This window comes from Marmota marmota, unplaced genomic scaffold (genome assembly GCF_001458135.2).
Source record: "Marmota marmota marmota unplaced genomic scaffold, marMar, whole genome shotgun sequence".
NCBI classification, from domain to species: Eukaryota; Metazoa; Chordata; class Mammalia; order Rodentia; family Sciuridae; genus Marmota; species Marmota marmota.
The window spans coordinates 11,904,886-11,961,951 of record NW_026000037.1 but is presented as its reverse complement, the minus strand read 5'-3'; the positions used below and the strand labels follow the sequence as shown (position 1 = coordinate 11,961,951).

At 36.1% G+C, this 57,066-nt stretch overlaps 1 protein-coding gene and 1 long non-coding RNA gene across 2 annotated transcripts; both read left to right on the top strand.

Annotated features, from left to right (window-relative positions):
* The first annotated feature begins 25,542 nt into the window (after nucleotides 1-25,542).
* LOC107136763 (tyrosine-protein phosphatase non-receptor type 11) lies at nucleotides 25,543-28,585 on the top strand. The gene has a single exon (XM_048812067.1). It carries the CDS (start codon nucleotides 25,749-25,751, stop codon nucleotides 27,528-27,530), a length of 1,782 nt encoding a protein of 593 aa, XP_048668024.1. The 5' UTR covers nucleotides 25,543-25,748; the 3' UTR covers nucleotides 27,531-28,585.
* Nucleotides 28,586-36,317: 7,732 nt separating this feature from the next.
* On the top strand, nucleotides 36,318-49,018 carry LOC125619449. Its single transcript, XR_007351010.1, has 3 exons — nucleotides 36,318-36,328; nucleotides 44,704-44,713; nucleotides 48,824-49,018. It is a non-coding gene; the product is annotated as an uncharacterized LOC125619449 (long non-coding RNA).
* Nucleotides 49,019-57,066: the final 8,048 nt, after the last annotated feature.

The following is a 57,066-nucleotide window of genomic DNA, read 5'->3' as shown; positions in this document are numbered from 1 at the left end:
TTCCCCCCCCCCCCCTTTTCCTTATTTCATGGTAATTTTCTTCTCATGCTCTTCCTTCCTACTCTGTTTTGAGTAACCTTGCTTATAACAGAGAAGACATTCGGTATTTGATTTTTAGGGATTGGCTAACTTCGCTTAGCATAATTTGCTCTAGTGCCATCCATTTCCCTGCAAATGCCATGATTTTGTTATTTTTTAATGCTGAGTAATATTCCATTGTGTATAAATGCCACATTTTTTTAATCCATTTATCTGTTGAAGGGCATCTGGGTTGGTTCCACAGTCTAGCTATTGTGAATTGTGCTGCTATGAACTTTGATGTAGCTGTAGTATGCTCTTTTAAGGTCTTTTGGGTATAGTCCAAGAAGGGGAATAGCTGGGTCAAATGGTGGTTCCATTCCCAGATTTCCAAGGAATCTCCATACTGCTCTCCAAATTGGCTGCACCAGTTTGCAGTCCCACCAGCAATGTACAAATGTACATTTTTCCCCACATCCTTGCCAGCACTTGTTATTCTTTGACTTCATAATGGCTGCCTTTCTTACTGGAGTGAGATGGTATATTAGAGTGGTTTTAATTTGCATTTCTCTGATTGCTAGAGATGGTGAGCATTTTTTGTGTGTGTGTGTACCTGTTGATTGATTGTATATCTTCCTCTGTGAAGTGTCTGTTTATATCTTTGGTCCATTTGTTGATTGGGTTATTTGTTTTTTTGTTGTTTAAATTTTTTGAGTTCTTTGTATACTCTGGAGATTAGGGCTCTATCTGAAGTGTGAGGGGTAAAAATTTGTTCCCAGGATATAGGCTCCCTATTTACCTCAGTTATTATTTCTCTTGCTGAGAAAAAACTTTTTAGTTTGAATATATCCTATTTGTTGATTCTTGATTTTAACTCTTGTGCTATAGGTGTCCTATTAAGGAATTTGGAGCCCGATCCCACGAGATGGAGATTAGGACCAACTTTTTTTTCTATTAGATGCAGAGTCTCTGGTTTGATTCCTAACTCTTTGATCCACTTTGAGTTAACTTTTGTGCATGGTGAGAGAGAGGGATTCAATTTCATTTTGTTGCATATGGAATTCCAATTTTCCCAGCACCATTTTTTGAAGATGCTATCCTTTCTCCATTGCATGCTTTTAGCACCTTTGTCTAATACAAGGTAGTTGTAATTTTGTGAAAAGTTTCTTGAGCCTCTATTATGTGAAATATATAAGGTATGTAGAGAGGAATATATCTGGTTATAGTGCAATTACATTAGCAAATTTGATGCGCCCAACACATTTATTCCCAAATTCTTATTACAAGACTCACAGTTGTCCCAGACAGTACAGAAATATGAAATCCATTGTAAAAAAAAATAAAAGTTCATGAACTGCACAGACTCTGTAATTCAAAGCACACCACCAGAACAGTTTCAGCATAGGGGAAAGAACAGATATTCAATTATTCCCCTTTTCTGTCCCTAATTCTAGGTGGCACTAAATGAAAAAAAAAATGAACTAAATGAAAAACAAGGATTTAATTGTGCATTTTTCAATGAATCAGACAGAAAGAGACTTCATTGTATTCTGGGACATTTAGTCACTAAAGGAAAAGAAAATGTAAAGACAGATTGTAAATGCTAGGGAGTGTTTTTATTATGGGGTAGGCAATGAAAAAAGAAATCTGTACCACTAGATTTTATGCCTGGTGTAAATAAAACAAAGATATCAGAAATATCAAAAGGAAAGAGACAAATGTAAACCAAGGTCAATGAAATACGATTGAGTTGTAATAAAAATACTTAGGACAAGTGTAAGTGTGTAAGTACTCCTAAACATACAAAGAATGTGAAACGTTTTTAAAAATTAAAGTGTATTTTGATACTAAGAAATGACTTTAGTGCTGGGGTTGTGGCTCAGTTGTAGAGTGCTTGCCTAGCATATTTTGGCAGTGGGTTCAATTCTCAGTACCACATATAAAAAAATACAATAAAGGTCCATCAACAACTAAAAAAAGAAAGAAATGACTTTAAAAATGACAAATTATAAACAAACATTAGGCAAAAAAATAGAAAGGGTTGAAATATGAACAATAATAAAACAAGTGATAAGTGGGACATGATGAGCCACTTTGCTTGAAAAATTAGTATTTCATGCAATGTTTGTATAGACAATGACAGTTTTGAAGTTCTTGTAAAAGTACTGATAAAAGCACCAAAAACAAGTAAAGAAAAAATGTTTTTTTGAGAGTTTAATAAAGATCTATCCTCCTATGAAATATTAGGATGGAAAAAGTAAATTAGGTCATTAGTAAGGTAAAACTCATAGGTATCTCTTGAAGTTTATGCACTCAGAACAGTGTATCTTATGGTTATAAATTGTTATAAAAAATGTGTAATGAATCAAATATAAAATCCTTGAACTTCCAAAGAGAGAGATTATTTTATGACCTTATTCCATAATCACTAATATAGGCATCAAATTAAAATTTAATTTTTTAAGAAAATAAGAAAAATATAACTATTCTACATCTAATATTAATAAATGATTAAATATGTCCACCATTTATAAAATAATACCTATTCTTAAGCTTTTTAGTATAAAACAAGGCAATATGAAGATAAATGAATCAAATAAAATTAAAGGAACAAGGAGGAATAGTCATATAGTCACAGAAGACACAAGACCAAGATGGCAGAGGAGAAGCCAGCTTTGAGAAAGAAAATTATAGACTCATATCTTTAATGAACACATATGCAAATTCCATAATAAAATACTTGCCCACTGTACCCACAGTACATTAAAAAGGTTATGCACCATTATCAAGTTAGTTTCATTCCAGGAATGCAAATATAGTTCATCATAAATCAATAAATGTAATACTCCACTTAAACAGAATCTAGGACAAAAATCACATGATAAACCCCAACAGATGAAGAAACAATCTTTGAGAAAATTCAATATGCCTTTATGAATGAAAACCATAGACAACTAGAGACAGAAGTAACTTACCTCAACATGATTGCCAAACACACAGCCGACTTCATTCTGAAAGAGGAAGAGTATAAAATGCTGCCTCTAACCTCAGTAACAAGACAAGGATGCCCATTCTCACCACTCCTATTCAACACAGTACTTGAAATTTGAGCCTTAAGGGAAATCTTACCTGAACCCTGTTCTGAGGTTCAATCTACCTATCATAGAATGATGACACAAATTTCACATCAATTATTAAAACATATCTTTTTTTATTTTATTAATTTGAGCCATGCTTATCTTATTTCAGCCTAAGTTACACTGGTGTTATAATTTTGTCTGGTTTGCTCACCATTTTATTGCCAGGTCTTAGGACAACACATTACTCATTGTAGGAAGTTGACAGTCATCCATTTATCCACGTTATTGTTATGTACTGTTAATACAAAAGTATATAATGTCAAATGACTGAATGGATATATTCAAAGATCCTTTCCAATTCTAATCTCAATAAAAATATTTTTAGCATCTTCTATAAAAGTCCATTCATGTGATATAAAAATTTGTAAAACTTGGTCAAAATAACACAAATAGCTGGGTATGGTGGTAACAGGGTGAGGCAGGAGGATCACAAGTCCTAGGTCAACATGGGCAACTTACATGGGCAACTCTCTTGAAACAAACAAACAAACAAAAAGGTCTGGGAATGTAGTTCAGTGGAATAGTGTCCTTGGGTTCAATTCCTAATACCACAAAACACACACACACACACACAAAAAAAAAAAAAATACCATTAATTATATAGATATAAAAATCTTGAAATTTTTAATTAAAGAAAATTCAATATAATATTCAGTGATTCATGAACAAAATTTAAGGTTTTGACCAGGACTACAAAAATAGCATAATATTTATAAATATTATGATAGTGCAGTATATTTGTAGACAACATATGATGAATCAGAAAAGAAATCTATCTTAAGTTGTTGCTATTACTAATTTTAATGGTGAGACATCAGTCATAGAGACATTCTTATCAATATCATTGAATGAAGTTCTGAAGTTCTGTTAATGTAGTAAAAAACAAGAAGCAAGAATATTATATATGAAATACACACATTATAAATAAGAATATTTTATGTATCCCTTTGTTTACGTTTTATATAAAAAATTAGGACATGTTTCTTTATTTCTAAATAAATGCCTTTCTTTTCTCAAGAGATGAAATTTTTATATGAAATGTGTGACTTACATATGAAGAGGAGGATGAATAGCACAAATCCTCAGAGAATGGAATTGCTCCTGTCTACCTACTCATTGAATTCCAGGATCAGCTAAGTATGTGAACCTTGGGAAAGGATTCATACTCTCTGCAGCTGGAAAGGTTTTTGGTTCCATGAACAAAGGATGCATGGTTTTACGTGGGTCAGTACGTCATTCACCTCCTTCCCCACAGACATATGCTTCAGTACAAGATAAAACATGTTTCCTATTAAAAATGAAAGTGAGTCTTATTAAGTATTCTGTGGGGATAGAAGTTAGGTCCCAATATTGTGCAAGAAACAACCTTGAATGTTCTGTAATCCCAATATCTACATATTGAAGCTTCTCTGTTTTATTAGGTGCAAGAAAACAATTGTCCAGACTTTGGGCATGACACCTTACATTATTATGACTTCTCAAAACACAATTTCTCGAGCCTTCATACAGTGTTCAGAATTTCTTGATTTGGGGAAAGACACACAAATTTCTTTCTGAGAAATTCTTTTGCACAGCTTCGCCTGATAGACTATAAAAGCCATGTCCACTTCTCCGTTCTGCTGGAAGTGTGGCATGCCCACTCACATTACCAGTCACCAGCTGGAGGCACACCCTGTCAGGACTTGGCATGCTAAAATATAAAACTCCTTTATAAGGATCAGAAAGTACTGCTTGCAGGACATAGGAATGACTTCATTGTCGCCTGAGAAAGAAATGCATTTTTCCTATATGGGACACCACCAGTGGAAATCAGGAGAGGAAACACTGTGTCTGTTGACTAATTGGAGAAGATACTGAAAAGCATAATATGTCAGACAGTGGCTTGAGAGAGTTTTGTTGGTTATGAGGTTCTTACAAAATATTGGGAAAAGCCAGGTGCAGTAGCATACACCTGTAATTAGCAGCTTAGAAGGCTGAAGCAGGAGAATGACAGCCTCAGAAATTGAGGAAGATAAAAAAAGAGCTGTGGCTAAGTGGCTCAGTGGCTAAGAGTTCCCAGGTTCAGTCTGCGGTGTATAGAGGGGTGAATGAGTCCTTGCTTTGAAAGGCCCAGAAACAGAGGTGACACTTTCTTTGGTAATTTCTGCATGCAAAAGTGCTGATGGAAAACCACCCAGTTGATGGTGATGTCCTGTTAAAAGGGGGGTTCTGTGCTAGCCACAGAATTTATTCCTTCATAGCCTTGAGTTCGAATGCCAGCTTCCAGGAGGTAGAGAGTTATGGGTGCAAGCTGATAAGCTCTAATTGAGCTGTGTTACCCTGAACTTCTGTTTTATTTGTCTTGAAGAACTGAAGAAGCTTTCTCACAATAAATCCTTTTGATGAGTAAACCTCTATAATAAACGCGATGAGCCTCCCTATGGTCAATCTTCTTTCATCAGATTTGTTGATCCATTGGGTTTCACTTTTTCCTGTATTTGTGTCTTTTTGTCTTTTTTACAATCCCTTTACCACCCAGTTTGGTAAACTGAGTAAAATGTCATGAAGGCGTGACACCCAGGTACAATAACAACGACAAATGGGGAAAAAGAAAAAAGAAACTTTTTGGAAAAGAAAGGGATTTGTTATTCTAAACCAAAGGACATCGTATTGAGAATTACATCAGTGTGAGAACTGAAGATAAAGTTGGTTTAAAATGCCTGTAAGTGACTTTTCAAAATCCCATGTAAAAGATCACTATAATATAAAAATTCTGAAAAAATTAATATATACTTTCAGGTTCCTAGTTTATCAGATTATAGCCAGTTTGGGGAATTTAATACAATAATAGAGTACACATACAGTGAATATGATAAATCTTAATAAACTGTTGAAATTATTATTGATGTTCTTAAGCAATTATAATTTACAAATATTTGATGTTCCAGGAAAGACTGACACAGGGAGTCATACAAGGATATGTTATAAGGATGTCACAGAACACGATTTCCTTCCCTGATCTTCTCAGGTTAACTAAAAACTAAATTTTGATTCACCATTAAAACATCGCAAATGTTAGGAGTTTTGGTAAATGGTAGGCCAATGATAATCTTTGGTATTTATTCAAATAAATTAAAAATTTATAGACTTACAAAAAAGAACACAGCAATGTTTAATTCCAAGTTCCCAAACTTGGAATCGGTCCTCTGATAAATTAAAGAAAAAACTATGGCACATTCATAAAATGAAATATGTGTTCAGTGATAAAAGGAAATGAGTGTCACTCTGTCCTGTAGAGAGAGGAGGAAGTTAAGTTTACTCTCTTTCTGGGAGGTAAAGTGATTAAAAAAAGAGAATGTGGTTTTAATTTATAAAAAGGAGATTATGAACATGAAGATTGAGATTCATACCTCATTTCAAACTTTGAAGAAAAGTATGAAATCAAACTCTGTGTTTTCTTAATGAAAGTAAGTTGCACTTAGCAGACTATTAACTGGAACTTGAGTTTACACCACACTTATATGGATTCAGGGATTGCGAAACAGATGCAGCAGGAGAATAAGTGAATTTTTCTCAGAAAAGTTGATAATACAAAAACCAAAACCACTTCTAAATATGTGACAATATAATTTGATGATATTCATTAGCCTTCCATATCACATGTACCTGTGAGTACGCATATGAAATTTCTGGCCCCAAGATGCTTTCATTTAACTGACCTACCAATTCTGACTTTTTCATGCCAGCATAGGCTTGTGTGATGGGTTTACCATCCCCTTTGTTTGCACAATCTACTGCTCCTCACCTGCAAAAGTCTTTTTAAAATCATCAATTTCCTGATCCAATGACATTTCATGTAGAGAATCATCCCTCTTTTCCCAAGGCAGACAGTTCAAACTCCAAGCACTGTGCTTCCTCAAAAATTTATTTATGCTTTTATCAATAAATGTAACACAATTTAATATTTACCTCTTAAAATGATACATCAACCCTTTGGAATATGAGAACCTTAAAGAGAAGAATTCTGACCTCTAATCTTGTACCAATAGATCCCCAAACATAAGAAGGTAGACCTCCAACAAGTGCCGGTTCCTCTCTGTGGTGAAGTGTGTTTCAGGTCTACCTGCTGCTGTACCCTTTTCTCCCACTATTCTTTTTGCCACCTTTAGCATAGAAACAGAGTCCTGGAGCAACTGAGGCATATCCTTACTCATGATGCTAATAATTCTAAATGCACCCAGAGATGTGTATTTTTTGAAAAGTAAGGGATGGCAGTGTAACACCCCATCAACAATCATTGCCAGGAACAATTATTCAGTGTTTAACAGGTACCACCTTGCCTGTTGGCTTTTAGTGTTTCATCAGACCTACTTGCCCAAACAAGTAATCCGGTAAAGTCTACTTTCCATTATGTAGACCAAAAATGAATAGCAGATTTTTGACAAAAAGCACACATCACTAATTTCATTAGATTGAGGAAATACTTAAAAACAAAATAGGATATTTCCATTTCTATTATGTCTCAGTTATTTGATTAATGCCTTTAGGAATAAATAGAGTAATCCAAAATATATATGTGATGATTTTTATGGCATTTAAAGAAAATATTATGTTGATATGTTCATATTGGAAATGTATTAGCTGATGTCAATTAAATGAATTGATTTTGTTTCTAACCTCTGAAAATTTAACTAGAAAGCCCTTTATTTTGTAAATATGTAAATGAATATTTAGAGAAATCGATTTAATGCAAAAATCATTACTGCTCTAATTTAAGATGGAAATAATTTACTTTCCATCCATTAACTGAAAATAAATATATACTAATCAAGTACCAAAGGTAAGTGTAATAAAACATAAGAGAAAGTAAAATTAGTTTATGGTTTAATTTCAGAACCACTCTTTTTTCTTAGGAATACAAATATTACGTTATAAATACATTTACTCAAATCAATTTTTAAATTATTATTATAATACTGTCAATCCAATATGACTTTTGGCATACTGGAAGTCATATTTAAAAGTGAAAGTTATCAATTTTAATTAAACTTTAAGACCAAGAATGGGAAATCATCTCTATAGTGCTTTCTAATATAATAAACATTTAAGTTAAATTAAAATGTATTAATTACATTGAATTGAAGCTAAGCAACATTTTGTTTTATTTGCTTAAAAACTTTCTGGGAAATAATCATGGGCCCAATTCTAAGAAATAATAAGGTCTTATGTTTTCGTGTATAACATATTCATACATGGAAAATTGTATAAGCACAAACACATATATTAAGGCTTTCAATGGAAATAACATAGATGGTGACTTTAAAATCATTTAATTTGGAAATGAGAAATATGTTGTTCACACTGGGAATATAATGTGGGCATATTGTGTTTCTGGGAGGATTTAGGAGGTGAAGCTACTGCTTTTATGTGTAAATCTGTGTGGTGGCTTCCTGTGACATTTCCTTCCACATTCTGGGAGGACATTCTCAAGGGAAACATATTTCCCCCATGTTGGTAGATGAGGGGGTTATGTTGTTGGTTTCAGCTAGCCATAATTTGTTTGGCTAATAAAGAACAGAGAGAATACTACAGAAGGTGTTTTGGGTTTTTTGTTTGTTTTTCTTCTTTTCCTCAAATATAGAGCAGTCTGATGGAACCATCGTCCTGGGTTTTCAGGAAAGAATAAAAACGTGGATAAGTATAGATAATAAAATGCTATTTTTTTAGTCAATGTCATTTGACTATTTTATAAATTCCCATCAACATCCATTCCCATGTAATCAATATCATATTGTGTCTTTAATCAGCCCTTCTTTTAGCCTGAAGATGGAAAAGACAATTCTATTCCTGATACAAATATGTGTTTTTCCCCTTGACAACTGCTGAGCATAAACACACATTGAGAAGGATGAATTATTAAGGAAAACCTATAGTAAATCAGCTTTCAATGAAATAAGCAAACATGTTTATAGCGAGTACTATTGTATTTATGTATATTTAAAAAAAAGTAAATGGTGATGGATGCTTCCCATGTAATAAATTTTTAAAGTCTCAAAAGTCCCAATATTGATTGAGATTTACTTTTATAATAAAATTATTATTTTTAGTCTCATTTATTGTATAGGTACTATTCTTACATTGTTTAAATTAAAAAATAATAATGAAAAAATATTCTATAATATATAATATTAAAAACTCCTCTGTATATGCAATTTACGTACTGATGTTAATATTTTCAGAATCCTTTGGGTGATTTAAGAAAACATTAATAGGTCAGGAATTTTTTTTCAATTTTTTTTAGTTATAGATGGACATAATACCTTTATTTTATTTATTTATATGTGGTACTAAGGAGTGAACCCAGGGCCTCACACATGCTACTCAACTCTACCACCAAACCACAACCCAGCCCGTAGTTTAGCAATAAATACAATGATTATAAGAAAACTAGCATTTTATGATTATTTAGGGTCAGAGATAAGTGACCTTATATATAATTTTATAATTAATTTTATATATAATTTTCTAACATAAATATTTTGTATGTTGATGTGTCAACATTCCTAATGTTAAAGGAAAGATTGCCTAATTGTTAGGACTCTTGATTGCCTGACCACTAGACTTGATATCTTAGAACTTGCCAGTCAGATAATATTATGGTTCACATGTTGTGGCCCCAGAAAACTCACATGTAAGACAACACAAGAAGATTTGGAAGAGAAATGATCGGATTATAACCTTAAGCAAATCAGTGGATCTATTCCTGATGGGATTAACAGAGTGGTAACTAGAGGCTGGTGGAATATGGTGGGAGGAAGTGGTTAATTGTGAGAATGGTTTGGGGTATATATGTTGCATCTGGAGAGTGGAGTTTTCTCTTTCTACTTACTTATCACCCTGTGAGCTGATTCCCTCCACCACACTCTTCTGCCATGAGCCCCCGGAATAGAGCTGGCCTTCTATGGACTAAGACTTCTGAAACCATGAGCCCCTCAATAAAAGTTTTCTCCTCTACAATTGTGCTGATCTGGGCCTTTAGTCACAGCAAGAAAAAGCGGACTGAAACAGATAAATTAACTTCTCTGGAATTCAATTTTCTCAGATATGAAATGGATCATACCTCCAAGGGTTCTTGTGAGTATTAAATTAGTTAAACTTAATTCACTTAGAAGAGACCAAGCAAATAATACTTAACAAAAATAATTCTAATTTTTGTTTATTTTTGCTATAATAAACAATAAACTCCATGTTTTAATAAAATTAATGTTTTAGTACATGCTTATGTTTCAATTTATATAAATGAGAATGGAATATTTAGAATAGAAATTTGGAATATTTATGTGGCTTTTGATTCATGCTTCCCAATTTCTTCTCCAAGTTTCTGCTCTAGTAATTTCCATTCAGTGTATTAGAAAACAAAGTGGAATGCTTTCTTGTTTGATGTGCTAGCCTCTTTGTAATTTAAAGATTAAAAACCAATAGTTTAAAAATATACTATTGAATTTTTAATCCAATAATATATTTGTGAAATTCTGGAGTATTGCTTTTATATTCAAATATAAAAGGAGTGTTTATTGCAATTTTAAAAATTTCATATTTTAGCTTATAATTATGTGTGTTTGTATGGAATATGTAAAGAAAAGTTTTGTTTTGTTTTTCAATCATTAAATTTGTTAACATTTCCATTGTGATTTCTTAATTTTATATTTGGAAATTAGGTCACCTTTCAATTTAATATATACTGTTAGGGTCCGTAAACAAGTCAAGATGGCACCTGGCATTTTGCCAGAGGGAGTGGTTTGTGAAGTAATGCCAGTGAGCCATTAAGTGTGGAGAATCCTTATTGGTTGACTGCTGTATCTAGTTTATGTTAATTAAGATAAGCTGTGTGGAATGTATATATACCCCTCCTGTCCTACAATAAACGGGTCCCACTCCTGCTGTAATATATTTGTGCATAATTACTTATGTATAATATGCTGTTCCTCAATATAATTTCCATTATTATAGTCTTTTCAGTGTTCAACATCAACATATAGTTAAAACTAAACTTCAAAATCATATAATACCATATATAAAACAATGAAAAGTGAAACCTGTATGCATTTTAACTAAAATCAGAACCTATAAAATATTCTCATACAAGAGGAAAAAAAAAGTCTATTTCTGAAAAAAAAATTTTATTTTTTTAGTTTCTTTGTGCCAAAACATACCTTAGTCTATTCTGATGGATCTAATGAAGTGAAGTGTTGGCTTTTTTTTTTTGTTTGTTTGTTTTTGTGGGGTTTTTTTGTTTGTTTGTTTGTTTGTTTTGGGTTTTTGGTACTGGGGATTGAACCCAGGGATACTTTCTTTATCACTGAACTACACCCCCAGCCCTTTTTATTTTTTATTTTAAAACAGTATCTTGCCAAGTTGCTGGGGGCCTCCCTAAGTTGCTGAAGCTGGCCTGGAACATGCAATCTTCCTGTCTCAGCCTCCCAAGTCATTGGCATTAAAGGAGTGCACCACCACACCTGGCAATATAGATGTTCATTTATGGATTGACCATTACCTTGTGTAGATAAAATTCTGCAGATTACTTTTTCAGTACAAAGAAAATAAGCTAAGATGGGTGAATGAAGTATATGATTTATAGGACAATTTTAAGTTGATGAAAAAATGCAAAAGATATGCTGAATATTTTATAATTTATCTAAGATTTTAATTGTAACCATAAAAAACATGAAATTAAAGCATTCTTTTTCTCTTGAAGCATATAACTCAGTTGTGCCTGAACTACAGGGAATGGGAGGTTTCTCTCTACTTATGTAGTGCAGTGGTTTATAGGACCTATTGAAAGGTGAATATATCAGATGATTCAGTCCAATGCACAGTCATTCTTTACTGTGTCCTAGGCTTTAAGGGCAATTCTACACAATTTATTTGATCACTTCATCTGTTTGTTAGTGGAGTTTCTGTTTGTTTTTCCGTTATTTTATTGCATTTTTTCTTACAATAGAAAATGAAACCCATTTAGTTCAGTTAACTAAAATACTTGCTCAATATAAAGTTAGAGCACTTTCTAAACAAAATTTAAGTTTTTTTTTTTTTTAATCATAAGGTTAGTTGTAGTAGATAGGCTAGAAATCATTGGATCAACTTGTGCCAGCCTTATTAAACAATACTGAGTAAATTTATCTTCCCTTTATCTTAAAATTCTCTACAAAATTAAAAACAAGAAAAAAACAAAGCAACAAAATAACTATTCTGGTTTCTTGGTAGTGTTTATAAATGAGAAACCATGTCAAACCCCATTCATGACATGTTTGCTGCTCCAAAAAGGTGCAAATATTGGATAATTTAAGATGGTAGAAAGAAGAGTCTCCAATGTATTTTCATATCTCCCAAAGAACAGATATTTGGCACTAACAACAATTCTTTGGCTTCTGCAAATGCCTCAAGAGGCTGTTAAATACTCCATTTGCCAAAGAGCAGAAGAGTTACAGAAGGCTACTGCATGGCAACTTTCTACTGAAGTATTGAGCAAGGAGACCCCATCAATGGGCAGACCAAGACAAAAATAAATAAACAGACAGGAGGAGAAATAAAAGTATACACTACAAGTCCTAGAATAAAATGAAAAAAAAAATGAAGCATAATGTAGACAAAACGATTGCTTAGTTGTGTGGCAAGTGCAGGTACTGAATGCTGCTAATGTTCTCTATACACTTTAGACACCATGACAGATTCAGAGGAGGGAAGCTAGTCTCTGTCTTCATGATTTTGCAATATGAATTCTCATGAAAGAGAAAATTTTAAATGAATTAAAGGATTCTTTAATAAGACACCATCTGAGAATTATTCATAAGTGCCCTAGTTTGATTTGGTGTAAAAATATGCCTTTTCTCCTAGTTTTTAATAACAGTTTGCTTTTAATCTAGTAATTAAAGTGTTTAATATCTCTGACTATACATTTTAAGGCACAACAATTAAAGATCTAGTTCTTAGAAGATTATAAACATTGATCAAACTGTGGAGAGAGCAATATATATATATATATATATATATATATATATATATATATATATATATATACACACACACATGTGTGTGTGTGTTTCGTTTATGCTAAAAACTACCTTTGTGAAGATTCAATCAAATTTCTACCCCTAGAAATTATTGTCATCTGAGAAATGGCTAAAGAGTATGCTAGACTTTTTAACATACAAGGCCTATTTATATCAGTATGCAAGAAGCATGCTTTGTACAAGACTCATGTACTTATTAAACACTCTGCTCACACTTGCATCATATGTCTTGTGAAGCTATCATGCTTGGATTATCTACCTAGGAATCTGCAGTCCTATCATTCTAAAATTTCTTAGCCTTGGATGTTTAATAGACAAATTTCTTGGGGCAGATGTTCAAACTCACAGGAACAATGGCTCCTTTCCTAGAGGTTCCACTAAATAGATCTGTTTTAAACTGTGCACAGACAATTTGGTAATTGAAGTGCACATCTGAGGCTGACAACCAAGAGATTCCTCTGTCAGTCTTCCCATTCTCTATTCTTCATTTTTCTCTTCCATCTTCATCAGTTTTACTTGGCATAGTATTTATGCTCTCAGTGGGATTCTTCTTATCATACTTGTTTAAATTTGAGTTTTCCAAGAGTTTCAAAATTAATCCAACCCTCTTTGTGACAAAACTTTCGAACCTCTGATTGTGTAAATAAATTGAAAAGCACGGCTATCACTCTACAATGAGCATCAGCGTGGGTTCCTTGGGTGCTCCTTAGGCCCTTTCAGGATCATCAAGATCAAAACCACTTTTATCACAGTACCAAATATCATCGGTGCTTTTTGCTCTGAATCTGCCATGAATGGCAGTAGAAATTTCCACGAGCTGTATGGTATTTTATAGTTTAAGAGTTTGCATGTAGAATTAGAAGTGGTGTAATATCTGCCCTCTTTGAAGCCAGGCATTAAAAGGGAGTCTCAAAAATTTATAATGATACCCTTCTTTTCACTAACCATGTTTTATTTGGGACAAAAACCTTTTAATCTATGTAATATTAATATTTATATAAATATTAGCATACTTATATTAACATAAAAAGTTTATTATAAAATAAAATAATACACTTTTATCATCTGAAAATGGTTCTGATCTTTAATTTAAACAACATTGGTATCACTCTCATTTCAACCTCTGCTATTTGAGTCATAAGCACTCACTTGCTCACTTTGCTACATGCTTTTACCAATTCAATCTTTCTGCTCTTTCTACCCACAATGAACCAATTCAAAATAATGAAAATTCATTAATTATATTAAAATTTTTATTTTGTTATATTTAATTCTTTGTATTTAATAAGTCTTAATTACTATTAGTTACATTAAATTGGATAATATTTATTAATATATCAGAATATAAATAAAATAAAACTGAATCTTATCTATAGTGCCAACACTCCTAAGTTTATAGATTGAGACATTCAGTATAATAAAGGTATTGAATTATGGAATAAGGGATTTTACAATAGGAAATTGTGATAAAGGAAGCAATGGCAAGTCTTTAATTCTCTCATTTTAAGAGTTTATATCCAACCGCTTTCAGGGCATGTAAATGTCACCATCAGGCTTCAAATTGCCATTGGGATCTTTTATTAAGTAGCACAACAGAAATTAAATTAATTTCAAATGTGTTTGGGTCATGGACAATAGCAGAATTTAGTAGTACTGAGGATCTTTTTGAGTGTTGCCTGCTTCATTATTCTCAAATTATAAAATAAAAAAAATAGAACTACAAAATTATAACATCAAAATGGGTGCAAGTCAAGAAACAGCCAATAATTATCCTGATAAGAAATATAACCTATCCTATCTTATCTTTGAAGATTCTATCTACATTTGGTACAAAAGTAATTCAATAAAAATTTCAGGAATTTGATAATATAGTCAAGAATATTGACACAGGTAAGTATATACATATATATGTTTATCAAAATTAGGCTGAGAATATAGTTTTTATTTACAAAATAGGAAAAAAATGCTATCATATATTCAACACAGAGCTGATAGGTGGAGATTTTTTTCTTTGACTAGAATATTATTTGTAACTTATAACTACTGTAAAAATTTACAAGAAAGCCTACATATATAATGATGATTCAGTTTCTTTACATTGGAATATGACATTGTTGAATATACCAGGTAATCTGTCAATTACTTGTCTGTGAAGTATGGATTTCGTAAGGGAATGCAGTCATTACTAATACAGGATAAAATTTCTGTCCAAAATTCCATGAGGCAGAGAATGTAATTTCACTCAGTCAGTGAATTATTATAACAGAAAAGGTGGGGAAATGATGAGAGAACAGATCAGTCATCAGGAAGATGCAATTGAACAGGATATGTTAAAAAGCAAACTTAACTCCTTTGCCTTCCAGTATGTGCTCCCAATCAAATTGTTTCAGAATTGCAATTTATCTTCGCTCCAAGGGACTTCTGAAGTAGTTTTGTGTTTTTTCGTTTTTTTTTTTTTTACACTCCATTATGATATGATAAAATTAAGATTACAACAAATGTTAACAGGAATTTTGTCAGATGACTTCAAGGCAGATGGAAGGCTCTATGGCCCTGTTTTACTGATAATAAAATCAGGAAACAAGTTGTTTACATACTTTGGTGAAGGCCACGCAGTTAAAAAACTGACAGCTAGAACTAGAGCTCTAGCACTTTTCTATGTTCTTTAGCAAGTTTCTTTAAATATAAATGTTATAAAATTAGCCAACAATTACAGAGTGCTTACTAACTTAATGACAATCTACAAAGCACACTAGGTTGCTTACTTTAGCTGAGCCATTTTTATCTCACAAAAAATGTGCATCTGAGAAAAGTGAGGGCCAGTGGCAACCGGTTATAATGTGTTCCTGAGAGCATATGTTAAGTAACCTGGTGGTAGTCACTGGGCAACTGGGGGAAGCAAACTCAACAACAGGCTTAAAACATTCCGATAAGGGCATAATTCCGAGATGATTGCACCCTGACATAATGCAAATAGTCCAATTCCAAGGGTAAACAATACAATAAATCAGTGAAATAAAGTCTAAATTCTGAACAACAACAACAACAACAAAAACCCTTATTTTTCAATCATATTATGTGTTTGGCTTGTAGTTACTCTCCTGCCTCCACCCTTTCCTAAAATCTTCCCCAGCTTTTGTCTTCTCTAGTCATTAGACTTCTACTACTGCAATAGATGGGATCATAAGTATCAACTTAGTCATTCACTCCAGAAAGGAATCTACTTGAAGATTAAAATCAGAATTTAGAAATATTAACTAAGTATTACTTAACTCACAATTCAATTGACATATTTATTGAATATTAATTGAAAATCACACAAAGCACTAGTAGTAAATAAAGTGAAAAATACTACCTAGTTTTTAGCTGTCCCTTTTAAATTTTTTTTTAGTTTTGTGATTATTCTGTGTTAGAGTCTCTAAACAAGTCAAAATAACACCTGGCATTTTGCCAGGGGAATGTTAGAGTTCGTAAACAAGTCTGGATGGTGCCTGGCAAAATGTCAGAGGGAGTGGTTTGAGAAGTAACAAAACCGAGCCATTAAGTGTAGAGATTCCTGATTGGTTGACTGATGTATCTAGTTTATGCTAATTAGATAAGCTGTGTGGAATGTATAAATACTGCTCCTGTCCTGCAATAAAGGGCTCCTACTCCTGCTGTATCAACGTACACAAGTTATTCGTCACCCTCCGCTTATTTTGCCCAGCCAGCCGGGCTGCGGCAATTCTGTAATTCCCTCTTTTTGCATGTTTCTCTAACTTCCCTTCATAAACATTTACTCACTGCTTCATTACGGTTTCCTACCAAGGATGGTGTACTATCCAGACACATATTATCCCCTGTGACTTGATTCATTGCTGTGAGGAGGTGTTGAGAGCCACAGCCAAAGGGGCCCCAGCAAACTTCCAGCTGCCAGCAAACTTCCAGCTGCCGGCTGATGATTGGCTCACAGCGGCCCCAGCAACATCTAGCTGATTGGCTCCTCTGCGGTGATGCTCACTGGGCTGTTTCCCTGCCCTTTCAGACCACGGAGCTGCTCATTGGGGGACTTTTATAAATTATAAATTTATAATTATAAATTCTTCAATATTTTATCCAGATGGTTATTTTGTGAAAATATTCATCCAAAGACAAAAGTTCCTTTAGGGAATAAAATTTCTACATACAGCTGAGAATAGCTGTGAGGCTTTGTTTGCTTGCTTTTATAGTAACACTAGACATTAAATTTGAATCAATATCTTTGGAGAAAAGCATTAAAAAATAAAGACAAAAGTAACTTTAAAGTAGAACCACTTTCATGGTTCAAAGAAAAGCATTAATATGTAAAAATATAAGTAAAATTATTTGTATAAACAAAGATACAGTTTCACCTCCTGCCTCAGGGGAGAAGTTTCTAATTGGAAATCATAATGAAATTCTTCAAAAATATAATTTTGTTAAAATCAATAAATTATTCCTTGGTTTGACTAAATTTTTTACCAAAATGAGTTATATTAGATATGATAATTTAAATAAAATGTGATTATTAGAATATAGCTATAATTTAAAATGTTATCTTAAAAATAGCAAGCAAATATATTTTGTGTATTAAAGGATATATTTGATATAATTTAGAAAGCAGAAAAAATTTTATATCTAGTACTCATAAAAACAAGGAAATATATTTATAGACATTATTGCACATGAATGAAAAGGAAAAACAAAATATCTCTGTATTATCTTTGAATGAACATAGGGCAACCAAATTTTATGTATTTGTTTTGGGGTATCAATTTTTGATTGTTATTATTTTTGTTTTATTTTAAATTATCAATCTGGCTGAAACTTCTTAGAGATATACAGCAAGTCTACACCTCTGCTGCTAAAGCCTCCCCTTGTAATCACCCTATGCTTCCACAAAACCTGCTTGGTTACATGGACCATTTGGTTTGGCAGATTCAAAGGTGCTACCTAAAGAAAGGGATGGAAATTGGTATGTGTTGAGAGCCACAGCTGAAGGGGCCCCAGCAAACTTCCAGCTGCCAGCAAACTTCCAGCTGCCAGCTGATGATTGGCTTACAGCGGCCCCAGCAACTTCTAGCTGCCAACTGATTGGCTCCTCTGCGGTGATGCTCATTGGGCTGTTTCCCCGCCCTTTCAGACCATGGAGCTGCTCATTGGGGGACTTTTTTTGGCTCCGCCCATGCGACCCAGCCAATCGGCCTCAAGAGCAGGAGGAATGGGGGAGGTTGAGAGGCTTGTGGGGAGCTGGTGGTGGCAGTTGGGCTCTGAAGGTTTTTCCTGAGGAGCTGTTTTGTTTGGCGGGTGTGGTTCTAAAAATAAAGTTTGTTTCTTTTGACAAGTGGCTCCTGAATTGTGCCCAGCCAGACTGCGGCATTTGGTGGGCCGCACGGTGAACAACTGAGGGTAAGTGATAAGGTAAACTGCTCGCCCCTGACGGCAGGGCGAGGGGATGGGTAGCTATTTTAAGATTATTCTTTTGTTTTGCTTCACTTTTGTTTTAAGTTGCCTGTCCCTGGAGATGAGTGAGATGGAAGAAAAACCGCTCACATCTGAAGAACAGATAGGGAGAAAGGACGGATGGACATTTCAGGAGGCTATTATAATGATTTTGTGTTGTTCCAATTTTGTTTCACTCTTTCAGTTTTGTTAGGTGTTATCTTGTTGGGTTGTATTATAGTAGAAATATGGGATCAGAAATTAGTAAAAAACAAACTTAAAGAGTGTTAAGTAAATTGTTAGAAGAAGGAGGCATCTCAGTAATATCAAGAACAGTCAGGACATACGTTGATACAATACAAAAATGTAGCCCATGGCTTTTTAAGGAGGAGTTGTTAAATATATCACAATGGAACCATCATGGTGAAGATTTAAAAAGAATAGAAAAGAAAAGCCCAGGGACTCTGCCAGTTGGCACATTGCCATTGTGGATGTTGGTATCTTGTTTGCTTAGTCCAAAGCCTTCAGTTCAGACAAAGGTAGAGGAAGGAGAAGACATATTGATTCAAGTAAAAGAGAAGGTCTCTCAAGTTAGTCAGAAAGAGGAAAAGATTCAAGTAAAAGAGAAGGTCTTTCGAGCTAGTCAGATAGAGGAAGAAAGCTTAGAGCAGAAAAAGCCATCAGGGGAAAAGTTACAACAGGAGACTGCTACTAAAACCTTTCTATCACCAGAGGGCATATGTGTCCAACCAATAGCGCCACCTCCATATGCTNCTGTTGGTGCAGCGACTTGTGGTAGTGTTGGGGTATTTATGTTGATGGTGTCATGGGTGGTACAATTTTTCCAAAAGGAGCCATCACTGAACTGCTTGCGGAACTTGCCTACACTATGAATCACTTGTATGCATTGTGAACTCACTTGTATGCATTGTGAACTATCTGTTGGTGCAGCGACTTGTGGTAGTGTTGGGGTATTTTTGCTGATGATGTCATCGGTGGTACAATTTTCCCAAAAAGGAGCCGTCAATTGGCTTGGTGTATCTTCCTCCTTTCTGCTTGTCATGGTGGTTCAGCTAAAATTTGGGGGCCAACAGAGGTGAGGCAAAGAACATCACCACCACCACCACCCCCTGCTGATACAAAGACCTATCCACAGGTATGGTTGTATACTGGACCGGTAGTTAGTGACGGGTAAGATCCAATTGCAATGGTACCAACCTAAGACAGGAGGCTGACGCCTTGAGGTCAGCTCATCCGATAACGGGTAAGGACCATATGTACTATTGGACAACCTAAGGCAGGCACGGTCCCTAAGCCACATGCTTGTTGTTTAAACAGAGAGGGGGAGATGTTGAAAGCCACAGCCAAAGGGGCCCCAGCAAACTTCCAGCTGCCAGCAAACTTCCAGCTGCCAGCTGATGATTGGCTCACAGCGGCCCCAGCAACTTCTAGCTGCCAATTGATTGACTCCTCTGCGGTGATGCTCATTGGGCTGTTTCCCCGCCCTTTCAGACCATGGAGCTGCTCATTGGGGGACTTTTTTTGGCTCCGCCCATGCGACCCAGCCAATCGGCCTCAAGAGCAGGAGGAATGGGGGAGGTTGAGAGGCTTGTGGGAAGCTGGTGGTGGCAGTTGGGCTCTGAAGGTTTTTCCTGAGGAGCTGTTTTGTTTGGCGTGTGTGGTTCTAAAAATAAAGTCCCTTTCTTTTGACAAGTGGCTCCTGAATTGTGCCCAGCCAGACTGCAGATTCAAAGGTGCTACCTAAAGAAAGGGATGCAAATTGGTATGAGATGTCTGTTGAGAAAAATCCTAGAGTGAATCCTCAGGAGTTTAGAGCAAGGTCAACGTAATGATTACTGTGCATGTGTAATTCAAAGAGTTCTGAGGGCTAGACTTTTGTCAACTGTAAGACTGTACAGCACATATATGTATCACAGGCTAATTAAAAACCTCTATACTAAAACTATATGTTCAGGTTATACACAGAACATGACCATAATAACAACAACAACAAAAAGGAAAAATATGATTTTCAAAGACAAGTACAAAATAGTTGTCAGCAGTATCATGTCATGTCATGGGTGCGGTTTTTGGGGGGTGACTGTAACTAAATTTTGCTTTTGAATAAATGGTTGAATTTTGTAGCCATATCTAAAAACAGATAAGAAGCGAATAATGCACAATCTAAAGCTAGTCCAATAAGTCCTAGAAAGCCCAGGAAAGGGGCTTTCTTTTGAGGTTTGAAGAAGAAACTGCTTTCACAGGATTCCCATGATTTTCTCTGTAGACAGAACTAAGGCCAGAGAGGAGACTATGGCTTTGAAGAATACGATGGGGGATTATTACATTCTCCTGCCATCCTTTGCTCCCACTTATTTAGAGCTGAATGCAGCAATCACTGGATTAGTTTTGTTCCAGAAATTCTTTGCCCCAGCTCTTAGCTGAGCTCCTTAGGATGGGACTGGAGAGAAAGACTGACTGCCAGAAACTACCAAGAGTTCTTGAATATCTGACAGCAAAACCAATTGACAGGAATGAAAACTTCAATTGTTGGTGTGAATCAGAGAGTTTAATCAGGAAGAAGCAATTGAAAGGCATCCAAATTTCATGCTTTGGAGAGTAGAGATGGGGATCTCTCTAGAACCCATTACACAGCAAATAAACTTAAGTGAAATTGTTCTAGCATTTTTTTTTTATATAACTGGGGACTTTTCCAATTTGCTTCACAACCCCTCTCACCAATAACTGATACAAAAATGTTTCTAGATATATTACAAGAAGCAAAGTCATATCTTATGGTTTTTGCATCATACATGAATTTTATAATTGTTAATTACAAATTAATTTAGAAAAACAATACCTTTTTCTAGCACATTAGCTTTACATTATTACTAAGACATTGTTTGTAAAATTATGAATTATCACAAGCAGGATCTAAAATAAATTCAACTGGTAATCATATTGGTTTGAATTAATTAGAAAAGTAAACAAACAAAAACATAACATAGACTAAAGGTAGGTATTATGTTATATATATATATATATATATATATATATATATTTATACATATTTACAAAATTTATAAAGCAATTTTATAAGGCATTGGCTCACTTGGTTATAGAGGCTGTTGTAGGAGGGGTCAATTGAAATAATTCATCCTTGCCTTTGAAGCAATGTCTCTGCATGCCTCACATTACTGAATACCTCATAATTTCACTAAAGTTGAAGGCCTCTGATTTTTTTTAAGTTTTTTTCCTACCCTTTGACAGATAATTATCTTACCAGTAAGTGTAAAATAATTGTTACTTCTTACACTCCAGGTCCAATCAATGTAATATTATTAATAAAATGGGAAAATATAATATCTATGCCAGGAAAAGAATAATCAAAGCCCCTACAGAATTGATACGTTGCTTAAGCAGGAAAGTGAAGATGCATTTCTGTCTGTTCAGGAAAAAGCAAACTACTTCTGGGGTGCCTTATAAAGAAGTAAGGAGGGGGTTGGGGATGTGGCTCAAGCGGTAGCGTGCTTGTCTGGCATGCGTGCGGCCCGGGTTCGATCCTCAGCACCACATACCAACAAAGATGTTGTGTCTGCCGATAACTAAAAAAATAAATAAATATTTAAAAAAAAAAAAAGAAGTAAGGAGAAGATGTCATTTGCCACATCAATAGCTGGATACGAGGTGCCAGGAGATGTGTTATTTGCTAAAATAATAAAACCTCATCTGGTACAGAGCTACAACTGGAATCACCCAGATCTGTCTATGTTCTTTGTATGCCAAATAGGCAAATAAAGGAATGCATGATGGGAATCATATAATCACCATACTATTATGCAATCATCAACACTTTTGTCTTTCAAATCTTTGATGATGGCACTGAAGTCATCCTATAATGTGGTAGTGCAATTAGTTTACCATTTTATCATCATGAGACATACATATCTCAAGAAAATAAGGAACTCGTATGAGCAAGGTTGATCTAGGCTTTCTGTCATTGAACACAATGTCCTCAAAACATTTAAAGACATGTAACTTGAAATGTAACACTTCATTTTCCATTTGTAATTATATGCATATTTGAAATAAAATAATTTAGTGTTATGTTTTACATCAGATTAACAAAATAAAAATAAAAAGAAGCTAATGTAAATATGATATTCATTCAATATTACTTCCACTAATTGTTTTCTATTTGAAGTCCTTTTTATTTACTCTAACAAGTACAACCAGTTTAATATAAGCTTATGCATCCACAAGTTTTATAGAATTTCAAAATTATGTTTCCTTTTCTGCTGAATTTTACAAAAGAGGCCAATGGAAACAAAGTAAAAAGAGGACTATTAAGAAAAGAAAGAAAATCTTCTCTGATGTCTTATCATTTTGGCATTCAGCAATCCTTGGGGGAAACTTGACTTTTGAATCCAATGTAATAGAAAAGCCCTCATGAACTCTGTCATGAGAATAACTACTGCAGAATTTGACACAAATGTAGACAAGTGGGATCACTGCAGTCCCAAATCCTGTAGGAATTAGCTAATTTTTTTTTCTTGACATAAGAAATCTAAGTTTGGCGATCATCAATTAGGCAGTGGGAGAAAGCTCCTGAATTGGTAAGTAGGCTTGGAGCATAATTCTCCCCAGTGTGGAGTGAATGGAAAACAATCTCCATGCAGGGCGAACAATTTGACTACCAAAATTACTTGATTTGCTGAAATAATCATTTGTGTGATGTGAGAATGAGTTGGTAAAACTATACATATTTATTTTTAATATTCAAATGTTTTGATGTTTTATCTGGAAAATGTGTTATAAAAGAAGAAACAATGTCAGCACTTGCTTGAGACATTTGTAATTAATGTTAAAGGGACTAATAATCCTTGAAGAACATATAGATTAAATAATTATTCTATGTATAAATAAATATTGGAAAAAACTAATGGTCTATAATGCAAATAGACAGTTTCTAAACTGTCAGTTCATCTAATACTCAAAATAGCAGAAAACAATATCATGCTGTGATTTATACTTGACCAAATTAATTGCTCACCTGTAAAAATTAAGAGCTACTTAGCTTTTCACATTGTAGGAATTTAGAAAGCAAATATCTAAAATCAAAGTCATATAGTTTTTACTAATTAAAACAACTGAGATTTTACTCTATATGTAAACTAAATTATTCTGTTTCAGATGCATGGATGCTGGCAGAAGACTTCCCAGTCAAAGGGAAAAAAAAATCACCCACAGCAATAGCAGTAGCCAGAAAATCAGTAGTTTCTTAAATGGCACCAATTTTCTGAGCCCCTGTATAGAGTCAAACTTAGATTGCCAGGTGACATCTGCTCAAACATCAGCTGAAGAGCAGGAGTGGTATCAATGCTAAGAGAACATGAGGATTTTATCCTGAATAGCAAGTTGTTGGCTCTTTGCTTCCAAGGGAGATGCTTGTGTATTTCAAGGCTGCTCACTTTATAGACATACTGGAGAAGATAGTCCAGAAAAAAATGTCAGTCCACCTCTGCTCACAAGGCATGCAGGAATGTGAGAGTCCCAAGGAGAATTAACCACCAACAACACTTGCATTGAATTCACTAGTGTACTCTTTGTGTGAAATAAATATGAAAAGCTGACTTTTTCCTTTTATGAGTACATATAAAATATGTGTTTTCTTTCTGTTTCTATGGGTTATATCAGTGTTCTCAAACCTTTTTCATTATTGTCCTTTTATCAAGGTGACTTTTAAGAAAGTTTTCTTCTTAATCTAAGAAGTTTTAGTATCATAGATGTTATGTATATTTATGTAACATATATATTTACACACACAGATATATATATATATATATATATATATATATATACACATATATATATATATATATATATATATATGCACACAGGTGTGTGTCTATTTTGTACATAAAGAAATATTTTTGCAACTCAAGTTTTGTCTTCTTGTAGGTGAATCACCCCCTTGAGAATGTTGCACTAATAAAAGCTACTGTTCTTCTTGTGTTGATGTGATACAAATTAAACAATGATATTATAGCAAATTTCTTTGGAATTCTATATAAATTATGATCTTTTTCCAAGTAGTTTTTACTTATTTGTGAGAAATTTTTGTAAGAATATTATCAGTGAAATATCATTTCACTGATTTTTTGGGGGGTTTTGTGAATTTTTAATTTTGATAAATCAGGTGTATACTTTTTTCTTTTTAAAAAAAATTGTTCTAATTAGTTATATATGACACTATGGTACATTTTGACACATCTTACAATATGGAATATGACTTTTTACTGATTCTTGATAATGTGTTCAGGATCAGTTAAAGAATATCATGGTTACTATCATTGTTTATCAGATAGAGAAACTAAGGTACTGAAATTGCACATATTTTCCATTTTGACAACTCATATAAATAGGATGAAGAAGCTAAACTTTAACCTGGAGAAGCTGATTCAGAGACCATGGTCTCTAAATTATGTAACTGGATTCATAATTGGAGGTTTTCATTCTGTACATCTTGAACTCATGTCGTGGCCAAGAAACAATTTACTTTCTACATAATTTTCACTTTCATGAAAATAATTTCAGTGTACTTGAAATGACAGATTCCACAAAGTATAAAGCAAAAAGAAAACAGAAAAAGGAAAAGAAAAACAAGAATTAATATTCATTACCTTTAATATCAATTTGTTTTTCAAATTATTTAACACATGTGTTTTACCAGGTTCTTCCTTTGTTTAATAAGAAATCTCTTCATAAAATTTTCTTTAGTTCCCTTTCTTCAACTAGTTTATCTTTCTAAAAAGTAGTTTATCTCTTTAATGACATTATTCATTCAACAGTATTTGCTCTACGCTTTTCTTTACACAAAAATACTATCAGGGCGGGGGCGGAGGAGGAGCGAGCCGGACTCGTGGGGGCGGCTGCACAGTCTCTGGGATCCCAAGGCCTGGAGGGGGGTCTGCGCGCGGCCGGCTGGCTTTGCCCCCCGTCAGGTCCCGAGCGGGCCTCCCTCGGGCAGCCCGATGTGACCGGGCCCAGCGGAGCCTGAGCAAGGAGCGGGTCCGTCGCGGAGCCGGAGGGTGGGAGGAACATGACATCGCGGAGATGGTTTCACCCAAATATCACTGGTGTGGAGGCCGAAAATCTACTGTTGACAAGAGGCGTCGATGGCAGCTTTTTGGCAAGGCCCAGTAAAAGTAACCCTGGAGACTTCACACTTTCTGTTCGAAGAAATGGAGCTGTCACCCACATCAAGATTCAGAACACTGGTGACTACTATGACCTGTACGGAGGGGAGAAGTTTGCCACCCTGGCTGAACTGGTCCAGTATTACATGGAGCACCATGGGCAATTAAAAGAGAAAAACGGAGATGTTATCGAGCTCAAGTATCCACTGAACTGTGCAGACCCTACCTCTGAAAGGTGGTTTCATGGTCACCTCTCTGGGAAAGAAGCAGAGAAATTACTAACTGAGAAGGGGAAACATGGGAGCTTTCTTGTGCGAGAGAGCCAGAGCCACCCTGGAGATTTTGTTCTCTCCGTCCGCACTGGCGATGACAAAGGGGAGAGCAATGACAGCAAGTCTAAAGTGACCCACGTCATGATTCGCTGCCAGGAACTGAAATATGATGTAGGTGGAGGAGAGCGGTTTGACTCTTTGACGGATCTGGTGGAGCATTACAAGAAGAATCCTATGGTGGAAACACTGGGCACAGTGCTACAACTCAAGCAGCCTCTCAACACCACTCGGATTAATGCTGCTGAAATAGAGAGCCGGGTTCGAGAACTAAGCAAATTAGCTGAGACTACGGATAAAGTTAAACAAGGCTTTTGGGAAGAGTTTGAGACACTACAACAACAGGAATGCAAACTTCTCTACAGTCGAAAAGAGGGTCAAAGGCAAGAAAATAAAAACAAAAATAGATATAAAAACATTCTGCCTTTTGATCATACCCGGGTTGTCCTCCACGATGGCGATCCCAACGAGCCTGTCTCTGATTACATTAACGCAAACATCATCATGCCTGAATTTGAAACCAAGTGCAACAATTCAAAGCCCAAAAAGAGTTACATTGCCACCCAAGGCTGCCTGCAAAACACAGTGAACGACTTTTGGCGAATGGTGTTCCAAGAGAACTCCCGAGTGATCGTTATGACAACAAAAGAAGTAGAGAGAGGAAAGAGCAAATGTGTCAAGTACTGGCCTGATGAGTATGCACTAAAAGAATATGGGGTCATGCGCGTACGGAATGTCAAAGAAAGTGCTGCTCATGACTACACGCTAAGAGAGCTGAAACTTTCCAAGATTGGACAAGGCAATACGGAGAGAACCGTCTGGCAGTACCACTTTCGGACCTGGCCGGACCACGGTGTGCCCAGCGACCCCGGGGGCGTGCTGGACTTCCTGGAGGAGGTCCACCACAAGCAGGAGAGCATCATGGACGCCGGCCCCGTGGTGGTTCACTGCAGTGCTGGAATCGGCCGGACAGGGACGTTCATTGTGATTGATATCCTTATCGACATCATCAGAGAGAAAGGTGTCGACTGTGATATTGACGTTCCCAAAACCATACAGATGGTGCGATCTCAGAGGTCAGGGATGGTTCAGACAGAAGCACAGTACCGGTTTATCTATATGGCCGTCCAGCATTATATTGAAACACTACAGCGCAGGATCGAGGAAGAACAGAAGAGCAAGAGGAAAGGACACGAATATACCAACATTAAATATTCCCTAACGGACCAGACAAGTGGAGACCAGAGTCCCCTGCCACCTTGTACCCCAACACCACCCTGTGCAGAAAGGAGAGAAGACAATGCCAGAGTCTATGAGAACGTGGGCCTGATGCAGCAGCAGAAGAGCTTCAGATGAGAAGAGCCGCGGGAACTGCAGCCCAGAATGTGGACTTTCGCCTTCTCTCTAAAGTTCAAGAACAGACACAAGGAAGTTTATGTGAAGAATGGATTTGGATCTGGAAAGCTGGTGTCCTGGCTGACTGCCTTTTGATCAGCCACATTTGCAGCCATTTAAAGACCACTGTATTCTAACTCAGCAGTTCATTTCCTCAGATAAGAAGAAGTCGTCTCTACAATGTAGACAATGTGATATTTTATAGAATTTTGTTTTAAATCAAGAAAGCAGTTAAATTGTGCTCTATATTTTAGAGATCATGGGGCTTCAAGTTCAAGTTATGGGCAGTTTTTTTTTTTTTTTTTAAATAGCCTGATTTTTTTTTTTTCTCTTTGTGGGGGATGATGGGACACTTGGAGAAAGGAAATGGCTTGGGAAAATTAACAGCACCCTTGAGAAGTGGGAACCGTTTCCTTTTCCCTCGCTGCTGTCTTAGTCTGTTTTGTGTTGCCTGACAGGACGCCTCAGACCAGGCGATTTTTAATGGACAACAATTTGTGTCTCCGGTTCTGGAGGCTGGGAGGCCAGGGTGGGGCGGCATCTGCTGAGGGCCTCAGTGCTGCATCAGGGGACTTGGTGGAAGGCGTCACATGCTGAGGGACAGCCAGAGAGGGCCGAGCCTGGTTTTAAAATGAGTCCACTCCCGTGATGACGTTAATCCATTTGTGGCGGCAAAGCCCTGTGACCTGATGGCCCCTTTAAGGCCCCACCTCTCCACACGGCTGCATTGGAGATTGAGTTTCTAATACAGGAACTTTGGGGACATTCACTCATAGCACTTATCCCTAGTGGATAATTCACCTGGGGGCTTCCTCTTTTTTGGCTAAATGGTCTCCCAGCCAGTGACCGAGACTGTCAGAGGTTGACTGTCTTCACATCGCCGTTAAAAATCATGGGAAAAAAAATCATGGAAATGTATGAACTAGGATAAGAGGTGTGTTTTCTCAGCCGATGGCCGTTCCTGTTCAGTGTTGACAGGCGTTTGTGACGGGAAAACAGTTGCCATATTTCCTTTGCTTCTGAGTGACTGTCTTGTGTTTTAAACAGGCTTCTGGGCCGACTGGGCTTTGGTTGTCAGGTGTCGCTCACCCGCCCCCTTCCTCAATCTGAGCTGGGCCCATCGGAGCTGTCCCTCTGCTGCTCTTGCGGGTGGTCCCCCGTGTGTTGGCAGGTCGATGAGACACTGGGACGGCTGGGCTTTGCTCTGCTGGAGTCCACAGGTCTGTCCTCCACGGGGCCTCAGCAGGGTAGTGAGGCCTGTCCCCTGACTGCTCAGAGCTCCCACCTGCTCAAGGGCAAACTGGCCGGGCCTCAGGCTCAGACCACAACTACCACAGCCGCCCTTCCATGCCCTTCCTTGATTAAAGAAGTCACAGGCCCAGCCAGGGTGTGAGGGGATATGAAGTGGAGGGTGCCAGTGCCTTGGGGCCACAGTCTAACATTTGGCACAGCCAGTGCTATGGCAACCAGCTGCCAGTGACCTTGGGAAGCTGCTTCTGCTGTGATAGTGGGAGAAGCTGCAGGTCAGGCTGAGAGAGGAGCAGGGCCTTCAGGAAGCTCTGAGCACACGCTCCCAACCTCCCCCAAGGGACAGGTCTCGCAAGCACAGAGGTGTTTGGGGGACAGAGCATTCGAAACTGAATCCCCTGTCCTCGCAGACCATGGCCAATGTGATGCTTTCTAAGTGCCGCTGGCTTTCTGTCCCGCCCTTGTGGCACTGCCAGGCCACACGGCGGAGGAGCAGCCCAGCCGCTGCCAGGTGAGCCAGCCTCTGTGCAGGCAGCAGCGAGACTTGCTGATGTCCTACCTTAAGTGCCTTCTCCAGGGACGTCCCCCTTGCCTCAAGTGTTAAACTGTCATTCAGTGAGAGTGTCTGAAGACAGCGTTGCAGGTTGACTCTTGTCACGTGTGAGAGCAACTGTGCTGGGAAGTCACGGTCTCTCCCCAGAGTCCTCCTGCTGTGCTCTGAGTGGCAGGGCTGTCCTGGTGGTCGCTCTTTGCGGAGCCCTTTCACTCCCCGAGGTGGTTGGGGAGTGCAATGGCCGCCATTTTCACAGATGAAATGAACACTGATGCTCCCCCACCCCGTATTCCTGGGAAGCAGAATTGCTCAGAGCGAGGTGTGGCCTGAGTCACCCCTGGGCGGATGCAACGAGCACGGTCTTCCTGTCCAGCCTGCACAGGGAGCTCCCGGCCCAGCGTTTGCACCCTCTTCTCTTTACGGCATTGTCAAGTTGACTCATTTGGATTTTGTGGTGGTGTTTTGACTGTGTGCTTTGGGGACAGAGTCTTGCACCAGCATGCAAGGGTGTGACGGGACAGGTACATCTGCTGAGTTCACATCTCGGCTGGTAGCTCTAGATGGGTTGTTTTTGCACTCAGAATGGAAACACCTGATCTCGGCCAGCTTTGTTCCAACACGCTGATTTCATCCAACTATTATTAAATGAACTGATGCCAACAGAAGATCCGTGGGAAGGCTGCTGATGTCTGTCTTGTGTTTGGTAAAAGGTGGTTGCACGTTCTCAGGGCAGGTCGTTGTGCATATGGTGGAACCAGACAGAGGGCTAGGAAGATGGGGGTAGCTTGAGGTGTGAAGGTTAAGAAGGTGAAAATGCAAGTTCAAGAGGCGGTTCACGAGGAAGTCACAGGCCCCGGGCCAGCGCGGTCAGTAACCGGTGAATCAGGCTCCCTGGCTAGGCGAGATGGGCACAGGTCCGCACCCACTTCTGCATTGTTGCTGGGCATTAAACGCACACAACAGACCATAGCTGGCTGAGTATTTTAAAATTATAAGCATAGGATTTTATATTTGGGGTGAAGAAATTATCTGGCACATGGTATTGGGTTTTTCTAAAAAAGCCAAATTTCAGAGTCTTTATAGCTTTCTTTCTTAAAAAAATAAAAAGGTGTCTCATGTCCAGTGTGTGGCTCTCCTGACACCAAAGGTCACCTCTCCCACTGAAATCAGTGACTTTTTAAACGTGGCAGAATGGGGTGAGAAACTGTAGGTAGACTTTCTTGGTGTCTGTACCCAGTTGCTTTGGAACAGCCAAGAAAATTGTCAAGATTGTTTTAGGGGTTATTTTACTGGGGGATTTTTAAGAAATAACAACGGGCGGGGGTTGTGGCTCAGTGGCAGAACACTCGCCTGGCATGTGAGGCATGGGGTTTGATCCTTAACACCACATACCAATAAATAAATAAAATTAGAAAAAAAATTAAAAAAGAAGTAACATAAAACCCTGGGTCACTTCCAGTTGAGGAACGTGGGAAGGTGTGCGGTTGGTGTAGGTTAGTGATCCAGAGGGAGGCTCTGTTGGTGGTGGGAATAAATTTTTACCTAGAAGCACATGCCTCCTTGGTTTGGAGATGCCTTTCCTAGGATATGTATTAGCTTGTGATTCTGTTGAAGTCTTCTTCCTTCTTCCTCTTGAAAAATGAGTTCCAAACATAGTTTATTGTATCTTCTGTGACTAAAATGTTCACTCCTCCTTTGCCACGGGCAGTTCACACAAGGCAAGACATTAAGCAGGTGGCTGTAGTGAGCTGGTAACTATGCTGTATGTCAAACTAATTTTTACAAGTTTCCATCCTAAACCTCAAATCATGTAATTAATAATTTGCCTGTTTATTTATGACCTAATTGTGATTCTTTTATTAATAAAAGCTAATTGAAAAGGACCCTTTATTAAGCCGATGACTAGACCTACATTTAATTTTCCTGCATTGTATGAAGAGTATTGCACCAGAGTATTAAAGATATGTAATATTTTATTGATAAATCTATCCTTTAAAAGGAATACGTTTTAGGATGTCATCATTTTGATGTGAATCATGTAAATGTTGATAATATGCTGTTTATTATACATTTAGTGTTTCAAGAGATCCACTTAATTGCCTTTTTGCCCACGTATATTATGTAGTCTATTTGCAATTGTTTTTTAGAAAATGACATTAAAAGAGTAGTCTATGTAGAGAAACAGTAGTGAATGTTAATTGTCTCCCCACCTGTATTTATGGGTGTTAGTTCAACTGCTTTGCTAGTTGCAAAGCCGTTATTACAGAGTAAAGTGTATTTGTAAACTGTATGGAACTAAAAATTAGGAATAAAACCATTTTTCTTAAAAAAAAATACTATCAGACTAAATTTATACACAAATGATACCATGACAAATATCTTAGATAAACTTTCATTGTTTTAAGCTGGATTTAATGTGTTATAATTTTATACAATTCTGATATCCTTTTCGTATCTTTTGTTTAGAATGATTAATATACAGGAACACATTAAAATAGCCAGTGGGAACATTTAGAGCTTAGCAGAAATCCTTCCACCCATAACTACCTCCACACTAAAGTAAACCAAAGCCTGCAGGAGATCTGAGCTAGGAGAACAGCCCACAGAAGCTTCTCTCTGTCACCTCAGGAGGACCTACAAGTTGTTCATCTGCCGCTGATAATGGCTGTTTACCCTTTTCTTCTAGCTTGATTCTGATAAGTTATTTTTTAGAAGAAATAAGAGAAAAGGCAAAAGGCAACAGTTTAAACAAAGAATCAGCATAGGAAAAGATGAAAAAGCCATGGAGAAAAATTTGACAGGAACTACTGTTAAAAAGTGTCTGAGCTGTCAGGGCTGACAGTGTTGAGAATCCCCACAGAGGGCTGGGGCCTCAGGAATGTCTAATAAAGTGGTGTTGAGACTGTCAGAGTTGTTGGGCATTTCCCCCACAGCAGCACGCTAGTTAAGGCACCTTTAGAAAAGGTGCAATGACTTTATTTACATTTCAAGAGGTGTCCTATACACCAAATAGTTAATACATATATACCGGAAAAGAATACCAATCAGATGAATTTTAATATGCTCACCACACATCTGAAGAGAGAGAACATTATCAATATCTTTGAAACCCCTGAAGATGAACAAGTCCCTATGAAGTAATAGAATAGGATGATTACAGAAGAAGAACTATGCCATTGGTCACTATATCTCTATGTGTTTTTACTACTTGTTTAATCTTTTCAAGGTCACAGATTTAGAATTAAGGTAAACTAGTATAAATAAAATTTTTAAATGTATGATAAAATCTTTGATGGATTGACGATAATAATTCTATAAGCCACAGGATAGAGACTGTCAGACAGCATGAAGTTATGGTGTTGTTAGAGCATATTTTGCATTTAAAATATATATATAAAACTTGGTAAAGTAAAAGGGATACAAGTTTGTATCCTAAAGTTTGGCATGGTTCTCATGACTACAAATTCCATCCCAAAAGGGAAAACACCCATTGAGAGCAATGTAACACTGCCTTCAAAATGAGGGGAAAAGACAACAGCCTCCTGCTAAAATTGAAATTGCACTGAAGTAACTCTGGAAATGAGAAATTCTAAATTTGCTGTCCAGTGGAGTAAATGAAGTGCTTTTACTCTGTATACTTCTTTGGAGTAACTGATTGATGAGGAAAGACTATAGAAAACAAGTGTCAGCAGAGAAAAACCCTATTCTACAAAAATGAAGATACCCTGCCTCATCCAGTAAGTGTCATATAGAAGACTGGGGTGTCCTATACTATAGAACAGAAGGGGGTGGAGGACGGAGATGGAGACCAGCTTGATGAAGCCACAGAATGATGAAGCTGGAAGAGGCAGAACAAGTTCTCCCCTGGAGCACCCAGAGGCCTGCCTGCACCCTGATTTCAATACATTCATACGGATTCTGGAATTTTGCCTCCAGAAGTGTGGAATGTTTGTCAGTGGCCAAGAGAGTTTATGGTAATTTGTTTTAACAGCCATAATAAACTAAAGTGGACTTTGTCCTATGGTGTACACACAGAAGAGGAACAATGTTGGGTGCCCCTGATAATTCAGAAAGCAGAAGCCAAGTGATGGGGAGAGCTGGATACAGGCTTGCCCAGCTCAAATAGCACGTATTATTTTATACTCTGGAATCAGAAAGAAAATCTAATGAACACATTTTAAGGTAGCAAAGCCTCTCATTTGTTACTAAAGGCATACCCCATCAGAAAGATGCCATAGAGAAAGCAGAACCTTGGTAAACCCTCAGTTTGAAATCCAGCTCTCAGAACCCTTCCAGCCATGGAGCATTCAGAGGCTTGGTTACTGCAGAAGTGTTTTATGGACAAATATGAAAATTCATGTGTTCTGATCACCGTCAGATGATGCTTCCAGTACTAAAAGTTAAGAAAACCCAGTTTAATGTGATGGTGGAGGCAGCTAATTCATGTGGGAAGTAATTGGCCTTATCATTTTAAAAGACTGTTTTGTGGTTTGCCCAGATTAAATGATGTCAGGATAGGAGTATGTGGTGAAGAGTGTGAACAGCACATGATGGAAGGGAAGTAAATGTTGTGTATGTAAACAGAGACACTGTGTGAGGATGATTAGAGAAAGAAAATCCAGGGAGAATTGGGGAGAGAAATTTCTTCAGTAGTCTTATGCAACATACTGTGTCCACTGAAAAGCTGCCCACCCAGAAGTATCAATCACTACTTGCTCCATCCTTCAGGTCTGAAATACATTCTTACTCTGTAGTGAGTGAGAATGTTGCCTTAGTCACTTGGGGATGCAAGGCAGAAATTCCATAGACTGGGTAGCTCTAACAACAAAAGATTGTTCTCATAGTTCTAGAGGCAGGAAGCCCAAGATCAAAGAGTATGCCAACTCACTTTGCAGTAGGATTCTATTCCTGCCTTGCTCTAACCTCACATGTCAGAGAAACACGACAGGAGCAAAGTCTATTCTTAGGAGGGCACTGATCCCATCATGAGAGCTCTACCCTAATTTTCCATTGCTTTTGGGGACAGTGGTATTAGGGCTTCAATGTATGCATCTGCGGGGGGGGGGGGTACAAAGATTCAGTCCATAACTAATGAGTTTTAGTTTGTACAGGTGTTATGTTTCGCATATGGTATCCCTCAAAACTCACATGTGAGATGATGCAGGAAAGTTTGGAGGAGAAATGATTGGCTTATAGCCTTGACCTAATCAGTGAATTGATCTCTTAGGGGATTAACTGAGTGGTAACTAAAGAAAAGTAGGATGTGGCTGGAGAAGGTGGGCATTTGGGGCCTGGCTTTGGGGAATATATTTTGTATCTGGACAGTGGAGACTCTCTCTCTTTCTGTTTCTGATCACCATGTGAGCTGCTTCCCTCTGCCACACTCTTCTGCCATGATGTTCTGCCTCACCTTCAGCCCCAAAGATTTGAGCTCGCCTTCTACGAACTAAGACCCTGAGATCTTAAATTTTACTCTTTTACAATTGTTTTGATCGGGTTTTTATTCACAGCTGTGAAAAAGCTGACTAAAACAAGAGGCTAACCTGTCTGTCTTTTCAGGCAGCTTTGAGTAAAAGAAAGTTTTTATATACATATACAAGTTTAACACAGTTTTTATGTAAATATACAAGTTCAACACATATTGATTGAGACACATCCTTCATTTTCGATGCCACCATGTACATGTGTTACTTCTTCCTCTAAATTATTGTTTTAATAATGAAATTTCTACACTTCCAAGTGACACACATTTCATAAGGAGTGATATATATTAATTCATTTAATGGGTGGCATGTATTCAACAGGCACTCCTAAAACTGGCGTGTTACACTATCTTTAATAAAGAGACCAAATAAAATACAAATACATTATGTATATAACTATGTCAGATGTAAATAAATTCTATGGAGAGAAAGAAAACAGGGAAAAAGATGAGTATATTAGTCGGCTTTATGTTACTATGTCAAAATACCTGAGATAATCAAATTAAAAGAGGAAAAGGTTTATTTTGGTTTTGGTTTCAAAGTTTTCAGTTCATTTTCACTTGACCCTGTTGCTTTGAGCCTGTTATGGAGCAATACATCATAGTGGGATCACATTCCACAGGAGGCCCATTCACTTTATATAGGCTGGGAAGCACATCAAATGGGGAAGAGGCCAGGATCCCACTCACCTCTTCAAGAGGACATCCCATTTGTCTAAACTTCCTGTCCCTAGCCCTACCTCCTAAGGTCCTATCACTTCCCGATAGCACCACACACTGGGGACCAGGACTTTAACACATGAGCCTTTAGGAAACAACATTCAAAATCCACATTGTAACAAATAGTAGAGAGAGAAGATGGGAGGCCAGAGCAGGCAGGATGGTCCTTGAAAATGGTGCAAAAGAAAGTTCTTTCTGGGTGACATTTGAGCATACTTCTTCATCCTAATGAAATTAATTTATCATCCAGTGGCTGCTCTGGAGGCAAGCAATCCAGACAGAAGAGTGTAATTCAGAGAGCCCTTTGTGGGAGCTCAGTCTTTGTAGGTACAGCACCCAGGGCAGGATGTCTACACTGGAGAGAGAGAGAAAGTGGGAGAGGAGCCGGAGCCGTCCATGCTTGTGAATGTTGTAGGACTTCAGCTTTTATTCTAAGTGAGATTTGCTCTTGGAATGTTTGCACAAAGCAATGACACGATTTACCCACAGAAGGTAAAATTGTTCTTCTCATCAGATTAGATCTAGGACAACAAAACAATGTGCCACGTACATCACCCATGTACCCCCAGAGAAAATATGACATTTCTGTAAAAGAACTATTAAGGTTTCACCACTTAAGTTTTTCTATTGTTATTTGTCTTTACTTTTTTAAAAAAGTTGGTTCTAATTAGTCATACATGACAGTAGAATGCATTTTGACACCTTGTACACAAATGGAGCAGGACTTCTCCTTCCTCTGGCTGTGCATGGTGCAGAGTCACACCAGTGGTGTAATCATACATGTATATAGGGTAATAATGTCTACCTCATTCCACGGTCCTTCCCATCCCCACACCCCTCCCCTTGTGTTTATTTTACTACACAGTTTAGTTCATAATTCACATGCTAATATTTCTAATACAACAGAGGTGTCAAATTTTAGTAATCTCATTTTAATATGCATATAGTAGGTGTACATTTTACCTTCACGGCTGTGTTGATATTCTAGGAATACATGTAATAATACCTTTATTCTAAAAGTACTTATATTTTCCTTTGTTTGGATTCCTAACAATGCATTACTTATGTAATGAAGTAAAAAATAAAGGAAAAGAGGATCTTGTTCCTTATCAACAAATATTCACATGGCCCTCACATTTTTTCTGCTGTCCTGGCATAGAATCCTGTGTTGACATAATCCGTGTGTTTAAAAAAAAAAATCAGGAAATCGGCATACAGAAGTCTCAAACTAATTTGAATGGTGAGTAATTCGGACCTTGTTTAAAGAAAGCAATCAAAAAGAATAATCGGGCATTTTGTGCATTTTGCATAGATATTATCTTTGAAGTTCTCATTCATTTTCATAGTTTATAAGATTTATTTGGAGTAAATAAACTTTTCTATCAAAACAAATCCCCAGGCCAAAATAAGACCGGGTGTTTGCTTGTCAGGAAGACAACCATTCCTATGAGAAAAACTGCTGAATTTTCAATGTGCTTGATTGTACTATTTTCAGATCACACATTGACAAGCATTTTGCCCTGAAGATGGTGTGGTCAAGACTGCTTAAAATTCATAGATATTTTTCTCCTTACCAAGATGAAGAGCTCATCACTGAGCATTTTATGTAGGTTAAACACCTACCCAAAACGTTCCTGGCACCCTTCTTATCATGAAACCTGAGCAACTTTGACAGCTATTTGTCTCCTTACTAGAATCTCATTACAACCAACCATGGTACACCATTTAGTTTAGCATTTCCAGATTGTTCTCTTGCATGTGAACCTTCGCTTCCCCTGTAAACTTCGGGAATGGGACACATTGATTTGAAGTTAATCTTTTTATAGCTCCCTGGAAATATGTACAACATTTAAAAACACTGGTCTCTCATATTGATCTTTAAATACTCAGTTTTCACTATTATAAAGTTTAGACCTTTCATGGGCATGATGCTTTCTTCCAAACTTTCTAAGTAGATTCTTATTTTAAACCTTGTTATTGAAAATGCTGTGTAAGAAGTATTGTGTCGCTAGTTTTGCAGATAGTAATTAAAATAGACACTTTTCATTTCTAATTGAAAAAATAAAGTTTCAATGTGGCTACAACACAGAACTTGAGAGGTTTTGAAGATTACTAAAGATTGTGGCTAAAAATTGTGATTATACTCTGAAAATATAATTTATAGACCATATATACTCAAATGTATATTATTAAGCGTATAAATATGCATCACCTAAAAATATGTAATGAAATAGTACAAAAAATGTCTTTCTATACGGTCAAGACTAAGGTAGAAAAAAAATTTTAAATGTGAGAATACAAACCAGGATGGTCTAGAGAAGAGAATAAAGCTAAAATAGTTATGTTTTCCTTAAAGGATTTGTACATCTAGGGTGAAAGTAGCATTTTGAATGACTATGTTAAATCTAAAGTTAGTAGCTGATTATGCCTTACAGGAAATCTCCAAATTTTCCCAGTTTTTAGATCATCAAGTAAATTGATAACTTCTATTTTGAAATCAAAGAAAGTTATTACATTAATTTTCAATTTGTGTGCAATAAATTATTACGAACTTGATGAATTGAACAACTCTCATTTGTTAACTCACATGTTAATGAAATAAGTCAGACACAGAAAGACGAACACTGCATAATACCACTCATAACAGAAATATAAAATGTCAATCTCATGGATGTTAAGAAGAGTATTTACCAGAGGCTGGATAGCATGGGAGGCAGAGGGAGGGGAACATGAATCCATTGGAGCAATGCTATTGTTTAATAGGAGGAATAAGTTCTGTTGCATATGGCACAGCAGACTGACAAAAATATGTTGCATACTTCAAAATTGTTAGAAGAGGGGGATTTTAATGTACTTATCCCCAAGAGATGATAAAAATTAAAAGTGATGTACATATTAATGAATCTGCACTGATCACTAACAATGTACATATAAATAACAATGTCATATTGTTCCTCTTAAATATTTATTATTATTATTATTATTATTATTATTATTATTATTATTATGTGTGGGTAACAATATAAAATTTAAAGAAAAAAATAAAACTGAAATAAAAAATGTAAGTTTGGTTCACCAAAGTTCTGTGCTTTAGTTCTCAAAAGGCAGTAATAAAGATGCTGATAAATTTGGACTCATTGGAGGTTCCAGGGAAGAATTTGCTTCAAAGGACATTCAAATAGTTGACATAATTCATTTTCTGATAGTTATAGGATGAACCTGCTTCCTTGCTGGCTGTCAGCTGAGTACTGCAATTAGCTGCCTGTATTTCTTATTGCAGGACCACTCTTTCTGTACAAGTGACAGCTGTTCAAATCCATCTCATATTTGGAATCTCTCAGATGTCTCCCTGTTCAATGAACCTGAGAAAACCAGAAAGTTTAACCTTGCTTATAGAGAGTTCTAAAGATCAGATTATGTCCAATGAGATATTTCTGCTAACTAAAAGTTAACTGATTAGTAACCTTAATTACATTTAAAAATTTTTCACACAAGAAAAATTTCTTTTGCCACTCAAGGTAAAATAAAGTCCTGATTGTTATATTCATCATGTTTCAGTTCTGCTTTAATATGGGAAACTTTGGAGAAGGCTGCTGTTTTAGAACTGTACCTACCATAGCAGTGACATTCATTAGGCAATATTCATACATGCACATTACAAATGATCCCACTGTTATATATAATATGTTTAAGAATAAAATATAATAAACAAAGCAAAAGAAAAAACTAAAAAAAAGAATTTCACCTACACAATTTTCTAAGATATTTTATGGGCCAAATATCTGCTGAATTTTTAGAATATACAGCCTCTAGTTGTTCTTCCCCCCCGCCTGGTCCAACTTGGATCTCACTCATTCTAGAGATGACCTACTATTTGTTGATATTCCTTTCTAATCCCATGTTTTTCTTGGTCAATGCCATTCACTATTTAGAACATTGTCTCTTTATTTAATATTGCATTTCTGAGTTTATAGCCTCCAAACTGTTAAGTGTTCAATGACAACTTACATTTCTTAAGTTTAACAGTCTTCATATCAAGTATTACCCCATGAAATGTCCTACACAGAACTGGCTACCTGGACTTTTTGAAATTATGGGAATGGATGTGACCTATTTATTTGGTTTTCTGGTGCTCAATCTATTGAAGTATCAGTTATTTTCATTTTTTTACTTATGTTTTCTGCTCCTTTGCCTCTTTCTTCAGCTGGAATAACAAGAACTCTCTCATTACATCTGCATGATAACATACAGTTTGCTTCTGATTTAAGACTCAAAGGAAAATAGATTCCTTCCTCTACCAATCTCCCATAAGCTTCCATGTGTAGTTACCCTTCACAGAAAATGGAAAAATGAAAAAAATAAAATAAAAAGAACCTGTCAGTTGAAGAGACCCTCAACTTACTACCTGCACATCTCTGCATCTTCTTGCATTCTCCACTTGTGTTAGTTCTTGTATTCCAGGTGCTCTTCTTGCCTACAAGTATAAAATTATGGCCTAAAATGGACATTTCCTATTATTGCTTCAGAGGTTGCAAAAGGGAGCAGAAAAAAAAGGATCTGTGCATGATATCAGGTAGGATAAAGATATGGAGAAGACAGATGGAATAGGAAGAAGAAAAGAAAATAGTATCAAATTGGGATAAGAAGAGTTGCTTTTCCAAATTCAGTGTTTAAGAAGATGCTGCCTTGGAGACTATGACTCTTTCATCACTTTAAGGTGAGGAGAAAAAGAGCAGCCAGGATTTGTGGGGAAGAGGTTGCCAGCCATCACACAGCAAGACTACAGCTCTGAAGTGGAAGCCTGTCTGAAGTACTTGAGGAACAGCCTGGAGATGTGTGTGGCTCCAATGGCTGCCAAGAGAGAAGAATAGAGTCACAGAAGCCTGGGTGATTCAGGGCCCAGAGTGCCATGGTAATGAACAGCTTTGAATTACAGGTGATGTAGGAAGTCATTGGAGAATTTTGATCAGAAGGCAGCATATATGATTCTCTTTTTAAAAGATTACTCAAGGTGCTTTGTTGAAAACACATTGTAAGAGGCAAAAAGCAGAATCAGGGAAACCAGTTGGACACTGCTGTCATTATCCAGGCTCCGTGCTGGTCTTTATGGCTGTCATGCTTCTGTTATAAAATCTGTTGGAACTATAATCCTGGCTTGGTTGAAACTTTCCACTCTCCTAAGAGAGATAACAGAAGACATACATGCCTTGCAATTTTTAATACCTCAGTTATTAAAATTCTGATTTTCTAGGATCAATTGTGAGAAATGACAGAATGAGGAGTTTTAAAGAACTTCATTTTACTTAAACCAAAAGACATATAAGGAGTATATTCTCATTAAGTTAGATAAAGCAGTCGCTCTCCAGTGTTTATGAAGATAAGAATGATTTGTATGGTTGATTTTGATTTGAATCTCAACATTTCTCTAATTGTTCTATTTTGTGAATATGAATGGGCACTGTCTACATTTCCCACCCCACTAACTTAGTGACAATCACCAGTTCTTGGTACATGACCACTGAACTAGCACCTACTTGGTCTTCCTTTCATTTACCATTCTTTTAAAGAATAGAGAATATGATTCTGAATCTTAAACTATCACTTTATTTAGATCTTTAAAAGCCTGCTTTATTCCTCAGAAAATAAAACCTGAACCACGTAAGATTACGTACATAATCATTAATCATCTGATAACTTTTTTTTCCATTGGTAATTCCAAAATCTTTTGTACATTTCACTGTGACAATTATAAAAAAATTATTTCATGTTATTATTTTCACTGAACTACATGTTCATGACTGAAGTATCTTAAGCATGTTACTTAATATACTATAGAAGCATTATTTTCATGTATATTTATCATTTCATAAAGATATTCTAATGCTGAAAATGTATAGTTACTTATTTATATTATATTTCTTTTAAATCAATTTTTATATTTTAAGAGATAAGGAAATAGTTCCTATAAACTGAATTCTAAGTGTATCAATAAAATAGACAGATTAAAGTCAGTCTCTTTCAAATATTCTAGATAGACATAAATGGACACTGGAAGCTGAATCTAATACTGTTAAGTATAAAATGAACAATATGAATTTGACCCCTTTTAGACTGGATTTAGCAAGGTAGGATACTGAGATAACAAATTTCCATCATTATGGATTGGCTTCCTCTATGAGGAAGTTTCATGCAGAGATTTGGAAGACAGCTTTGAAACTATGCTGTGTTGTACTTTCTCATGCATTGAAAACCACTGTGGGATTTATTTCTTCAGAAACATTGCTCATGTCTACATGAAGCAAACATAGCTTAGCTTACTCTATTACAGAGTCTTGAAATAAATCGTTGTGACCCACATACCTTGCACTCTATTCTCTTTTATAAATGTGTATAATTTGTCAAGGGAATTTGTGACATGCTGCAGAAGGCCAAATAGTATGATACATCTAGGTGATCAAGTCTGAAGATTCATGCAGGAAAAACAAAACAAAGCAAAAAGCAAAAAAGAAAACAACAAACTATGATACATATATAATGAGAAAGGGAAACAGGATGTCTGAGGTGACTATGGGGTGCAGCAGAAAGCTGCATGGGTCACCTCTAATGGCCGTCCACATGTTTAACTGTATTTATCACAAATGAGGCTCTTCTGATTACCTTGGGAGTAGAAATGGAGATCCAGGATTAGAATTTTGAAAACAGAAGCCTTCTTTTTAGGCTACCATTTTGTTTTGTATATGAAAAATATTTTTCCTCAAACCTAGACTTAAAATGTTCATTTTGAAAGAAAGGTATGAATGAAATGTTTAATCATGTAAATCTCATATTTTGTGTTAAGTGTATAAAATTGTGCATTTTCACTGTCTGCAGGCATCTTTTCCAGTATCTGAAATGGGTCTTTTCCTTTTTATCCTTATCAGTTAAATTTCATTATGCATATTTTTCATGTCACCATGTGCATAGCTAGATACATCAGAAAGAATGGAATGGAATGGTGTAGGATAGAATAGACCTGAACAGAAATTACAAATCACTACAATATGTTCTCCTGAAATTCTTGTTGTGCTCCAACAAGGCTCACCACCATATGTACATTCCAGGTGGCAGGATGAAGGAAGGATGAAATGTGAAAGGCATTATTCCTTTTCAGTAAAGATCTACAAAGTCCAGCAACTGGGTCCTATGTTTGGGAGATAGTTTTATGGCAAGGAAGTATGAGAAATAACGAGTTTACAATATGAGACCAGCTAGGCCTCAGGGTTTCACTGTGAAGGAGGAAGATGAAAGGGAGAATGGATGGATATTTGGGTATATCTGGCAGGTTTTGTAAAGACTATTTGCAAAGATTGATGAGACTAGTATGTCAAATAACATAAATTGTGGTAAAGTTTCAAATATTTAACTGTAGGAATTTAAGTGGAGAATGATCAAGAATAATTAACTTATTCCTTTTAATAATTAATAGCCTCCATTAATTTCCTTCTCACCTTTAATAATATCTATTAGAAAGATACTGAAATTGCTCGATATTTCATTAGTGTCCCTTGATATTTCATTCATGTTTTTGCTTCTTCTTTCGCTTTGTCTTATACTTTAGGGAAATCCTTAAGTTATTTCTTTCAATGATTGATTTAATCTTTAGTTTGTGTCTATTCTGCTATTCAATCCATTTATTAAAGAGGATTAAAAATAGGCATTACATGGTTACACTACTAAATTTTATAGAACTCTGTTTTGCATATTTATTCGAATGAACATATGATTTTCATTTTCCCCCAATACTAATCATATTTATTATAAAATTTTTATTCTTTTCTATTATTTAGCTCCCATGTTAAAAGCTCGACCTATCACTTGCCTCAGTCTGGGACTCATGTTGAATTCTGCTACTCACAAATGTGGGGACTTGTTCAGCAATTTTGTCACCTTCTCATTAATTTCCTCGAATAAAACCTTCCACCTTACATAGTCTTGAGTTCCTTACTTTGGAGTAAACTTTCTAAACTTAGAAGTGTGGCCATTTGGTGACAGACCATTCTGTGCTGTGAAAGAGTGTCATGGAAATTGTGGTGTGTTAGGAGCATTCGTGGCTTTACCTCAGGTGCCAGTAGCTCCACATCCATATCCAACTGTTATAGCCACAGATATTTAGATACTGCAGTTGACATTTAGGGGTGACAATGCTTGAGCATCACATAGGGAACATTTTTGTTCATTAACAATAGGTTTGTATCAAGATGTGTGGACACTTTGGGGTGGTCGATGCTTCTCCCCTATTTTGTGTCATTATATTGCTCTCAGGAAATCCAGACATATTTACTGTTCAGAAAGACTACTTTCTGCCGCAGTCTGTCTGGGCAAAATAACCGGGGGGTGACAAGCAACTTGTGTAGGTTGAAACAGCAGGAGCCGCTTTATTGTAGGACAGCAGAGGTATTTATACCTAACTGAACACACAGCTTGACTCAGTTTAGCATCATCCAGTTACAGCAATCAGTCATTAAGGAATCCTCACCATCTTAATAATTATACACAGCTTAACTTAATTGACATAATATAGACACAGCAGTCAGTCATTAAGGAATCTCCATCATCTTAATGGCTCGGTGGAGTTGCTTCACAAACCACTCCTCCTGGCAAAGTGCCAGGCGCCATCTTGACTTGGTTGTGGCCCTCAACAACTTTCAATTACCTGTTTGTTTCACTGAGGTACAGTAATGTCAGCGTTTTATAATATTGACTGCTTCACCCTATTTGATTTCTTTTTTTGCTTGGAATCTGGATTACAGAGCACAGTTCTCTCCTCGGTTTCCTTCTGAGTTATTTCTTCTTGTGGGCTCTGTTCCAACATTCCATGGCCTTCCTCCAATCACCAGTGTGAATTCTGACGCTTCCTTTCTGCTGTGAGAGTATTCTGTGTCTACAACATGTATGTTCCAGGGTGAAAACTACATTGATGGAAATGTGTGGAGAGCCTTGAGTCTTACAACTAGCAACAGCTACTTTTCCATCTATAAGGTGTGAGTTATTGATTGATACATTATCACAATGGTTTTAAAGTGCAAAATTTTCTCAATATAACTGCTAATAAGCACTGCATAATTGCTGAAAAGTGTGGTATGAAGTTGAAGATTTTCTTGTGTCTTCCTTAGATTGAAAGTCAATACCTTAGTTTCTTATATCTTGTTAGGAATTTAAAAAAAATGTATGTCATAAATATTAAACTTTCCCAGATTTATCTTTGGTTAGTCACTTACTATATGTATAATATGCTGATTTAAATCAGTAGTTGTTCTTTTGCTTGGAATGTTATATGTTTACATTTGGCAGAAAGGGCTTAATATAATAACTACATAAGCAAAAAAATGTGCAAGATTTAACAATACAATAGTAGTTGATAAAATTTTCAATGCATCAGTTTAATAAGCCTCTTTAGTATAAGGCAAGAAAATAACAATAGTACTAATAATGTAGTAAATGATCTTCTAGTCAATAATAATTAATTATGAGAACTTCATGGAATATGAGACATTCATATATGAGTCAAACCTGTCTTCTATTTTAATAAACACTTTACAATAAATAAACAAACTCAGTTGTTGAAAACAATTTTACCTTAAGTGTACAACCAGAGATATGAAAACTAGTGCTCTGTATGTGTAGTATGAATTGTAATGCATTCTGCTGTCATGTATAACAAATTAAAAATTTAAAAAGTTTTACATTAAAACAAAGTGGATGGATTAGAAGAATGTATCATTGCTTGCATGCTAAGCAAAAAAGGTTTAATTCAAGCATTTAATTTGGGCAGTCTCAAGCAAACTCAATAGTGTCAGTTTAACTAAAGTTTGACAAAATGTAAGCTATTTTCCAGGAAGACAAAATCATGTCATATATAGGAAATGATTCTAATACAGGTGGTATTGAGTTGTGGTGATGCATTTTGTATCCATAAAGGCATGTTAATGTGAATGGAATGAATAATATCTGATATGTTAGGGAGCCTGAATCTAGCATTCAATATTTGAATATTTTTGAATATTTTTACATGGAATAATGCTTAGTTAGTAAAAGAAACATGAGGAAGAGAGTTGAGCCATGTGAGCCACCTGGATTTACACTGCTGAGTATCATTCAGCTTGGAAGCTATGATGGCTGTGAGCTCAGCAAGTGCATATACCAGGATGAGATCTGGTAGCCTCCATGGGATATAGTTAATAGTGTACACACTTTATGCAGCTAGTCAAAGACTGTTGGTTGTTACAGATGGCTGTAAGTTTGATCCCAAAGTAAAAGTATTAATACAATAAGTGCAGTAAAATTTCATTTAAAACTCCTTTGATAGATAATTTTAATATGATAGAGATGCAGAACAAAACATGGATAAGGTAGATGAAACAGATATTTTCAATAATGTCAAAAAATTTAATCATTACATCGTGTTATAGCAGAAGCTAGTAAACAGTGACATATACTAAAAATATCATTAAAATATTTTCTTAGTAGTTTCATACTTCTGTATGTCTATCACCAATTTTCAGGAATCTATGTAGGCAAAGAAAAAGGATGATGTTATCAAAATCAGCTTAAAAAGTTTAGAGTAACTTTTACTGAGTTTTGTTTCATTCATCATTATATGATGAAGTTTGTATTAACGTTAGTAATGTCAAACTCTTTTGCAGACAGATGAGAGAGCATTTAATGATATTTTGGGCATATTGATGATTTTATCACAACACTTATATGGGGAGATAAGTATTTTTAATCTGCTGTCAGATGAAACCAGTTAGAGAAATATGTGCTTGAATGTTCCACTGCTAATTTGTATGTCTTAGACAAGAAGATTCAAAACAGCAGAATTTAGTGAATAAAAGCTTTCTATATTCTAGATGTTTATAAGGAAATACAAGTTTCAAGTGAGGTTCTCAAAGTTTGTATCTGAGGCAAAATAAATGATCTGTTGTTGACACAGACATGAAGTGGTAGTTTTGGTTACACATTTCACAATCCATTGTCATTTTAATGATATAAGAAATAATAGGAAAACTTTAAATATAAGAGTACTTTAAAGATGAGATTGTTACAACACATCAAAAAAAAATTGGAAACATGGTCACTATTATTGAAATGATAAATCAATGGAGTTTTATTTACAGGAGTATATTTTACAGAAAAAATATTTTTGTGATTATATTGTCACTTGTCTTTGTTGATTAAATAGTAGTGTTAGGATTTCAGAAGTTTATTTTTAAAGTTTTTTATTATTAAAAATCAGAAGATTATTACATTTAAAAACTTTTTTGAAATTAATTTTTACTCTAATTTGTTATATATGACAGAAGAATGCATTATGATTCATATTATATAGAGCATGATTTTTCATATATCTGGTTGTACACAAAGTAGAGTCATGCCATTTGTGTCTTCATATATCTACTTAAGGTAATGATGTTCATCTCATTCCACCATCCTTTTTACCCCCATGCTCCTCCCTACTTCTCCTATCCCTTTGCCCTATGGAGAGTTCAACTATTGTCCCATGCCCATCCCCACAACATCTCTATGATGAATTAAGATACTTATATCAGATAAAATATCCAGTGTTTGTTTTTTGGGATTGGCTAACTTCACTTTGCTTTGTAATCTCTAACATGATTCATTTACCAACAAATGCCATTATTTTATTCTCTTTTTTTGCTGAGTAATATTCCATTGTGTATATAGACCACATTTTCTTTATCCATTCAACTACTGAAGGGCATCTAGGTTGGTTCCATAGTTTACCTATTGTGAATTGTACTGCTATAAATATCAATGTGCCTGTGTCCCTGTAGTATGCTGTTTTTAAATCCTTTGGGTATAGACCAAGGAGTGGGATAACTGGGTCAAATGGTGGTTCCATTCCAAGTTTTCCAAGGAATCTCCATACTGCTTTCCATATTAGCTGTACCAACTTGCAGTCCCACCAGCAATATATGAATGTGCCTTTCTCCACACATCCTCTCCAACACTTATGATTTTTTTTGTCTTAATAGCTGCCATTATGACTGGAGTGAGATGAAATCTTAGAGTAGTTTCATTTCTATGAGGAATGCCATTTGAATTTTGATCAGAATTGCATTAAATCTAGATAGTGCTTTTGGTAGTATGGTCATTTTGATAATATTAATTCTGCCTATCCAAGAGCAAAGTAGATCTTTCCATCTTCTAAGGTCTTCTTTGATTTCTTTCTTTAAGGTTCTGTAGTTTTCATTGTATAGATCATTCCCTCTTTCATTAAGTTGATTCCCAAGTACCTTATTTTTTTTGAGATTATTGTATATGGGGTAGTTTTCTCATTTCTTTCTCAGAAGATTTGTTAAAGAAATGCCTTTAATGTATGGGTGTTGATTTTATATCCCGATACTTTGCTGAATTCATTTACTAGTTCTAGAAGTTTTCTGGTGGAACTTTTGGGGTCTTCTAGGTATAGAATCATATCATCAGCAAATAGTGCCCATTTGAGTTCTTATTTTCCTATCTCTATCCCTTTAATTTCTTTTGTTGCTCTTGCCAGTGTTTCAAGAACTATGTTGAATAGAAGTGGTGAAACTGGGTATCCCTGTTTTGTTCCAGTTTTTAGAGTGACTGCCTTTAATTTTTCTCCATTTAGAATTATCTTATCATGAGGCTTAGCATAGATTGCCTTTACAATATTGAGTTATGTTCCTGTTATCCCAAGTTTTTCTATTTTTGAACATATAAAGGTGTTGTATTTTGTCAAATGCTTTTTCTGTATCTATTAGATGATCATTGGATTCTTTGAGTCTTCTAGAAGTTTTGTGGTGAAATCCTTTGGATCTTCTGGGTGTAGATTCATATTATATGCAAATAGTGCTGATTTGAGTTCTTCTTTTCCTATCCATATTCCTTTAATTTCTTTCATCTCTCTAATTGCTCTGGCCAGTGTGTCAAGAACTTGCTCCAGTATTTAGAGGGAGTGCTTTTAATTTTTCTCCATTCAGAATGATGTTGGCCTAGAGCTTAGTATAGATAGCTTTTATGATGTTGAGATATGTTCCTGTTACCCCTAGTTTTTCTAGTATTTTGAACATGAATTAGTGTATTTTGTCAAATGCTTCTTCTGCAATTATTTATATATCATATGATTCTTCTCTTTACATCTATTGATGTGATGAATTACATTTATTGATTTCCATATGTTCAACCCTAGGAAATCCCTGGGATGAACCCCACTTGATAGTGGTGCAGTATCTTTTTGTATTGATTTGCCAGAATTTTATTGAGAATTTTTGCATCTATGGTCATTAGAGATAGTGGTCCGAAGTTTTATTTTTTTGATGTGTCTTTGCCTGGTTTTGGAATCAGGGTGATATTGGCCTCATAGAATTAATTTGGAAGTGTTCCCTCGTTTTCTGTTTCACAAAATAATTTGAAGTGTATTGGTATTAGTTCTTCCTTATGGGTCTTGTGGAATTTAGCTGTTTATCCATCTGGTCCTGGGTTTTCTTGGTTGGTAAGCTTCCAATGGCATCTTCTATTTTATTTCTTGAAATTAATTTGTTTAAATTGTGTATATCATCCTGATTCGATTTGGGCAAATTATATGACTCTAGAAGTTTATCAATGCCTTTGATATTTTCTAATGTATTGGATACAAATTTTCAAAATAATTTTTAATTATTTTCTCTATTTCTGTAGTCTCTGTTATATTTCCTTTTTCATCACGTATGTTAGTAATTTTGAGTTTTCTCTCTATATATTTGTTAGAATAACTAAGGTTTTTCAATCTTATTCATGTATTCAAAGAACAAATTTTTTGTTTTGTCAATGTTTTTTAATTGTTTCTCTTGTTTCAGTTTTGTTGATTTCAGCTCTGATTTTAATTATTTCCTGTCTTCTACTGCTTTTGGTGTTGATTTGTTCTTTTTTTTTTTCCTAGGGCTTTGGGATTTAATGTTAGATAATTTATTTGTTGACATTTTTTTTGAAGGAATTAATTCCATTCAATGAACTTTCCTCTTGACTTAATAGTGTTCCAGAGATTGCAGTATGTTGTATCAGTGTTCTCATTTACTACTTAGAATTGTTTAATTGCCTCTTTGATGTCTTTTGCAACCTGTTGTTCATTCAGTAGCATATTATTTAGTCTCCAAGAGTTGGAGTAGCTTTTTTTAAAAAAAAATTATCATAGATTTCTAATTTAATTCCAGTTGGATCTGATAGCTTGCAGGGTGGTATCTCTACTTTTTTGTATTTGCTAGTAGTTGCTCTGTGGCATAATATACAGTACATTTTAGAGAAGGATCCATGTGCTGCTGAGAAGAGAGTGTATTCACTTGTTGAAGAATGATATATTCTATCTATGTCAGTTAAGTCTAAGTTATTGATTGCATTATTGAGTTCTATTGTTTGTTTGTTAGCTTTTGTTTGGAAGGCCTATCCAGTGGTGATATAAGTGTGTTCAAGTCACCCAGAATTATTGTGTTATGGTCTATTTGACTCTTAAACTTGAGAAGAGTTTGTTTATCAACTTAGATGCTCCATTGTTTGAGGCATGTATACTTATAATTGTCATGTATTGTTGGTGTATGTTTCCCTTGAGCAGAATGAAAAATCCTTCTTTATCCCTTTTGATTAACTTTAGATTTTAGTCTACTTCATTTGATATGAGAAAGGAAACCCTGTTTGCTTCCACAGTCCACGTGAGTGGTATGATTTTCCCCAACCTTTCACCTTCAGTCTGTGGATGTCCTTTTCTATGAGATGAGACTCTTGGAGGCAGCATATTGTTGGGTCTTTTTTCTTTAATTCAATCTGATAGTCTATGACTTTGTATTGGTGAGTTTAGCCACTAACATTCAGGATTATTATTGAGACATGATTTGTATCCACAGCCATTTTTCTTATTTAACTTGATTTGGTTTCTCCTTTTATTAGTTTTTTTCTTTTGTGTAATACCTCCCTCTGTTGATTTTCATTGTTTTTTTTTTTTTTTTCATTTCCTCTTCATGGAATATTTTGCCAAGGATGTGTTCTGTAATGCAGGTTTTTTAGTTGTAAATTCTTTTAACTTTTGCTTATCATGGAGGGTTGTTTTATTTCACCATCAAATCTAAAGCTTAATTTTGCTGGATCTGATTCTTGGTTGGCATTCATTTTCTTTTAGAGCTTGATACATGTTCTTTCAGGATCTTCTAGTTTTCAGGCTCTGTGTGGAAAAGTCTGCACATAACCCAATTGGTTTCCCCATATATGTAATCTGATCCCTTTTCCTCTTGCCTTTTTAGATTCTCTCCTTTTTATGTATGCTGGACATTTTTATTATAATGTGCCTTATTGTGAATCTGTTGTGATTTTTGTATTTTTAGAATCCTATAACATCTTGTATTTGGTTTTCCAATTCAGTCTTCATGTTTGGAAATTTTTTCTGATACTGTTTCATTAAAAAGATTGTTTATTCCTTTGGTTTGAAATTCTATGTCTTCCTTTATTCTAATAACTTCTAAATTTGGTGTTTTTATGCTATCCCATATTTCTTGATTGTTGTGCTCATGATTTCTTTCCATCTTCACTGTGTGGTCTACATTCTTTTCAAGGTTATATATTTTGTCTTCATTTTCTGAAGTCCTGTCTTCCAAGTGGCCTAATCTTTTGATGATGCTTTCAATTTAACTTTTAATTTGGTTTATTGTTTCATTCATTTCAAGGATTTCTGGTTTTTTTTTTAAAAACCTCCATCTCCCTTTTGTTTCATGTATTTGCTTATGTAGCTCTTTATTGAAATGATCTTTTGCTGCCTGTATTTGTGCTCTTATATCATCCTTTAATTCACAGAACATTTTAATTATGTACATCCTGAACTCCTTCTCTGTCATTTCTTCTGCTGTCCTGGCCATGAATTCTAATAATGTAGTATCTTGATTTGTTTGGGCACTTTATTCCCTTGTCTTTTCATGTTTTTCATGTGTCTTCTCTTCTAGCACTGTGGACCTGAGGCATTACTATTTTTATCCTATAGGATTATAGACCCCTGAAGGTTTCTAGTACCATACCTCTCCTTTGAGGGAAAGGACAATGTTAACAGATCCCAATATAAACAATATTCATCCTTAAAGCAAATAGTTGACATTAAGATGTTTACAGTTTGTCACAATATGCAGAAATGCTGAATTCAATTATTATCTGCCGCAGTCAGGCTGCAGCAAAGTAACGTGGGGGGGGTGGGTGACGAGCAACTTGTGTACATTGATACAGCAGGAGTGGGAGCAGTTTATTGTAGGACAGGAGGGGTATATATACATTCCACACAGCTTATCTTAATTAACATAAACTAGATACAGCAGTCAACCAATAAGGAATCTCCACACTTAATGGCTCGCTGGTGTTACTTCTCAAACCACTCCCTCTGGCAAAATGCCAGGCGCCATCCTGACTTGTTTACAGATCCTAACAATTATCTACAATATAATCAGTAGGTTTACAAAAGGGCTTACAGTTTGTGATAGTGGACATAGAACCAGGGGTGAGGTGTAGGATAATTTGCTAAGGAGGTAGGAGTTGAGGAAATAAAGTCATTACGTCTTAGGAAGTGTGAAAAAGGAAACTAAAGAAGCAGGTTAGCATCAGGAGAAGAGAGAAGAAGTGATCTGGGGTAGACACGTAGGTGGGAAGACAGTAGAGTACAGAAAACACACATATATATTAAGAAAAATTACAAATGTTAAAATATAAAAATACTAGGAAAAAGAATATACGACACAACTGTAATATACTATTCAGACATCCAAGTCTTCAGTATCCTAATTTATGCAAAGTACTTGGTTTCACCTCTGTTGGGGATGTGAGGGAGGGAGAAGAGGGAGAAGAAGAAGAAAAATCTCAAAAGAAGAAACAAGGATTGTTCTGGTTGGAGATCATTATCTTTCCTTCTTCCCTTCTCATCCAGTAGGTGTGGCTGTCTGTTGTGAGCCGGTTTCTCTACCCTCAGGATGATGAATGTTACCAGGGTGAGAGGATTGCGTGCATGTTGAGTGTTGTGCCTGCTCATCACTGAAGGGAGACTGCATCTCAAGGATCTATTTTGGGGCCTGCTCATGTGATGTGGCTACCTGCTCTTATCTCCTTGGACCTCAGAGTCCCTGGTCTCTACATTTGTCTCTAAAGTGTCTCTCACTTACCATCTCCCTTTCTACTTCCTAGTAAGGGACATTTCTTTCTGGTGGTCTTGTGATGTCCTTTGGTGGCTGTGCACCTGTCACAGAGAGCTGTTTTGTGTTGGGCAGTCACTGTGCCAGGTTAGCTGCTGCCAGGGAGAGGGGGCTGTTTGTTAGAAATTATGGGTACCTCTTCAGCCTGAGTCCCAAACTGGGAGTTACCCTCACTAAAGATGATGATGAAGATGACCCAAGTGGAGGCAGCTGCTTTCAGTGATGGGGTGTTGGGGCAGGTGGGGGGGCTTCGGGTAATGGCATTGGGTGGTGCGTTCAGAGGTGAGCTCTGTGGCATGCAGTGTCACAGCTGTCAGCTCAGAGCCTATGTGATGTCCCCTGGTGCAGGCAGGCTGCTGTGCACAGGGGACTATCTCAGTTGCTGTAGAGTCCCAAGATGGAGGTGACTAGGGAGCCCGACATTGGTAGATGAGGTTCCACACAGCAGTAGTGGCCAGAATTCCTATGCATGAGTAGTGGTTAGGTGTTCCATATGGGAGCAGCATGCAGGATTTCTGCTCCTGTGGGTGATCAAAATTTCTGCATGGGTGCTGATGCTGGTGGTCCTGCTCGGGCACCAAGTAGTCCTGTTTGGGTGAATAGTTGGGAGTCCCACTCTGACTCTGAGGCCTGGAGCCCTGCACAGGTACGGGCCATGCTTCCTGCATGGGAGAAGCTGTAGGGTGTCCTCTATCTCTAGCATAAAAGCAGTATTCTCACTACTTGAGTCCCAGGTCATGGACCGAAACAGAATGCTGCCTCCCTCTGGCCTGCCATCTTGGATTCCAGTATGCTATTTTTAAGTCCTTTGGGTATAGACAGAGGATTGAGATAACTAGGTCAAATGGTGATTCCATTCCAAGTTTTCTAAGGAAACTCCACACTGATTTCCATATTAGCTACATCAATTTGCAGTCCCACTAGCAATATATGAGTGTGCCTTTTTCGTCACATCCTCTCCAACACTTATTGTTTATTGTTTTAAAAGCTTCTATTCTGACTAGAATGATATGAAATCTTAGAGTAGTTTCCCAGGATAATCCTAGGGTAGACCTGGGTCTTCCATCCATCCCCTCACTCCCCGACCCCCACCCCAGACCTAACCCACTTCCATCTTGGGACACTTCTTTAAGTTTTATTTTAATTTTATTTAGCACATCATGATTTGCTTATGGGTTATGATGTTTCTATGCATGGATAGACTGTGTAATAATCAATAAGAGTATTTAGCATATCCATCAATAACCACATCAACTTGTAAAGAGAATATTCCGAATCGTCCTTCTTTACCAGTTTGAAATGTTCGATATAATATTTATTACTATATTACCTTACTGTATAATAGAACAAAACTAATTTTTCCCTTCTAACTGTAATTTACAACCTTATCTCGCCCTCTCCACTCTCCCTCCTAATGTCCCAGCCTCTGGAAGCCATCTTTCTACTCTCTAATTCAGTGACATCAACCTTTTTTAGATTCAACACATGAATGAGACCATATGGCATTTGTATTTCTGTGCCTGGATAATTTTACTTAACATAATTTTTCTTTGGGTCTTCCATATTGCAACAAATAATGTTTTCTGTTCATATATATGGCTGAATAGTATTCTATTTTATATATATATACCACATTTTCTTTAACTATTCACCTTGGTTATTCCCTATCTTGGCTGTTATACATAGTGCTACAACAAACACTGAAGTGAAGGTATCTCTTCAAAACACTAATTCTATTTCCCTTGGATATATGTTCTACATAAAGATCACTTGGTGGTTCTATTTTGTAACTTTTTGAGAAAACTCCATACTGTTTTCATAATACTGTATGAATTTATATTCTGATCAACAGTGCATAAGACTTCCCTTTCACAGTTAAGTATGGTTGCCCACACCTGTAATCCCAGAAGCTCAGGAGGCTGAGGCAGGAGAATCACAAGTTTGAGACTAGCCTCAGCAATTTAGAAAAGCCTTAAGCAATTTAGTGAGACTCTGTCTCAAAGTGAAAAATAAAAAGTCTTGGGCTGTAGCGTAATGGTGAAGCACCCCTGGGTTCAATCCTTGGTATCAAAAAAAAAAAAGACTATCAAGAAATAATTTTACTAAAATTTACTCCTAGTTCTTTTAAACACAAAAATACTGGTATCTTTTGTTCATTTAGGTATTCGGAATTCCATGAAATTTTTATTGTGATTTATCAAAAACTATAAATAAATGTAAAAAGGAATAATTAAACAGTCTTTATAAATCTGAAAGGAAAATACCATATAAAGACAGAAGTTTTAAGATCAAGAAAAGAGTGACGTTCAGCTGATGGGGCCTGTATAATGCAAACTTGGGCAATGATGTTTTGTTCTCATATTTTGATATATTTTTTAAAATTGTCCAGGTTTTAAAAAATATTTAGCACAATAATTTACATTGAACTAAGTGAAAAATCATACCAAACTCCCCTGATGGGGAGACCTTCCAAGCATCCTTAAGCAATTTAGTTCTCCTTCCCTTATTTCACAAGGTGCTGGCATCTCCCGTCTGTGCGTTTGAGGGGTCTTGGCGGTGGGCCTCCTTCTTCCTCACATGTGTCTTCTCCACACTGAAGGGTGATCTTTGACAAACAAGCACACATTGTGTGCTTTCTTCTCAGTAAAACTCCAAATAGAAAACTTCAGGATAAAATGTGACTCCTTCCTCTGACTTGTAGTCGATGCTGTCCTTTCACTAGCTGTTGAACATGACCATGACTCATCTCACACTTTCACATCTTTTCCTCATTCCATGGAGGCTGTCAGAAGGCCTTTCAGCCACTCTCAAACACTCACAAAAGCTCTGAAGTCAAGGACTCATACTCGCTTTTTCAGAAACATGAAACATTCTTCATTCTGCTATTTGAACATTTTGCCCCCTTATTTCATGTCTGAAAAGTCAGAGACTTTTCTGTATTTAAAAAAAGAAAGCTCAGTCCCCCTCAATCCCCTTGCCCTAATTTCTGTACGTAGAATGTAAAGCTGTCATGTTGTAAATGTAATGATTTTATGTCTTCCTACTAGTATTGAACCCTGTGAGCTGAGGGACCGTTTTCAGCGCATCCAGTGAACATAATATAGTAACCAAAAACATTCTGGAAGCTCACTTACATTTTAGTCAATAAATGAAATAATTAACAACTGACACAAGGTAAAGTTAGTCCTGGCACATCAAACAGAATTTCATGAAAGGATTTAAGGGAAGAAAATGTCAGTCAATATAGCCATCATCTACCTACATGATAGAACAGATTTTGTTGAACCATTTAATTTATGCTCCATAAAGAAAATCCATATTATAATTATAAAGCATTACTCTGGAAAAGCAGTGTTTGGGGATGAGGCCGGAAGGAAGGACATACTAAACAATGTGATCTTGGGCTCAGCTTTGTGAAATTCCAGCTTGGTTCTTGCATAATAAATTAGAAGAATGGGTGATGATGCCCTTCACATTCTGTTCATAAATTTCTCTCACCAAGGCTTTTGATCAAAGTTTGGCAATAATAAATCTGAAGTTACATTTTGTACAAGGACTTGGGAGTTTTAAATATAGCCTTAAACTCAGACCAAGAAGCAAATGAATTATAAATCACATAAATATATATTATTTAAAATATTTCCATAGATTTGAAGTTTGAAATTCAAACTTAAAATGACTGCTCCTTTTTTAATTGTCTACTGTGGTTGAGGGCTGTCCCTGTAGATCCTAGCTGACCTTTCAACTGCAGACAGCTCTCCTTGAAAGACTAATGTCACAAATGACTTGTAAGTCCAGAGCTACCATGGACATTTCTCTCATGTTGGAACTGTTTCTGAATCTTAAATTTAGTTTTCAAAGTCTAAACTGGTCCCTCAAAATATATTGGTCTAGAAATAAGTTTACTAAGTTTAAGTTTGATGCTAGAAAATAAATATGAAATTAAACAGTTTTTCCATGAAAATAATACCTCATCTACTTTTTCCTTTTAACCAATTTTCTACTAAAAAAAATACCTAAATTTCAATGTAATTTTATTGTAATTAAAGTATTTCTTACTGTGAAGGATTAACAGATACATATATATTATAATCAAAAAAGATATATATGTATATTTTAAGATACATATATAAATATATATATTTATACAAGATGTATATACATATATAAGCTATATATGTATATATATACACACACATATGTGTGTGTGTCTATATGTATATGTATGTGTGTGTGAGTGTGTATATATATATATATATATATATATATATATATATATATATT

Excerpts from the sequence above, each read along its gene's own strand:
- LOC107136763 (XM_048812067.1), top strand. The coding sequence starts at position 25,749 with ATGACATCGCGGAGATGGTTTCACCCAAATATCACTGGTGTGGAGGCC.